General features: G+C 46.7%; 1 protein-coding gene across 2 annotated transcripts; it reads left to right on the plus strand.

Moving 5' to 3' along the window:
• The first annotated feature begins 3,127 nt into the window (after nucleotides 1–3,127).
• On the plus strand, nucleotides 3,128–56,629 carry LOC142587007 (uncharacterized). Of its 2 annotated transcripts, none has more exons than XM_075697876.1 (12): nucleotides 3,128–3,412; nucleotides 4,719–4,936; nucleotides 8,113–8,204; nucleotides 8,722–8,810; nucleotides 18,511–18,712; nucleotides 30,561–30,686; nucleotides 35,817–35,905; nucleotides 38,455–38,779; nucleotides 45,212–45,277; nucleotides 46,937–47,019; nucleotides 51,015–51,207; nucleotides 56,467–56,629. In XM_075697876.1, exons 2-12 carry the CDS (start codon nucleotides 4,780–4,782, stop codon nucleotides 56,617–56,619), a joined length of 1,575 nt encoding a protein of 524 aa, XP_075553991.1. In that variant the 5' UTR covers nucleotides 3,128–3,412; nucleotides 4,719–4,779; the 3' UTR covers nucleotides 56,620–56,629. The 2 variants fall into 2 exon arrangements, with proteins under 2 accessions (XP_075553991.1, XP_075553990.1); XM_075697875.1 differs by having other exon boundaries at nucleotides 4,738–4,936.
• The last annotated feature ends 15,460 nt before the right edge of the window (nucleotides 56,630–72,089 follow it).

Raw genomic sequence — 72,089 nt, forward strand, 5'->3', positions numbered from 1 at the left:
CACATTTGAAACACGTGATGTTTCTTGCATGGCGACACAACATTTTCCCTTGAGTCTTGTTCTCTGGGATTCACCCACAAGCATGCCTGCATAGCATTTTTTTAACCTTAACCAGGGCATAAAACAGCTACCACGTTAATTTTCTAAAGGTGTGCCTCAATGTTTTCATTGGCTTGTTATTGATTTTTTATATTATCTCTAAATTATTCATGTTAAGGTTCTTCCAATTGGAAAATTTTTAATGTCGCCCTTGTAACTATGCTGATCCGCGCTTTAATATTCTTAGTCTTACTTCGATTACGAGCTTGCGCTCTAATTAAAGCACAGTTAGAGCAACCCGCTTCTTGACCGACCCTCGTAATGTGTAAGCGCCATTATTTGGAAGCGAGAAATAAAGTAATATCAGCAAGCTACGGCTAAGGAAGGGTGTTACGACATTCCGAACCCTGTCAAATTCCTCCATGTTGGAGTATTGAGTCAATCGGATAGGCCGTGGCAGTGGTTTGAATCAATCAGAACTGACAAGACGTCGAATGCGACGATATGGTAGAAGTTAAAAATGTTGGGTATAGCCTGGCGCGCACGCGCTACAGATGAGAAGTGCGTCAGGGAGCTTGCAAGAAAAAAAAAATATGCGGTAAAGAGACAGGCGTTGAAAAGAATATAGAAAATGCATGGAGATCAACCAGAACACAAAATCTTGTTTGCTGCCTAGCACATTCGTTCGGAGAAAGGGGAAGGTAAAAAAAGAAAAAAATAGGTGTAAGAGAGAAGAAAGGCACGACATATGAACCACGGAGCTTTCAACATAAATTGCATAACAGTAAACGCGACAGCTAGGTGTATTCAGAAATCTGTTGCCCTTAAGACGCCAAATTCCTCTTTCGTCACACCCTGCTGTAATGACTCGCGAGGTCGGCATTCCTAAATGGCCCGTTGTGGATATGGTCGGTACTTAAAGGGACACTAAAGGTTACTATGAAGTCAAGTTAAAGTGATAAAACAATGCTCTAGAACGTCTAAGGCGTCAATATAATCGTGAACAGACCTTTAGTAACCGAGAAATCGAGGTAAATGCATAACACGATTTGAGACACCCCAGCGACATTCCGGTACTATAGCTCGATGACGAAGGCACTCCTCATCATAATTTAGGTCACTAGAACTCAACTACTCGTATTAAAAAGATCATTTCATTAGGTTATAAGACGGAAGAAAATGCTACTTGTCTACTTCTGTTCGATTCTAAGAAAAAATAACATTTTGACGTTACCCTAGTAGTATGGGTGGTTGAAAGGTTTCGTTTTCGCTCGACTCTGCGCCGCGCGCGCTTTGGAGTTTCAGTTGTTTCGTTATCGCGTCGTGCTGCGCTAGTTCTGCTGGCTCGCGAACCTTGCATTTGGAACAAGCTGCGTGAATTCCACGTTCATGTGATGTCGTGGGATGCGCGAACGGTCCGCGGAACTTGGCCAAGGGCAGTTGCAGCGGCGAATCCAACGTTAGTTATCACTGTGTGCCAACGAGTGAATCTCTCCGTTCGAAGTGGTTAAGTGCCGTACCTCTGCCACAGCGCGTTGGCAAAGAGCCGAAAAATCGCATAGTGTGCTCGCTGCACTTTCGTCCAGAGGATTACGAGTTCAACGCCGACGTACTGAAGTCGTGCGGAGTGCCTTTCAAAGCAATGGTTTTCCGTAGCGCTGTTCCATCGGTCTTGCCTGCATTCTCCGAAGCGCAAGAACAACTGCAGGTCGAAGACAGGGCGGTGAGTGCGGCATTTGGTTTTCACGAAGGAAAAGCTACAAATGGTGCGAATATGTACAACCATGACATAGAGTTGTCGTCGTAGAAGTACGCAACGACGCCGGCACCGCGAGCCCTCAGCAGCAGGTCACGTGCATCAGTGCTTAAATCGGTGAAGTCGAGCCCAGCATCGCGAGCCAATGTGCCGTTGTCAGGGTCGTCCATTGCAACGGGCGTCAAAGTTGGCGTCATAAAAGAAAGAACCAGCTTATCGTCGCGCGCTTTCCCTTCCGCTAGCCACCATAGTTCCACTTTCGCGCTGCGGTCGGCTCTGTCTTGGCTCTGTTTCTGGCCGCGCGTTTGCGTTTTGCGCAGAAAAGCCGTAGCGCCGTCTGCGGGCGCCGTTTTACTCACCGACGGCGCAACGTCACTATGAGACCATGACGTCACCACTTCTCGATCGGAGGGCGGGCGATTTGAACTGCGCTAGAGGTACGCGGACGCTTCAGAACCAACTTTCTCTTAAAATAAGTCTCTTCCTCACATGAAACAAGCGTTTCGAGGTTTCTGGGAGGGTATTTCAACAGTCCACGTTGACTTAATATTAACCTTTAGTGCCCCTTTAAGGCAGGCTGCAGCACAGATGCGTCCTATTTTTCCACACTTCCATGAGGAACGTAAAAAAAGAAAAATAAATTGCTCTAGTGTCTCTTTCCGACCATCATCGTCACACGCAGGAAAGCGCACGGCAAATTTGATTCGCAATTATTGCGAGGCGCAAGCGTACAAACAAAGGAAACTGTGGTGTAAAGTTTGTAACCAGGGTGCTTTAGAAAGGCTGGCCAACGCTGGTCAGCGCGTCAGCGCGTTAGTGCGGTCAGTGCACTGACCGCCGGACCGGCTCTTCTAATGCCACAAAAACATGCCCCCAATGACACCCCTGAATGCTCCCTAACTTCTCGCTTCCCTATGCCCTCCCATGCCTTCCTTCTTTTTTTTTTTGTTCTTTCTCCTTTTATTATTTTCTTTCCTTTTGGTGTCCCCCCGGCTTTCGTTTTTTTTCTCCCCACCTTCCCACTCTCCCGCCCTTGTCCCTCTTCTTGGGAACGACGCTCACAGACGTCAGGCGACAGCGCTCATTACGTCTGAAGTCTCTCCCTTTATAAGCAACCACCACCGACAACACCCGCATGTGACGTCACTGCACTAACCCTTTAAAACTAACATGCCGAGGATGGTGAGGCCGCCTTTGACGAAGATAGGTCCTGCTATCGAAACGTTGGCCAGCCTTTCTGAGGCACCCTGGTTACAAACTTTATACCACATGTGTGCTATTCCACCTGTCAGCCCCTTTCTTGATTTTAAACGAAGGAAAAGAAAGACAAAGCCGCGGCTGTCCCGGCGCGCGCGCTCCCGCTGGATCGCGCTCCCTCGAACGGGGCGCGGATGTCCGGCTTCGCCCAGCCTGTGAGCCGACGGCCTCGACGACGAACTCGGGCTTAGCCTCCAGCAGCGGACCCTCCGCCAGCTGCGCGGCCCCGCCCGCCAGGACCAGGGAGCGCGTGGGTTCGCGTATCCCCGGCGGAGCTTGGCCTCGCCGAGCCCGGACACCCGTCGGCAGCCGTCTGCTCCTCCTCCACTCGAAGGAACAGTTGCTCTTCACACTCGGAAGGTAGGCGGGCCGAATGTGCGATTCGTGCGTCCGTAAATCTTGTTGACAAACGATTTACGGGGTACCAACGCTACATCCGGGCTACAAGCGCGTTTACACGAACGGGACGGCTACGTATCGCATTTCCCGTAGTGCATCACGATAATAGCTATGCGACGGCGTTTACACGTGACGTATCGCTTATCGTTTGAAACACGCCGGCACGTGATTACGGCATGCGCGTTTCGCGGTTGTGTGAAGGAGAGCCCACGCCAGCAGTCGTCTCATTTTTTTGTCTCCCTCTCCCTCGATGCGATACGCCAGCGTTTGCACGCACCGCGTGAATCGACTTGGCCGTCTCGATCTACCCTCTTGGCGCACTAAGGGGATTGCCTCTTCGCTAGCGCATTAGCGCCGCATACACGGACGCGATTCTCTAGAAATGCGATACGATGTGCCACTTGTCGCATTCACGTAAACGCGGCTTTACATGTAAACATGCCGCGTTTACACGAATGCGACATGCATATGGGCTTAGGCGTAAATTCAGCTACCTGTATGATATTTCAATGCTGAATGGACCCGTGTACGTGAGAGTCCTTTTAATTCTTAACGCGCCGCTGTACGACCTCCGAGGCCTGGTATCCCGATCGCGACTTCGTCCTCATCAAAAGCCATAACTGCTGCACCTGACTGAAGGTTTCTTGTCAACTTGTAGCCTGTGTACGGCCCCAGGGGCATTTAAGGCTGCCTCATTTTCAGTTTTACGCAGTGTAAAATTATCTCGATGCGCTGCTGTAGCTATGATCAGTTTCTGACAGCCCGTTTCCTGGCCGCGCTGGGGCGCTCAAGATCAGTACAGTGCGCAAGCTTTTTTCAAGCTTTCTGTGTAAGGTTTTCATTAGCGGCGTCAGTTGAGATTTTATGCTTAGCTTGCTTAGCGTTTATGTCGCTCTCTAATACCTGGCGCAAAAAAAAGAGAACGATTGTACACGATCATCATGGCTAAGTGGCTGTACTTGTTTGTTTTTTGTTTTCAATACGGTAATGTCCACAGTCATATGAATGAAATCACAGAAAATGATGCTTAACTGAACAGTGCCTAACCCTCCAAGTACCTTCCCCACCTACATTGAAAGCAAACTTCCATCGAGTTAACGAACCTGGTTAAGATAGGATGGCGTTCCAGTAACGTGCACCCATCGTTGGTGAAAATTAGGAGATGTCGAGCAATAGGTCAAACGCAGCGCCATCAAAAAACGACAGCCCACCTACTGATGAACCTACTGCTTCCGGGCTTAATCACACTCCCATTGCTCGGGCGAAGTCCTCGTTTCGTTTCGCAGGGCCCGCCGTCGTCCTCGGTGGTTCGGTGAGCCGGCTCCAACATGGCCGACGAAGGACCGATAGCAGCGGAGACGCCCCCGGCTCCGCCCCCGGCTCCGCCGCACGAAGAGGCTGAGAAGGCTGCCACTGGCGGCGATCGCACTCCTACGGCCGATCAACCACCCCCGCCTGCGACGGAGAAAAAACCGAGCGGGGAGAGTGAGTGTCAGCGTACCGTTTGTTCTCGGCGTAGCGGGGAATTTTTTTAATGAACGAGTTGGAGGGGGGGGGGGGGGGGGTTACCCACTTGACCCATGATCGTTGGAATAGGGGCTGGGCAGGCGTCTGCCAGGTACACAAAATCACTAATACATTTGTGTAGGAGCACGTGCCCGGTGTTCCCTGACCCCCCTTCCAAGCCTCTTCCCCATGGCTACGCCTATGCCGTGGAGGAAAGAAAAGAAAAAGAGCCGGAATGACAAGCTGTGTTGATGCCTCAAGCATGACATTGGGCTCGGCAAGACAACTGCCTCTGACTGAGCCTTTCCCTCCCTTCGGGCCCTGTGTGCGCATTGACTGATGGGTAGTATGCCGTGCAAGTGGCCGGACCTTTCAAGTCGTTTTTTGGTTCGTGGTATAGCTCTTAGTGTCACCTTAGTGACAACGAGCCCTCGCCACCCACCGAGCGCTTCGTTCTGCCCCCCCCCCCCCCCCATCTACGTGTGCTAGGCGGCTAGAAATTACCGCTCGCCTAACATGATGACGAGCCCATTAACCATGAGCCTGTCATTTATATTTTTTTATGAATAGGATTCAAAATTTTCGCGTGGCCCTCCCTCCGAGTATTTTTTTTTTCTGTTTCATCCATGGTTATAGCATGTTATGAAGAAGATTAGTAAGCGTGCCCGGAAACGTCAGGTGACTGTGGAGGGCGATAATTCTGTCGCTACCTTCTACCCGAACTCGCGCGGGTTGCCTAGGCAACGGAACAACGTCGCTTCAGGACACTTTTCACTCCGGCAGCGAGCAATCGCTCTGGACGGCGCTACGCAGGCTGAGACACCGCGTTCCCCTCTTAAATCCGCCGACCCTCCTAACTGGCCGTCTGTCACCTCGCCCTTGCTTTCTCAGCGCCGCCTGTAGCGCGAAAGCGGTGAGCTAACTTCGTCTACTCAACGTGTGCACTTTTGGGAGATAATAGCCGAGGAGAATGCACGCTGCGGTCGTAAAAACGTGAGCTGTTGATCCGCGTATCCAGCCTTGAGGTCGCCGCACCTCACTGTGGACTGCTGCGAACTGGTGCTAGTGCCTAGACGTGTGCAAGATGTGCTAGTACCTAAGTGGCCTAGAAACACAACGGAAGCACTTGGACCGGTTACGTGGAGACATTGGAAACGTCTGTAAATTTTCAGCGTGACCACACCGATGTAAGCTTCTCCTTTACGACGAAGCCCTCGCGAAGTGAACAAAGTATGTTGTCAATGCAGCAGGGGCCTTGTGTATAAGGTGCCCCCCCCCCCCATGTTCCTCCCCTTGTCATTTTAAATAGAGTGGGCAATTTTTCAAAGACCGGCAATGGTGGCGACGCATCGGTTATGCAGCTTGGTGGTCTGTGTGGCGGCCCCTCGCATCATCATTGCCATAATAATGAACTTAATGTCATGACTGCGATATGTGATCATGACTGCGAAATGATGGAAAAGATTGTCATGTTTTTCTCCAGGCTTGAAACCACGATACAAAAATGGGTATCAAAGAAGCATCGATAATTAAAAGCCTATACGGGAAAATTATTATGCAGAAACTAGACGTTAGAATGAAGAGGCGTTCGGGGGGGGGGGGTCACGGAGAACTGTGACAGGTTTCTTAGGACTGTTAGGAATGGCCTGCCGAGGTGGCAACGTGCAAGTTATTTCAGCCCGCTGCATGTATTTCGATCCACCCGCGGAGGGGGCGCCCTTCAGAGAACCAGCGAGGACAGCGGTAACCAACCGTGAACTTCCTTTGGAGAACTTGACTACGGCGGCGTTAATCCACCATGGGCCTCGTTCGGAGAACAGGAGAAAGGCAGCTCTGGAATTTAGAGGCGCCGGCTGGGGTCGGGCGTGACCATCTGGCTACGGGGACGCAGGACAATGGACACCATGACGACTGCGCTGCGAAGGTCGTCTGCCCTCGGAGGGTGCACTGAAACCTGTATGTGCGTGTGTGTGTAAACCGTCCCGCAGAGGGGCGGCTCGTTTACGATGACGTCGAACGCTTCGCCTCACCTAGGGATCTAGGGAACACGAAGTGGATATAACCAGCTGTTGTCGGCGGCTAGAGGGTGCTCGTCGTCGTGCTCTGTGCTCGTCAATGTACTCGTGAGCTGTGTGCTCGTTTGCTGTATGCTTCGTCTTGCGGGCTCCATTTGGGAGTCACGCTAGACTGTAAATGTATCTCTTGTTTAAAATGTAGATACTGTAAATAAATCCTGCTCGCCTAGTCCTGTCGCCCCAAGTTCCTCCGATCGTCCTACAAGCCCAACTCCAAATCTTACGGACATAAGGGCACAAATTTCCTTTCGGGACACCTCCCTGATGCAGCGGGACTATCTATCTATCTATCTATCTATCTATCTATCTATCTATCTATCTATCTATCTATCTATCTATCTATCTATCTATCTATCTATCTATCTATCTATCTATCTATCTATCTATCTATCTATCTATCTATCTATCTATCTATCTATCTATCTATCTATCTATCTATCTATTTGTCTGTCTGTCTGTCTGTCTGTCTGTCTGTCCGTCTGTCTGTCTGTCCGTCTGTCTGTCTGTCTGTCTGTCTGTCTGTCTGTCTGTCTGTCTGTCTGTCTGTCTGTCTGTCTGTCTGTCTGTCTGTCTGTCTGTCTGTCTGTCTGTCTCTCTCTCTCTCTCCGGATGGCTTTACATGTAGAGATACCGGGGAAAAAAGGCTACAGATTTGGCCTTTTGTTTTTCTTGACTTCTATGGCCTTGGCTTTTGTATTATAGTTTACGTGTTGCCTATAACTTTCTTTTTATTCTTAGGCACTTGTTCACACATAGGCTTTTGTTTCGAAAGGAATCAACCGGTTGCAAGTTTGCGGTGCCTTCGTCTATATAGCATAGTTCAAGTCTTGTCTGCCTCCCGTTTTTTGTTATAATGTTCCACAAGCTATCCCAAACCCTGCACGCTACATAATCTTACAACTTACCGTATGTTAAGGTGCTAGTAGTTAGTACCCATTTAAAATGTATTTAGTGTTCCATTTACGGACCTGCCTATAGTAATTCGAGACGGGCACTGCTACAAAGCGGCTACTTCAAGCGTACGGAGGGCATGGATCAGATCCGTTGACAATACGGATTTTTCGAAACCTCGTTTAACAGGCCTGCCGACTGGCGCCCAGAGCCCGCAATTGGATGCGACGCAGATGCTCAGCAAAGTCCGGCAAGCCGACGGCATCCAGTACAGCGTTCCAGTGAGTATACGTGCTCCTCGAGTTTGTTGCCTTGTGTTGCCTGAGGCCGGACATCGGACGTAAATCGATTGAACAGTAGACTGCGAGAGCAATTGCTTGACTCCTGTTTGACTCCATATGTGACAGTCGCTGTATTCCCAGTTACACTGTATGCCTTTGCCTAAAGGGACTGAAGGTACGCATGCTCCTGCACACGTACGATTTGACGTCTAAGATTTGCTGCGCATTGTGATAGAAATGGAATTGAAAAAAACGATCGTGTACCTAGTGTTAGGCGGACTTGAAAGAGCCCGCTGTAGTCGACATTAATTCGCAACCCCACACCACAGCACGTCGATCATGACCAACGTGGTGCTTACGCACGCCAAGCCTCACAAATTGATCAGATTTTTTTTTATAGAGATAAGCGCTGAACAGAGCATAGATAACAGCCGACTCATCTTTCCTTCCGCTGTCGAAGCATCTGCACCTCCAAGCTGGGGTGTCATTGCACCGAAATTCCGCTCCAATATTGCAGGTGACGTCCGACCACTTCCTCATACCGGCAAACATGACTGCCGGCACAGAGGTCTACATCTTCGGACTGTTGGCACCACAGGCCGAGAGGTGAGGGTGGAGAAAGATAACCAAGTTTTTTTTCTTACAGGGAATACCTGTTAACACCACATTGTCTTAATTTTTCTATCTCGAAAAGTGTGTGTGTGTGCGTGGGGGGGGGGCTTCCACCGGCTTGCGGGCTGGGAACTTCACAACGAAACAAGTCGGCTTCACTCGTGAAACACCGCACAAACGTGGTATATATCTAACTGCAATATTACCTCCTAGATCTGTCGCGCGGCGCGTTGCTCTGCACCAGAGATCTCGGAGGATAATCTCGGGAGATCTCTGAGATTTGCAGGCTTTGCAAATTGGTAATTTCCAACGAAACACTGCGTCATAAATGCAACAATCCGCAATGACAATGCATGTGAGCTGAAGCATGCTATCATGCGCATATAAAAATACAATTTCTTGGAAATATATAAACACAATGCTTATTAATGATACCGAGAACGTATGAAGGCAAGGAAGATTAGACAAATTAACGCTTCATTCTCATGGTAGCTGAACGTCTTTAATATAAATTTCACCGGACGAGCGTTTTTTTTTTCGAGCCTCTCCCGCAGATTCGCGTTTCACGGAAACTGCGTCTTCGCAAGACATGACTCAACACAGGAAAGCACACACACACATACGTATGTAGTCGCTTGTGCAACACTCTAAACAAGGTGACTTATAATATATCAAATCAAATTAGAGGTTTATATTAGACGTGCACATTTCCACACTTCCACAATTCTGCATAGATATGAATAGAAGTCATTTTCAAAAATGTGCTGTTTATAGAAGTATACATTTTCCTCAGATAAGCGCTAGCAATTTAAGAGTATAAACGGTAATCTATAATAGAAGTGCGCATATTCACAATTTTGTTTACATACAAACTGAAGTTGCATTTCAAGGAATGTGCCGTTTGCTGTAACTATCCATTTGTCTGAGATAATCGCTAGAAATCTAAACGTACCACTTTAATTCTGGCCATATTACCATTTAGTATACGCATGCACTACGCCTGCAAATTCAACGTAACGAATAAAGTGGAGTGTTACCTCTACACGTGAAATGGATCCAGAGTTTTTATTTTATATAGAATTCGAGTTGTTGAGCATTCGAAGTGCATTCATTAGCCTGAGGGTCTGATCTGTGGAATCGCAGGCAAAAAAAAATATTTCAAATACATTGAATTCGCACATTATAGTGTGTCACAGTTATTGATGCTGTGTAAGTGCTTGATACGATAAACAGAGAGTGTAAAAAAAAAAGTCATTGCTACAACGTGAACACTCCTGCCAAGGCCATAAGCTGTCACGAGCTTGGATTTCGAAATTAATCATGTGCGCTAAATCATGTGCGGAAAATTTCATTACACCTCAAAAAACAGCTTTCAGACTATACTTAATTTAGGATGACAATGCATAGATGTTTGTTGAATGATGTACGCATCAGCATTTTACAGATATCAAAATTGCATAGCCTTCACTGAACACCCGGGTATGCTTGCCGAAGTTACTGTACCTAAAATGAAAAATCGTACGTAAATGCAAATAATTCAAGATGCATTTACTGTAACCCAAAATGTACACATTTCATTTTGTAGTGAACCTAGCGACATTACAAACGAAGTTGAACATTGTGCGACGCATATTATTTGTGGACGAATTTATAATATTTATGGGGGGGGAGTGTACGTGCACAACTAATTTTAGTGGCCACCATCTCGGCTATGACGTCACACCAAGAGCCATCATCGTGGATTTGGGAAACCGAAACTGTGGCGCCATTTCGTCCCATGATGTCATAATCACGTGGTTACACCTCTATCCGCCATATTGGACCGTTAGGTAATCATTGGCACCCGAATTTGGCCGCAATCTTCGATTTCAGAATCCGAAACTATGCCGCCATCTTTTATTGTGGCGTCCTAATCACGTGATTTACATTCTAGCCGCCATATTGGATTATGACGTCATCATTAGCACCAGAATTTGGCCGCTATCTTGGATTGCAGTTTCCTAAACTATGCCGCTATCTTTGATTATGACGTCAAAATCACGCGGATTCGTTTGTATCCGCCATATTGGATTACGACGTCATTATTGGCACCCGAATTTGGCCGCCGTCTTGGATAAATGACGTCACAGTAACGAGACGCCACTAATCAACAATTGGGTTGCTAATAATTTACTATGGCGGTCGCCATCTTGGATTTATTGGTGACGTCAGCAATTGGCGTCCATCTTGGATATATCAGTGACGTCAGCAATTGGGTTGCTATATTGATTTACTATGGGGACTGCCATCTTGAATTCCTTGAAAATTTCACGCCGAAGGGAGGTGGTAACAGACCCCAAGAAATTGAGAAATGTGATGAGTAAGAGTTAAGGCTCTTAAAATTCGAATCAGTTATAGTGCTTTTTATTTAGCTACACCAAATTTGTAAAACTTGTCTGTGGCAGATAGCACTATTCTAGTCCGTGCACCTCATTGCTCGATCAGGTGGTCGTTACCTCTGCGAGAAATCAATATACCTAAATAAGTAATTAACATTTACATTAATTAGCTTTTTCATTATTAACCTTACGGCCACTGTTCCATCTACGATTTATAGCCAGTAAGTTCGGAAGGCGTATTCACTTAGAACGAATTCTCAGGACTGCACCAGTTTCTAGATATATATTAATTTTCAATGTGTCCGACGAAATGCATTGGTCTTCCAGTTGCTTTTGTGCTTCAATCAATAAAACAGCCTTTTCTTAAAAAAAGTAACTCGAACGCGGATCCATTTCGTCGGACACTTCGAAAATTAATATCTCGAAAGTGGTACAGTCCTGAGAATTCGTTCCAAGTGAATACGCCTTGGGAACTCATCGGCTATAATTCGTAGATTGAAATAGCGCCCCTAATGTCAATAATTAACAAGTTAAATAACATAATTATGTTAAATATTTTATTAAGTATTTTGATTTCTGATAGAAGTAATGGCCGTCTGATCGAGTAATTGTGATCAATGATTAGAATTGTGCTGTCTGCCACATGCAATTTTCAAAAATTTGGTGCAGCTAAAAGAAACACTCTTTATAAACGCTGACTAGAATGAAAGAACTCGGGATAATCCACAATTGTAATAAAATGAATGCGGTTTCAAAAAAAAGTTCTTTTTAGAACCTCCTTGAGTAAAATACACATCATCCTGCCATGACATTGATTGTAGGATCAAACAATGTTGGATCACCGAATCTCAGTCTGACAACTACAAAGTTACACTCAAGTATGATTGAGATCGCGATTGAGACCCCCAAGGTCATTCAGTACATATGTATTTTCATAAAAATTTGGAGGACGCTTAAGCTTTGCTTTTAAGAGCGGAACACTATAGCACTCAAAGATCCCCGACTGCTTCTGACACTCCCCAGCAACTTCAGCTTATGTAACCGTAATGTTTACCGGGAAATGCTGACGGTGAAGGCTACGCACGAAGGTGAGCTTTCTGGTAGAGACGCGGCCTCTTGCGTGGGCCGATCTTCTGTTATTGTTTCGCCTATAGTTGTTTCAGTCTGAGAAGATTTAACATAAAATGCATGCGTGGTAGGTGTTTTGTTTCATGACATTTGCTCGTGAGCTGTCATTCTCAAAATTTCGAGGAATAAATTTGAAAAGAATGGAAGACAAGGTATGGGGGCAACTTAGTGACAGAAAAAGTGAATATTTTTCGCTCACGGGACACCAACGCCGGCTGCGGCTCGGCCACCGGATTTCCTACGGCAGGGGGCCCTGAACGCTATCGCGTTAATACAGGATTTAAAAGGACCTTAAAAAGTATTTATGTAACTTTAGCCTCCCTAAAAAGCTGCATTCACACTTGGCTAAATTTTTAAAAGACGTACCTCGCTGCAAGAGCTGCACACTGTCTAGGGCCGATCCTGTTGTACAGGATCACCTGTGCCAAATCTATCGTGAGCAGCACAACAATGGTACCACTATTACTGCCGGCACCATCAATACCAATATTACCGAGAGCGCACATGATCGGCGCATCGCTACTGATACCCCCTGTGTCAGTATTATCGCATGGGTTACCACCGGAAGCACCGTACCGCCGGTACCGAATCTATATTCAGTATCGGAGTGCACACAAAGGATACCCCCGGTAACACTAGCACAAGAGTATAGTATCTATATTCGGGATGATTGAGACACATCCTTCCAGTCGTTGTCGTGTAAACCTCTCTTCTTGTCTTTTGTCTTTTGTGACTGGTTTTTTTCCGTTCAGCTATGTACCAACTGGCCCGTTTTTCAACCCTTCTTTAAAACACATCTTTAGACTGTGCCACTTTCGGAAGCGGCCCATAAGTTAGGCTGGAATCCACATACCGATACTGAAAGGGGCTGCAACTCACCAAGCAAGACATTGCATTTAAAAATTAGTTTAATTTGCAGCATTGCATGCTACTAAATTTCAAGTGTGTGTAAAGTTACAGGCAATCGCACATCTGCAGAATAATATCACATGCATAACACTATATGTCAAGCCATGCTGCAAAAGAATCTGTATAGTGCAGCGCGAAGCGGGACACAGACCAACAAGGACCAGAAAGCCTCACGAAAAACCAACTAGCCCAAACCATCACCATTCTAAGATGCAAATGAATGTCACGAGAGCTCACCAGCGTCACATTTTTAAGAAACAACTGCGAACAAATCATCGCTCCTGACAGACGCCAGTACCGTGATGGTGACGAAGCTTGGTAAATGCAGTCTAAGTGAATCAGACCCCAATGCGGCGCCACTAAAGTCACCACAATACGTTGCCACAAGCTACATCTCCTCTACTCCAATGACAAAGGCTAATTGGCGGTAAGAACAAACAGCGTACACTGCAGTTGTACGCACATTTAGCGTTCCCGATTCGGCTACACAGAACTCAAGCTGGAATTTGCTTAGAGAACAGTTGTTCGAGAAAGTGTAACTCTAAAAACTGTTACTGTACAAATAAAAACTTGCAGTTTCGCTCAAAGGCGAAACATCGATTGCGATAGCAAATTAGTGGACATATATACGGAGTGAGGATATTAGTCTTATAGGCCGTAAGACTCGTAAACATAGGCATACTAATCATAAATTAACAAGCATGGTGTCACGCGCGCACAAGCAAACATGAACACATCTCACTCGTTGACCGCGGAAACTCGGCGCCAAAACGCTGGAGTGAAGGAACGTGGTAGCAGCAGCCACGTAACTGACCTTCGTGTTGCGTCCAAGGAGGTTTGAAAAAAAAATTCTTATTATAGCTTCCTTGGCTGCGTCTCGCATCGACGCTAACTAAGCTGCGGAAACACAGCGCTCGGCAGGCTCAGTCCCCGTCGCAGATGGCCTTTAAAAAGTTACAGCGGCCCCTGGTCAGCGCGCGTGAACGCCTGGGCCGCCCGGAGCAGAAGGCGCCTCGCCTCCTCCCGAAGCGTTGCGCGCGACGGAAGGCAGCGCGCTTCCTCCCCGCTCTCCTCGCTTGCGTGCGCGAGATTGAGCCGCGATCGCCGGCTCAATCTCGCACGCTACCACTCGCAAAGGCGCGCGTCGACGATTTCATCGCCCTTGGACTTCGTACGGAACCTCACGGCGACGGCGCTGGGAGAAATGCGCCTGGAGTGTCCATACAATTGCTATCGCAATAATATTGAAGTTTCATCCGAGAGAGTGACTTGCTGATGACGAATGTCCAGCGTTGAGAGCACTTGGGCGATGACTGCGGCAATCGCGAAGGAACTAGAGTTTTTGCGTGTCACCATGCTTCACTGGCACACAGATGTGCAATGGCTGCAGGCGAAATATATATATATATATATATATATATATATATATATATATATATATATATATATATATATATGGCTCCATTCAGTGGCCGCGAAGAGCACCGTACATCTGGCGCTTGCATGAGTGCGCAACAAACAAATTGTGTGAAAACACGATGAAATAGGTGACGTAAAGCGTGAACATCGCACAATGATGCCGCTTCACGCAATGCGAGGACGACCTGCAAGTCTTCCTGGCATGCACCTCGACCACACCTTGACCTCGATCAAGGTCTTAAGTTACGCGGTTGTTTCCACTTCTCCACGTAAACGTATAACGCGATACTGTTCTGCCGAATTAGATGTAGCTGCCTAAAAAAAAAAAAAAAAAAAAACTTTGATTCGGGCCCTGAAGTTACTTATACGGGGTGATCGATTTGAAGTTTAAGATATTTTGTAAAGATCGCCTGCAGGAGAATTCAAGTCCTTGACCTGAATTATTCGGAGAAGCGGACGTTAATTGCAGGAAACTCGCCGTCGTGGTGAAGTGGATATCGTATTGCGCTACAAAGCCCGAGGGCACGGAATTAAATCTCGGCCGTGGCGGTCACATTTCGATGGGGACGAAATGCAAGAACGCAGGTATAAACGTGTATGGTACGAGTATGGAACTGGTATAAGTATAAGGTATAACGGGTATAAGTATAAGTAAGGGGGGGGGGTTAACCTTCAAGAAACCCAGATGGCGAAAATTAGTCGAGTCGCTCACTACGCCGGGCCTGAGAATCAGATCGTGGTTTCCGTACGTAAAATGCCAGAATAAAGAAAAGAATACTTGCACGACAAATCGACACACTATTCAAATATTTAATAAAACATCACTAATTTCTTAATTCCTTCATGGCAGGTATTGTAATTCACGAATTTCAGCCGGTGAGTTGGCAAGGCGCATCAGCTTAGCATGAATTACCAGGATTACTGCAGTTTCGTTATGTTAATCACCGAAGTGTGCCACTAAATAGATGGTTTTTCTAGTTACTTCGCGCTTCAATGCATACGAAAGCGTTCGTTAAAAAAAAGTGAGTGGAACAACAGTGAATTTTTGCTCCGAGTTTGACGACACATATCTCGAGGCCTGTGCCATCCTCAAAATTTGTTCCCGGCAGACGTGCCTTGCAAGCGCTACGGCTACAATTCGTAAATTGCAATTTGTGCCATCAATCAGTTAATGAAAAAATTATTTGGTGAATTTCCGTCGATTAGTTGATGATGTGTTCTGATTTATCGTACAACTAGTGTCGGTATTATTGAATAATTCAGCTCAACGACTAGAATTATGCTGTCTGCCACAGCAAATTCTTAAATGTTCCGTAAAACTGAAAAAAAATGACCACCCGGTATATTGCGCCCGTGACGTTGATTCCACTCGCGGTACCTCTAGACATAAAGAAAAATCAAGGCTTCTTAACTATAAAAGTTTTAACTATATTAAAGCGTACTTATATACAAACGCTTAGAATGTAGCTGTGCAAGTTGTCGTCTGCGTTCTTCACGGAATTACGCAGTGAAACCGACGCTACCTCAGCATCTTCGCTGCAACAAATACAACTCGCACACGCCTTCGAGCGCATCATTCTTTTAAATAGCAGAGTCAATTTCTTTGGCTCCTTCCGCCATTTCGAAGCGAGTAGCTTATTTTGGTTCTTTTTGCCCGTTAGCCGCTCTGTGGTCCCATAGTGTCTATGACGTTGCGCTGCTAAGCCCGAAGGTGCGGGATCGTATCGCTGCCGCGGCAGCCGCAATTTCGGTGAAGGCGAAATGCAAAAAAAAAAAAAGAACGCCCACGTACTACTTTCGTGTGCAAGCCACGTCGCTATTTCAGATGTAGGGCGCTTGCGTCACTTGTCGCTTTCTCACATTCTTCTCTCGTGGCAGCTCGTGCTTTGACACGCCTTGTTACGGAGTGCACAACCTGAGGGATCTGTACGCACTGGGGCCGGTACTTTCCTCGCAGCAGCTAATGCTACGCATAAGCTGTGCGTCTTCATGATCGGCCCAGATGGAGCGGGTTTTAAAGCTTCATCGCAGGGATGCAAACGCCATCATCGTTTTGACATACACTTCGTGTAACAGACATAGGCGCTTGCTTACCCTCGTACAACACGTAGCCACTCGTGACGTCACAATTCATGTTTCTCTCATGCCTGTCCAGCACCTCCGTAGAAGTCGACAATAGGCACGACGTAAACTCGCCTCGTCCGTCAGAAGCAGAAGTCGTGCCATCGCCGTCGTCTGGCTGCTGTCGTCCCGCACACGCGCTCGCGTCAGACACAGCTGCTCGCCTTACACAAACACGTTGTTCCACCCTGGTGACGCTCTGCGTAACCCCAAACGATGCTGTGTAGCTACCTACCTGCAAAATACTTGGCGTAACTGCGATTCCCATTGTGCGTGGTTGCCTGCATAACGGTTCTTTGTGTTCGTTGCGGCACCTTCCGGGGAATTTTTTGAACCATTGATAGCTTTACTTTGCCGCGTTTGCTTACGAGAGCAACATTTTCTTTTTTTCGCGACACATGTTAAGGAATTCGTACATGCTTTTCGCGGCGCGCATAGGATGGCAACATTTTCACCGCGTGCGCTTTACCGAGAGAAAAAAATTTCATGAGTTTAGTGAATCTGAAGACCATTTTAATTTCAAGGAGGAATATATTCGGCCTTCAGATGACCAATAAACGCACTCGTATGAGAGCACTGAAAAATGCTGTTCTAAGGAGCATGGAGAAAATGTTTTTTTTTTTTTCACCCACAATGTGATGGTGGCTGGAGACTGCACGCTGTACAAAAGCCCAAGAAATAAATCATTTCTTTTTCTGTTGAAAATCACTACTAAGGATTTCTTCACATGGGTGCTCTTCCTGAGTGGCGTGCGAAACGCTTGAAGTGCTCCCTGACCCGCAATATTGCAAGTGGGCGAATGCTCGTGGCCGCAAAGGGTTAACTAGTCTTTCACATTAGCTAGACGAAAGCTTATAATCGTCCAGCCCTCAGCAGGCAATCTAAGCCGGTGAATAAATTTAAGCTTTTAGCGCTTGAAGATGCTGTGCACTGCCCTGGAGAGACACTAGGCAGTTCGAACGCTGTCAGAACAGAAGATATTGACCGCGGTCACAACCGAAATGTTTCTTAAAGGCAAGTGGAGTCCGCATACGTGGCCTGCGGACTGTATGCATAGCCAGCTAGATGGACGGCGACAGGAACATGTGCCGCCTCAGAAAGGTAATCTAGAAGTAAGCGAACGCTTACAACCGTTCTACTCCGGCGGCTGTTCTACTCCGGCGGCTGCTGCGTGTGGCGCTACCGCGCGAGCCCTGTCTTGAATACGATCTGCGATGCCGACAGTGTAGGCGTCTAGGCGATCCGAGTACCGATAGCGTGATGTGCGCTATAACATCCATACTCTTGCGCGACACCGGCGTTCACAAAATCAAACGTCAGTGTAACTTTCATCTTGATCTCTTGAGCGTGCGACGGTGAACCAACAATGACGGCTCAATCTCGCGTGCGCCAGGGGAGGAAGCGCGCCGTATTCCGTCACTCGCATGGCACCTGGGAACGAAAGGGAGGCGTGGCGTGGCACTTGTTCATGCATTTCCATAACCTCGATTTTAAGAACAATTGTTTTAAAAAAATATAGTTCTTTCACATACTTGCCACTGAATTTTTTTTTTCAGGTTGTTAAGCTCTTTCGGGACCCTTGAACAAGCGTGTTGGGTTCTGGAAAGTGTCTAACGAACATTCTACAGTTAAAAAAATCGCAATAAATAAATATGAAAGGTAATGAAACAACTCATAAAATATGTGCCAGCACTTACACTTTACCTTCGCCCCACTGTTTCTCTCGCGGTGACTCGCAGACTGGAGGTCAAGTTCCGCGAGGCGAAGACCGAGGAGCACGTGTCCCTGCTCATTGTCATCGAGCTCCAGCCGACACCGTACATTGCGCTGCGAACGTACGACAAGAAGGCCGCCGAGGACGTGGCCAAAGAGGACACCCAAATTGCCGCCGGAAGCCCCCTCTGCATCCGCGTAAAGGCCTACGGCGACGGGAGCGCCAAGGTGACGTCACGCGACGGAGCATTACAGTAGTTCTTTTGAAGAATTTTGACTCGTGCCTAGTAGGTCCTTCGTCGTTGTAGGGGAACAGCACCTGTAACGGGGGTCAATTACGGCGTTTGTAGAAGCCAGCGTCATACACATGCGATCCCGGCGTCCTGAGAGATGAAAAATTGATAAGCAAGTTTTTAATTTGCTGGATATGGAGTGTATACCTCGTATGTCACACACATACCAACAACCATATAAAGTGGGTAGTTTAGTTACAAGCAATTCCAAATCAATAACTCGTACCAAATAGAACTCGCCGCCGAATGCCTTGCCTCAGTGAAATCTGAGCGCCAGAGGCTATGTTGCCATTGCCAGAGGCTATGTCTTAGTTGGAAAAGTGTGGCGCCTTGAGTGAAGCGGCGTGCTCTGCGTAACCTCCTTTTTCTTTACGCTGACTGGATGACATTCGCCTAAATTTTTTGCTTCAATTTGATGTTCGATAGTACACAGCTGGCAATGTGAAGTATACATAAGGTATTTGAAAAAATGAATACTTTCCATTGTGCAACTAGTGCTTATACTATTTGAGTACTGAATTGAGTCGGCCAAATAGACGATTCGTTATCCAAAAGTTTCGAATATTCACGCAGCCCAGTAAAATATCTAACGCATTATATTGAACGAATTCTTTGATTTACTTCATTTTTTATTTTATTCAGCCATTCGCTATGTGACAGCGGGCACGTGGCCGATTCTCGGCCATTCCTCTAGAATGGGCGTGGGCCACTGTGACACAAGATAAACAGAACTCTTAAACATGCCTAGATGTAGCGCATCAGCCCAATGATTGCATGGGATTAAAGTTGTGACCTTTGAGGCGAATAGGAATAAACAGCGCAATGATGTTCCGTGTTCTATAGGGATAAAGCAGACACAACTGCGGCGATCGCTATTAGTGGTATATAATTTATTCAACACAACTTGACTGACGTCCCACTTCACATATAATCCCACATGTGCATTAGGTCTGCCAACTTTTTTTAGGGGGGGGGGGAGAGTGGGGGGGATCTTGCGGAAGTTTTTGTAATAGTCATACAACTCAAGAAAGACGGTTTCAATCTTAGCAGAGCACCGCATCACACGTAATAGCGAGGAAGGTTTTCGATTTATTATAAGCTTACAGCGAAGCGCAGACCACAACAATATGGCGTGGCGCCCACAAATCGCTTTTGTTATATCGGTTCATACAACGACACAGCGACGTCTGGTTACGACTAGCAGACGGCGTTGGGGAGTCGAACAATGCTGATGGCGCCTGTCCCGGCAATGAAACTGCGGAAAAAGCCACAATACTCGCAACAAGAAATGGTTGCTGCATAAGATCGCAGGAGAACGAAAAAGCAGCCGAAGCCGAGCTATAGAAGCGGTGAAATTGCGAGAAACGGAACGCGACGTAAACAGGAAGTCATCGGGCGATAGATTGAGCGCGTGGAGTTCAGCCTATGCGAATCCACCGACCACAAAATAAATGCGCAGACGAAAAAAAGAAAAAAGAAATAAATACAGGAGGAGTAGGACAAAAGAATATGTGGCTCCCATGAAGTTAGCGGTACTAGATAGGAAGGGGATGAATGGCGGCTCGTATCGTGGTTATAATTTTTTTCCTTTTTGCTGCCCTTTTGCGGCAGCGTTCATTGTTGCCTTCCTGTTTCTGCTGACTACAGCGCCGAAGTTACTTACTTCATTGTGCGTTTGTGCACGGCGACTCTGCTGCTACGCGCCGTACGGCGCCGCCATTGTGCTAGGATTGAATCCAGCGTCATTCATTTTCTTTCCACTCTTATTCACGGAAGCAAAGGCAACGTGCCCATGATGCACATCTTGGTTTTTAAGGCGAGAGCCTTAAGTGGCCCTTCGCGCGATGGCCTTGAAATATACGCGGCGTCTAGTCGTGTGGTCCAAAAAGCACGTGACCTTCTCCGAGAGAGCGGCGTGTGCAGAGGGGAACGAGCGGCGTGCGCAGTAAGAAAAACAGGTGTTACGTCGCTGACGTCACGTGGCGGCGGCGGCGGCGGTTGTGGCGACAGTCGATTGCGAAGCGAGAGAGACTGCGATGGAGGATGCTCATCCGGGGCCTAGTGGATTGCGTAGTAGGCCTCGGAAGTACGCTACAGTGGAGGATGCTCGCCAAGCGAGAAACGAGGCGCGACGTGCGAAACGGCGTGAGCAAGGCGTACGACCGCGAACGCTGCTTTCCAGTGCTGAGGGGGTGTAAAGCAGTTCTGTTCGGCTTGTGTTACACATCTGTAACACTTACTGGCAACAAGCATGCTGCCCCTTTAGATATTGCAATAAGTTCTCGCATGCGTCGTTGAGGAGGTCGACCTAAAGTAGCGCACGTGTACTTACACTCTGCGGCTCGTTGTGTCTTGCAAGGAAGCTGAACCCTTCTATCCTACAGTTTAATGCATTACCGAGTCTACAGCAGGCTTTCGCCATCACGTGTTACAGGAGTGTAACGTGCTGCCGAACTTTTAAAAGCAGGAAGTCTCGAATAAGAGTTCACCAACAGATGAATGAAGTATTGCAATCTGCTGCATGTTCCGGCAGAAGTGAAAAAGGAAACAACAAAAACAAGCAGAATCAACGCAGTGTTGAAATCGCGCGGTGGCCTTGCCGGCTATGGCATAGCGCTGCTAAGGACGAGGTCGCGGGCGCGAGTGCCGGCCGTGGTAGCTACATTTCGTTGCTATCAAAATGCAAAAAAAAATCGCATGAATGTGTGCGCGTTAAAAAACCCCCAGCTGGCCAAAATTAGTGCACAGCCCTCCGCTAAGGCGTGTGTCGTAATCATATCGTGGCTTAGGCATGTAGAACAGCCGAATTCAGACAAGCTTCGCGCGGCATTTAGTTTGAAATATTAGAATTAAAATAAATTCTAATATTTGAATCTAAATGACGCCGAAGCTTGTCTGAGTTCGCCAGGTAGCAGCAGTATAGCGGATGACACGCACACGCCCTCGTCGCCTGTATATTTTTTAACTGTGTGCGTCCCGATGAAGTTATATGACGCGGCGGTCGAGGGGAGGAGGTTGATGAGAGGTGTACGGGGGTACTTAGAAGTACGAATCTTATCTAAATACAGTTAAGGCTTAATAACCCTTTTACTGTGAGTGACACATCCCTTTCGGCGGAATTGGCCAAGAATTATGGGCACATCTTCCATGACACATGTCCAGGGATACATGCCCAGTGGAAAGTACCCAGTGGCACATTTTCGGTGGCCCAAGTTGTATACTAAACTAGACAACATCCAGCAGCCAAATTGTCTGGGTACGGGCCCAGTGACCCAAGCTGTCTACACGGCAAGAGAGCAGGCAGCACATACAGTAAGAGTTGGGGTCGGGCATGTAAAATCGGGTAGCTCGTCCATGCCGTCGTCCGACTCATCACCGCTAAGGACGTTGTTAAAAGGAGGAACATGTTCTCATCGAGAACGAGGAGCACGGGGTTTATCTACAATATCTACTCATGGAGAACGTTACGTCTCATCAGTCTAGTATGACTGAATTGAAGCACCCTGAGGAACGGAAAAAGTCTGCTTGAAACGACTGAATTGAAGCACCCTGAGGAACGGAAAAAGTCTGCTTGAAACCCCCCTCCCCCCCCGTCCTCCCTAGATCCGTAAGCCAGGAAAATCTCTCCTCTCGTCCAATCAGAGCGTCCAAAGTCGTCGAAAAACCCGCGTTTAGGGCAAGGGTTCACACACTCACTCCAGCACCTTTGTTCGCTGAACACACAGAAAGGAAGGGAGCTTCGAAGACGGCGACTACCACGTTTGACTCAAGCTGGCGCGTCTTGGTTTCTGGGATGACCCAGCAGTTAGCTGGAGTGTCTGTCAAACGACCGTGGCGGTTACCAGAGTCCGTGAGGAAACGCCGTAGAACATTCTTTTCCAGGAGTTTCTTGCTCCCATTGGTCTGTGATGGCGACAGTGAACCAACAAACAACACTCGACCCGCCAAACGTGCTTCGCCTTGCTGTAGCCACAGGTCTGTCCGAGGAAGAAGCACTGTTAGCTTCACGAAGCGATTCGTCGCAGCGCGCAGGAGAGGCTAACAGGTCACTGCCGCCGCTGGCCGATCATAACTATACCCAGAGACCCAGGTCATGATGTCAAACCCTTGGAAAGAAAGCTTCCCTTTAAAAGTGCAACAGAAGTGGCACCTCTAGATTTCTTGCGGCAACAAATTTTGTCATGGGGGCGGTCACAGGAATTGATTAAAAATAGTTATTAGTCGTTCAACTTATAGCTTCAACTTGTTGTATAATCACTGGAGGTTGCACATTCATACTGCGCAATTGAAGAAGCGCAATGTTGAGACTATGTCCATTTGCCAACAATATTCAGGAAAGACTGGTATCGGTCTGTATTTCTTTAGGCTGTACGGTGATATTTTTCACTGAGTTGTACAGTGACGAGAGGAGACATAGTAAAGCTACGTTTATGTGCATTGATGAGCCACTGTGGGCATCGTAGACCAGCAGTAACACTTTTCCAGTGATACTGTATGTAGGCGCCGAACAACAACGTTTATTCGTTTATTCAGCCATGTATGTAGGCGCCATAACAACAACGAAAGACTCTCAAAATATTAGTCACAACAGCGCGCGTTTTTACGGAGCTCACAAAACGCGCTCTTCGAAAATACGATGTATAAGAAAACACCTCCCTTTATCACCGGCAGTGAATGTAAGTGACCAACGCTGCACATTCTCAGTGTATGGGGCCATGCTTTTCAATCATTTACCAGTCGTGAATCCCTCAACATCCTCAACATTCACGGAAATGCACTTTTACTTCAATATTTACGTGCCAACGCTTGCACTGAAAGCCCCTTCTCAACGTAATGCCGCAAACAGTACAAGATGTATTCCTCGCAGCCGGTGGAGTTACGTTTTACGTACCTCGATCATATGTCGCTAAGAGACTTCGTGCGGCATGCATGCGACATCAAGTCACATCAGTTAAATCAGTGTAAAGAACGCAGCTTCACGCAGTTTATTCGTCACGAATGCTTCGACGAACTTTCAACTGAATCTTTTCTCGGATAACTACTCCAAAAAAGCATGACCTTGGAGCTGTCTTCGCGGATCCTTTGGACTGTCTTGAGCACCTTTGGGATCCTGGGTCTCCAGTTTTACAAAGGCCGGTCTAATGAACGCGAAAGGATGCCATGCGCCACCTCTTCACTGCAGGTTCCGCCGCATTTATTAAGGAAACGTGGGTTATCAGCCGTAGGTTAATAGCAGCACAGTGCCCCATTAGGCCAAGCAGAGCAATTGACATTCCCTGATGTCCCAGGTGTTGTGGTCTTCTTGGTGTTCCCCTTCACGATCAGCGCGGAACGGGCACTACTTGTCTTTGTCCTGCTCTGCGTGAATTCGGCTTATCGCTTGCCGACTCACCCAGTTTTTCATTACTAGTTTTATTACTATTGGAATTGTAACGGACACCCAGACAGAAAGATACTCTCGCGATGGCTCCTCAGTCACATAAGCACGGAGGCGAATGAAAGAGCGCATGCTCGTTCCCGCGTTACAATTCGTGACCCTCAACTTAAATGGGACGACTCATTAACGTCAAAAGAACTAAAAAAAAGAAAATAAACGAAATAGGGAGCCAGAAATTCACCGATGAAAACGACACTGCCTAATGCGAAATTTGAGCGTAGCTCTGTACGCGTTTTCATCCCGCGATGTATTGGCTAGCGCGGAAAATCTGTTTCGTGCGGCGCGTTGCAAACGAAGCGAAGTGTGACGCGAGTGCCTCGCTAACCTGGAGATCGCGAGACGCAGCGCCTGGGTGGCGAGTTGGTGCGATTCACAGCAGCCGCCGCCGACAGACCTCCCAGCCTACGCGCGCTACTCTGGCGCCACCGCGTAGCCATCGTCGCCGCACTACGCTTTTCTCTCTCACGCTTACGCCATAACCTCCTCATTCCCTTTCCACCTCAAGGTTCTGCTGCATCATCCTCTACCGTTTTCCTCCTCGCGTCTTTCATCCCCCGCTGTGCTCCGCGTTCGCTGTTTCCTCCTTCGCTGCGCTAGTTCACTCGGTTGCGCCGACGCCGACGTCCGCCGCAGGATGAAGGGAATGGCACTGAGAACACAGCACATATCAGGCACCGCCAAGGATGCTAAGTAGAAAGAAGGGCATCGTATGAAGACAGGCCCAAACATACTCCTTACCGACACATTACGTGTACCCCATACATAGTAAAGGACTACCCGCATGCGACATAGGTGGGGTGTACCCGAACGCCCATACACAACAGGTAAATTAACAGAAATATTTAAGAAACACAAAATTCAACCAAGAATCCGGGGCTGGCCGAATCGTCGACAACGTCTCGGTGATGATCGAACTCTTCAAAATACCTTTGCAGAGGCAGTAGAGGATCCAGAAGGACCGTATAATCTAAAAGGCCACTACAAGAGGACGTATAACGATATGCTTTGAAATCGCGAACAGGGGGTCGAAATTAATAAAGTTCTTCCTCTTCTTTCGTCAGAAGCTTACAAACGCCTGCGCTTTTCCGTAGTCATGAACTTGTGCTCCACCCAGGTGCGACACCTGCAGTGCCGCTGCCAGCGTTTTTCATCGCGCCGGCATTGTGAGACTCAAGATATCTGCAGGGTGCTGTTTCTGCTGCGCTGCAGCAATTGCCTCGCGTTCTGCGTCGTGCCATCATGCATCACCCCCTCTCTCGCGTGGTGTTAGAACGCCGTCCAAGAAGCTGGAACGCAGTGCTACATTTTTTCAGGTCTATTTTGTCCCGTATTTATTTTATTGGCGTCCCGAAGTGATCAAATTGTACACGGCACGTAGTTCTTTCATATTAATCAATCAGTTGTCTGGTATCATCCCGCCGTGGCTTTAATAGACGAAAGCATAACATTACAGATTTAGAATTCGGCGTTGTAAGTTTAAACAGTTCTGCGTGTATTCATGCTTCTCACTGAACACCGACACTCCGACCTTGGATCCATAAGTCTGTCGATACGTTCAAGTAATCAACAAGTCTACAAAAAACCCGCCGTGGTGGCATAGTCGCTTTGTTGCGCTGTTAAGCCCGAGGTTGCGGGATCGAATCCCCGGCCGTGGTGGCCGCATTTCGATGAGGCAGAAATGCAAAAATCCCCATGGACCGTGCATTGGGTGCACGTTAAAGAACCTCAGGTGGTCAAAATTAACCCGTAGTCGCCCACTACGGCGTCCCTCATAATCATATCGTAGCTTTGGCGCTTACAATCTCAGAATTTCATTTAAGGCTTCAAAGCTCGAAGACGTAGAATTTGTTTCTTTTTGCCTATCAGTGCTGCTATCGATGCACCAGCGGCCAACCTTTCAACAGTGAAGCTTTGTCAGAGGACCCTTCAGCGGACTTTTGTGAACCGCTTTGAGAAGACAGCGCTTGCACCGTGTTGCGTTGCACTGCCACACATTTCTCGCTGTTCCCGAGCAGCTCCACTGATCTAGATTTCAGGTTACCCCCCCCCCCCCCCCCATCCCCGGCGACGCCACCTAACGTGACGTTGACGCTGACGTCAGCGAGTAGAAGGCGCCACAGCGCCAGGCTGCAGGCACTAGGCAGACGACAAACCAGAGAGAAATGCCGAAGTGCATGGGCTGGCGTATAGGGAGACATTCTTCAGGCTTTAGGTATGCGCGCCGTTCGCAATGGCCAGACGACGGATCGTTCTAGACACGAGAAATTACGTTCGCCTGCCCTCCGCGCCCTCTGCTCCGTATCTCCACGCCAGCGGCCCGCTGCTCGCAATCATATATCTCGCAATCAATGCACTCGAGAGGCACTCGGTTAATGACTCGGAAGGAATTGCACTCAGTCAGGCACCATTTGTTAGGCAATATGGCGTCGTAGTAGTCTTCGTCGTCGTCTGCGCAGTGCCTGCTTTGTAAGCCAGCACTCGTACTCTTCGCAACCGATGTTCGTGATTTCTGTTTTCGTCTGCTTTCGCTGAGACAGACGAAAGAAACCTAATGGCTGAAAAGGCAGGGCGGTCCTGCTACATGTATATATCGACGTGGTCTTTCACGTCGGTCTGTCTTCTTTTTTTACGCAATACCATACGGTATGCTGGTCGATGAACGGTGAAACGAAACTAAAAGTAGCGTTAAAAATGCGAACGCCGGCAAGAGATTGGGGTTCGGGGTCGCGATCAATTCGCGGAAATGTACGACGCGGCGGTCCGAGGCTATTGATAACTCGGCAGAAAGAAAACCATTAGTTCACTCGCGTCGCCTTGTTTCCCGGGAGATAGGTGGTTTTGGGAAAGGGTGGCGCGGGAAGAGAGAGGCGAGGATTGGTTGGAAGCTGCAGCGGTCCGCCATGTACGTCGCCGAACGAGCTCGTGTGAGCGTCTTATCTGTTTCGTTAACGCACCGTTAAACGTTGAGAGCAAATTTATAATCAAAGAAAAAAAAGAAGAGCAATGAAGACATGTATAATGAAATATTTTTACGAGTCAAGCGAAGAACTTGTGCTTTTTGCGAGCAGATCACATATGACGCACAATTTGTTGCGCCGAGGTTTTAATCCTCTCCAACTTGTCGTTTCGTGCGACGTGTCATTCAGCGAGCTATAGAAAATGTTTTTTTTAAAAAAAGGACATTTAGCAAAACTAAATGCTGTTATCGATCTGAAGCCGTGACTCGCTGCCATTACACTTTACTGCTAACGCTACAGCATCCATGAAAAAAATAAAAGAGAATATTAGATGGTGTGGCTAAAAGAGGGGTACCGAAACGCTAGAAAAGCAAAGAAAAAAAAAAGGAAAACAGACCGTTAAGCCCGGCCGCGAGCAAATTTCCCGGTGAAATTGAAGTGCATTATTTTTTTATTAACATTACCTTTTTTAAAGATACATTTTACGTGGGCTGCTACGTAATTGGTTCCGTTTTCAGCGCGACCATTCACCTTGCACGGTCAGATTCTCATTCGATATGCTATGGTCCACTGGTTCAGAACGGAAACTCGAGCTGTACAAACTTGAGGCCCTGTGCAATTTCGTTCACATAAATAAAATATCGCGTGAAACGTACACAGATGGGTTTTCTACGTACGCGAAGTTGTCGAAATGGTTAGTCAATCTGAATAGCTTTCACACGAGTAACGCTTTGTCTAGTTGTATTTCGCCGCTGCGGCTCCAAACATGACGCGAGGACAGAACGTAAGCACAAGTTGCTTTTGCTGCAACTCCATCTCTAGGCATTCTGAACTTCCGTTATCATCCGAGACAGAAAATGAACGGTAGTCTCCTTTTTCCTGCGCACGTTAAAAAAGACCACGTGGACGACTTGTGCTCCACGAAGTTCGCAAGAGCTCATTTAACGCATATGGTTGCTTGAGTTACACAGAATACATTAGCGGGATAGTCAGCGCATATTCGTAATGAAAGCTTATCGCCAAAGAAAACCACAAGGAGACAGGGCAAGGCGCCACTCCCCACTGATGTATTTACCCTACCTTTCAAGAACCCAGACATAAGGAGCATGCGCCCAGGTAGCCGTCACGATGTCTGAAAGGCCAAGAGAACAAAATCTCACGAATGATCCCTGAAAACGAAATTGAAGGATGTACAGACAAACAGAAGCAACATTGGCGGCACATTCAAATCCGAGTGATCTTACAGGATGCTGTCGCTCGATAATTATTTCTTTTTCTTGGACATTCTGTACGATTTTGCTCTCTTTGCCTTTCTGACGCCGTGATGACTCCTCTCTGCGCATACTCCGTATGTCTCGATTCTTGAACGTCAATTGACAATAGCACCTTGTCCCGTCTGCTTTCTTGTGCCGTCCTATTTGCTCTAAGCTCTACTCTGAGGCAAACAAGGACGCTCTAAGCTTTACTCTGCAGCCGAGGATCCGACGGAAACCCGTCTGGTCGGGATGAAACATGAAGCAATAAAACGATAGACACCGACCAAATGAAATGCTAAAAATAAATAACTCTTTAAGACGACTCCGCTTAGCTACGAAGGCCTTGTTCATGATAGGGTGACGGAAAGTTCATGGAAGCTTACGTATTCTTCCGCACGTGACGTAAGCAGTGCGTGTACGACGGGGGGAGGGTTCCCTCACTTCGATTGAGCGTGTGACGTGTTTTTTTTTTTTGTATCTCCAACGACTACAGATACAGCCGCGATTTCAAGTTTCCTTCTTAGCCGGTAATTCTCGAGTTTCCCAGTCAATCTTGTGGCCGGTTGCATCCGTGTGCTCGGCAAGGGCATTCGAAACTTCGTTTCTTTTCGACATTGTTCTGATGCTGTCTCAGTGCCCGATCCACCGATGTATGCGTAGTCGCAATTTGCGTGGCGTACCTTGTGTACTACGCCAGGACACGACTCTCTCTGAAACCTGTCCTTACTGCCCACGAGTGCGTGCCTCATCTTACTTCACACAGGCAAGTGTGCCACTTCATAACGTCATGACGTCACGTCATAACTGCGCAGAACGTGAGACAAAGTTTCGATTATCCCAGGAACGTAGGGTATGGCAGCCCGTTTTCTTGGTCGGGGATTAGCCAGTCGGACGTAACTGCACAGGCGGCGTTCCGCAGCGCTCAAAAACGAAGTCGGACGTGTCATAACGGTGCTGCACGTGCACTTTACGGCTTACCGAAAGTTCACAAGTCTAGATGTCCCCCTGCGTCCAATAGTTGACTACACCCGCTCCCCTCTCTACGAATTGTCCGGTTACCTGCACCAGGTTCTGTCTCCACTCATCGGGAAGAGCTCCATGCGTGTGAGCAACTCCTGCAACTTTATTGAAAAAGTTCATGACGTGACTCTAGACGATGACGAGGTGATGGTTTCTTTCGACGTGGTGTCGCTGTTTACCTCAATTTTGACTTGGAGTAAAGTTAGCGCCGATAACTTTACTCTTAGCCACACAGGGACGCACCAAGCCTTGCTCTTAGTCTCACATGGACGCGCTAAGCTTTACTCTGAATTACAGATGGACGCGCTAGGCTTTGCTCTGAGTCGCACAGGGACGCGCTAAGCTTTACTCTGAGTCACACAGGGACGCGCTAAGCTTTGCTCTGAATCACACAGGGACGCGCTAAGCTTTGCTCTGAGTCACACAGGGACGCGCTAAGCTTTACTCTGAGTCACACAGGGACGCGCTATGCCTTGCTCTGAATCACACAGGGACGCGCTAAGCGTTGCTCTGAGTCACTCAGGGAAGCGCTAAGCTTTACTCTGAGTCACTCAGGGATGCGCTAAGCTTTACTCTGAGTCAAACAGGGACGCGCTAAGCTTTGCTCTGAATCACACAGGGACGCGCTAACCTTTGCTCTGAGTCACACAGGGACGCGCTAAGCTTTGCTCTGAATCACACAGGGACGCGCTAACCTTTGCTCTGAGTGACACAGGGACGCGCTAAGTTTTACTCTGAGTCACACAGGGACGCGCTAAGCTTTACTCTGAGTCACACAAGGACGCGCTAAGCTTTACTCTGAGTAACACAGGGACGCGCTAAGCTTTACTCTGAGTCACACAGGGACGCGCTAAGCTTTGCTCTGAATCACACAGGGACGCGCTAAGCTTTGCTCTGAATCACACAGGGACGCGCTAAGCTTTACTCTGAGTCACACAGGGACGCGCTAAGCTTTGCTCTGAATCACACAGGGACGCGCTAAGCTTTGCTCTGAATCACACAGGGACGCGCTAAGCTTTACTCTGAGTCACACAGGGACGCGCTAAGCTTTGCTCTGAGTCACACAGGGACGCGCGTGTTCCCCGCATCAACCATGTGTCCATGCCACCGCAGGTCACCGTGAACGGGCAAAACTTGACGTTTCCGCCACGTGACGGCTTTCCCCTGGACAAGGTTTTGTACTTCTCGCTACACGGCGACTTCTTCACCGGCTCCGTGAGCATCTTGAAATCACAGTGGGTAAGCAGCTGCCATTCGCCTTATTTTTACAACGTGAGCTGTTCTCGAAGCACTTGCAGCGATCGTCTGTGATTCTCCAAAAAGCTACACACTTATCGCTGGAGGCACGTGTGCTAAGCGAGAAACATCGACTACGGCCGGAGTGGTGGCTCCCGATAGTCGGCCGTGTCGTCAGCTGATACTTGGGCAGTCTGCTGGAAGACAAAATGTTGCTAATGAATGCTATGAAACAAATTGCCAGCTAGACAAAAGAAAAAGAAGCACACACACTCGCACAAGATGCCTTACTTCCAGACAGTTTTATTCTTGCGACTCTGTGAGAACTTAACACTCCACAGACATCACCGTAAACAGAGAATAATATTGCGCAGTGCAAGAAGACCATAATAAAGGTGAGAGACTACAAACCTTTCTTCTACTGTGCACTCTACGCAAGTATTCCGTTTTTCATCTTAATTATCTTATTGGCTCTGTGAAAGTGGTAATGAAAGAAAGATAAATTCGAAACGAGAGAACTGACAACAGGTGCCAGTATGTAATGATTTATTACGAAGGCGGTAGTGCAAGACAAGACCAGGCCAAAGAAGTGGACTAGAAATCAAGGACAAGCAGCGTCCGCCCTCTGTACTTGTCCTGTCTTGTCCTCGTGTTGTCTTACGCAACCGTGCTCACAAAAAAAAAACTCGCAGTTTCGCCCGAAAGGCGAAGCATCGATTGCGATAGCGAACTAGTAGACAGCTACAAGAAGTAAGGATAGTAGTTTTATCGGCCGTGTAAAGTCGCAAGCATTCGCTTACTAACTAAATTAACAAGCACGACGTCACGCGCACACAAGTAAACGTGAACACATCGCGCTCGATGACCGCGGAAACCCCCTGACAAAACGCTGGATTGAGGAACCGCGGAAGCAGCAGCTAGCGAACTGACCTTCGTGTTTTCTATCGCTTCAGCTTAAACTAAACGTCGAAAGCACAGTGCATTACAAAGCTACCGGCAATCGACGCATGCATCTTGTCCACATCGCCGATCGCTTTGAAGATGAGGCCCGAGTGTGCACGTACTTTCTCTATACAGCGCAGCTCGCTTTCAAGATACGGTTGCTGCACGGCCGCGCCATAAGCAGCAGCCGCCGGAGTAGAACCCCCTTTCCCTCGCTTCATTCCCCCCCTCCTCGAGCATCTCGTGCGACAGAAGACTGCGCGCTTCCTCTTTGCCTTCCTCCCTCGCGCGCGCGAGATTGAGACGCGACCGCCGGCTGGCACTCGCAAGCTTTCGCTCGCACACACAGCGTACGGCTCGCAGCGACGAGGTTATCGTGATTCGGATTTATGCGGAACATCACGACAACGGCGACGGCAGAAATTCGCTTGCAGTGTCTATATATAAAAAATAGAGAAAGCTCTTTGTGCGAATGAGCATTGTTTTGTTCCAATAATGATTCCCAGGTGCAACTTAGCTATGTCACCAAAGAGCGCAAGCATAGTCACTGAACCGAGGTTCAGTGACTATGCTTCGTGGTATTCGTGGTATAAATGGCAATTTGCAATAACCAAGGGACGTAGCTGAACGAGGGCGCGATATCATTCATCGAGAGACAGATGTTAAAGTACTGAAGATGGCGCATTGGCGTTCAAGCGAGCGGGGCAAAGCTCGCTCGAGAATATGCATAATTAAATGCAGCAGTATTGTTGCTTATGTGGGGAAAACGCGGGAGAATGCATCCTGGGACATTTCGCTGTTGCTGTAACTGCTGTGGAGATAAGCGGCTTCTCCCAGCGGATTTACTTTGAGTACAGATTGCCGGAAAAAGACAAATATCCAAGTGTTGACCTACCTACGTAGCTGCCCACCTGTCACCGCTTTCAGAGATAAGCGCCTTGCACAATGAATTCAGTCCAGGTAGATGTTTCAGAAAAAAAAAACATTTCAAAGTGCTACTATATCCACCCATTATTATTCCCTCGACATTCGACACGTGACTTTGACATCAAAAATTGAAGGGCAGCGAGGTGAGCCTTTCGATGGACGTGGCTGCTGCGATTCCAGTAAAGCTGCTCGGTGGTTTCGAATTATAGGGTTTCGATATTAGTCACTCTCAGCCTCTACTGAAAGGCGCTAGGGTTCAAATGTCCCTGAATCTACTTCTAATGACAAATAGTCGAATAACTGTATCCTCAATGCATGAGCTGTCCTGCTTTTGAGTAATAATTACCGAACGGAACCACTACTAGTTCATGATTATGGGTCGAAAAGTTTATTTCCCTGGATGACCTTTGAATACCAAACAAGAAATTGAAGGTAAAATTCAGTCATTGATGACAGATAACTGCTTCAGTTGTCGGACGGATCTCACAGGCATTCGATAAAGTTGAGATAATATTGAGCTGAGGCACATTAGTAATAACCGGAACTATTGTTTCAACTCCTATCACGACCGCCGGCGATGCTCAGGGACTATGCTGTTATACTGAAGAGTAGTAGAACGCTCTCAAGTTCTATCCCGGTCTGTGTGTGGGGTTAATGTTACGTCTGAGCTACAGTGCAACAACACTCATGCATTAAATTTACAATATAAGGACATAGAAAAAGACCACTGGTGTTCACATAGCTCTTTAGCTGTTCGCTGATTGCTCAAAAAGGCTAAAAACAGTTAAAAATTTGTTCAGGGATTTAAGAACAGCACTACATGACGCCATCCCTCAAAGCCCTTGTGCAGCTTTCGAAGGTTACCGCCAGAAAGCCAATCAATTCGGCCCATAACGCAGCGACTAGGTGCGATAAGATTATCGTCCAAGAAGGCATGACCGGTGGTCAAAACACACTGCACGCGTGACGAGAACATGCGACTAGAGCTCCCAGCCATCCCAATGTGTCACTCATGCCTATCGCAGAAGCGATACAACTGGAAACCTCCTTGCCAGTGACCACATAGAAATAGGGTGCGTTAGGCGAAATATTCCTTGCATGGACCTCCTTCCGTCACAGTGGCGTGCAAAAACCAAGAAATGCATCGGGTGACCTCATTCAGGGTTTCCGCCACGATTAAAGCTACACGATACAGAGACGTGCGCATTGCGCATCAACAAAAAGGGAGTATGTAGAAGATATTAGGCAACAAGATAAGACCACGTTTAGTATTTAACTCAACCGGAATCGCAGCAACTCACCGTATGGCATACACGAGACGTTTTCCCTTCTAAGTGCATGCGCTGACTGTATAGTGGGCACAAATATTCCCATGCAACACGGTAAAACGTCGCTTGATTGAACCTCAAAGAAACACAACATATATCATTGGCTCAGGTCAAAGTTCGTTCCAGTGAGACGCGCGTACGTGAGGCTGCTGTAATCAATGAGTGCCGGAAGCATTAAATTCTACCAAGAGCCCTATTTGACACTAACACAGGATACCCGGGCTTTTATTTATCTTATCGAAAGTGCATCTTGTTACAATATTTCATTATCTGACAGACTAACGAAGCGTAATATGCCAGAATGTTTAGTGACGCAACTTCTTGTGCAGCAATGTTCACAGAGCAACGTTAAGAGGAAGCTTTAACTCGGGGCCTCTTATCTAAACAGTTGCAAACGAAGGAATTGTTTTGCTCGGCAATCAGAACACCGAATATGATGGGGTTTGTTGCGCTTAAGGAGGAGGAAAGAATTTCATTGTGTGCCCTGCGAGTTGGTGGGGAGGGCCAAAGGCCCCGCCTAGGTGACGGCCAGGAGTTCGTGGGTCCTGGCGGCATCCTCGGCCCGCTGGACGGCCCACAGTTGATCCTCGAGGGCGGGGCTGACCAGCGCGGCTTCCCAGCGCGTGCGAAGGCTGCTGCTAGAGGCCGCGTTTTCTTTATTGTTATTTATCCCTCGGCATTCCCATAATATATGCGCTTAAAAGAAAAAAAAACAAATATAGTACCTGTTGGAAACAAGAATTTGATTTAGGCCCGGCAATCTATTAATAAAAATCATTGAAAATCGCAAAATTTCAAGAAGTAACACTCACGTTTACAACTGTGCACATAACTCACAAATAAGAAATGATGTCACAAATTTGTGAACTGTACCTAATAATGCATCAAAAGTGGACAAAATTGACGTGTTATACACTTCTCTGAAAGAGTAATGCCAACAAAATGTGCCTAGGACTTTTGCAAAACGATCGTAAACATTGTAACAAATTCACGTAAGCTGTAAGCTCACGTAAAAAATTTGTCCGCTTTTGATGTTCTAACAGTTGCAGTTTGCAGTTGACAGAGCTGCGATATCGGTTTTCGGTGGAGAGTTACCGATTTGTAAACATCGTGCTTGTGTTTTTCTCTCTTTATGCTTACCAATGTTTTGCAATTATTCTCACAGAATCAAGGTCCTAGATGTAAATTTCGCTTGTTGCAGTCACTACAACTCCACCTTTTCTTTCAACTGCACCAAATTTTATTCAAATTGGTCCAGGGGCTGTTTCATAAAATCGCTTCTCAATTTCACACGTATTTTAGTAGGTGGCATCGGAGTTGTCCTCGAGCTCAGTTGAATGTGTTTTGCATCTTGAGGGGCATTATGCACCAACGTCATACTCTTTGTGAATGTCGTACTGTGTGAAGATGCCGATTCCTATAATCAGTTGCTCTGAAACGCAACTGGAAGTTGCGTTTCAGAGCAACTAGTTACTAGCAACTAGCAACTAGAGCAACTCACAATTGGTTCCAATGGGCTGTAGTCTACACGCATTATAGCTGCTCTCGTCGCGGCAACGGCCGAGGACACGTTTCAACTAAACCTCATTCTAGAGTGGTTGTCGAGCAAAGTTTGAATTAAATATGGCAGCCACCACGAAAGCCATAGCCATTCGTATCGTTGGCCATAGTTTTCATACGCGCAGCCGAAAGTAAAAAAAAAAAACATAACACAGGAGCTGGCCAGTTTCGTCTATAAGTTTCGTATGGCTGAAATTTGTTGCCTCAAAGTGTGTTAGATATAAATTTACTAAAAAAAAGTGGCGGCGGGCGACTTGCGGCAACAGTTATTACAAAATGTATTTCCTCTAAAAACGTTCGTTAAAGTTGTGATGCTCGAGTGATATTTACCTACGCTTCGTTTTGTTCACTCTCTCCTGTGCCCCTCCCTCGTTAGCCGGATCACTTGCACGTCACCATTGGTCACCAGATCTCCGCCGGCTACCATTTCTCTATCGAAGGCAGCGTGACACCAGATGCGGACAAGTACGTCATTCTTTCAGGAGTACGCCACATCACATCCTCCTTTTTGTTTTTACTAGTTCAGTACAATCGCAAAAATTCTTACAGTGGTGCCGAACACTTCTAAAGGATCAATATTTGCAACGAAAATAAATTACACCCCGCTGCTGTGAAATAAGTCAACAAGTCGATGCAATGTGCTAACAGATTAAGGGGCGCTCGTAAGAAAATCGCGAAACTATCACACGATTGGCACCGCTACTATTGGCTGATCAAGCAGCTGAACTAGCTTTTATTTTACGCATACTTCTCAGCTGGGACTTGTGTGTAGCACTAAACAGCGCATAATAAAGCAATGAACGGAGCTAATTGGTGGACGTTCATGATTATATTGCGCTTAGTGTTACGCTGACGAACATAAGGGACAAGACGCAGACGTACGTCTACGTCTTGTCCCTTATGTTCATCAGTGTAACACTAAGCGCAATATAATCATGAACTAAACAGCGGGATATATTACACTTGAGAATATTAGGACATACAGCCTACCCGCACTTACTCGATATTCTTCTGGCAGGAATCATCAGTGCTTTGTCTTGACGCCTTCCGGTCCACGCTGTTACCCGCCACTGGCGCGGTTCCTGTACCGATTTCGTTCCACCCGCCACTGGCGCGGTTCCTGTACCGATTTCGTTCCCTGTTAGCGGCTTGACATAGCTCCGGAGATCACCGGATAGCGGTTGTCCAAAGAGCATATTCAAAAGAGTTCGAGTATTGCAGAGGTTGAGGGGACTTAAGGATGGCACTTATTTAATGGCGGGTGGTAAGTCGCAGAGACCGCTAACATCAAGAGCCAGTCGCCTGCATAGTTTATAGAGGGCAAAGTATACTTCATCTAGCATTTCCAGTTCCTTCTTTGTGTTTAGACGTTGACGAAAAATGACGCTGCTGCCCATGAACACCTACTGGGGCTTTATGTTAAATGACGTGGGAATTAATTAGCACGTCCACGTGAACGGTGAAAGCGGGCGAAAAATAATGAAAAAAAATCGCTGAAGTTTTTCGCAACGAACCGAAAGTTGCTTCTCGTGGACTGCCGATAACGCCACGTGTTGCGAGCAGCATGTGATTCTTCAGAGTTCTTAATTCACAATCGTAATGGTGTGAAATACAGCCCCAAATTATTTGAGGACGACATTTCTGCTACCCAAGGCAGGTCATATTCTTTAGGAAGTAGGCTGGAAAATAGAGCGTGGATGACTAACCTCAGCGCTTTGCGCCGCATGGACATTTTTGTAAGTTTTGGGAAGAGCTATATTTATCTCCGGCACAACGTCGACAAGTTAATTCGCATTGCTGACACTCGCATTTCTGAAAAAAAAAACCTACTTTGTATTTCTTGGTTTCGCCTATTTCTTGCAACACATTAGGATTCTGGACACAACATTGGAGCAGAAATTGTTAAAAATAAGTTCAGTCCCAGCTCGCGACCTCAAGCAGTTGCAGGGCCTGATCCCAAATTGTGAAGCAAAGCTTTATTTTTGCCCTTCCACCCACTTTTCTGAACGCGGCTGTTTGTCAGATGTAAGTGGGTCGGCCTCTGAAGCAGTGTGGCCAAAGCTAAGCCGATCATGGAGACAGTGTAACGAAAGGTGGCAACTTCGTGGGCGATCGTGTCACCATTTCACAATATGCATTTTAACGCGACAGCGTTATGGAGCTCGTGTCGCAGAAAAGCCGATGTCGTCTGTGTCGGCGTCGGCGGCGTTGGCCGTGAGCGAAAAATCCGGGAAAGCAATTCATAAAAACAACTTGCAAGATGGGCTGGGTGGAAATTGAACCGGGGTCTCCGGAGTGTGAGACGGAGACGCTACCACTCAGCCACGAGTTCTATAGTTCAAAGCGGGACAAAAGTGCCTCTAGTGAATGCGGTGTTGCCTTAGAAACGTGCCGTAAAAAGTTATACTGCGTGTATATCGGTAATTATGAGCATGTAAATTACAGAAGTCGCAGTTACACGAGTAGCGAAGTACGTTTCCACTACATTTCTTCTGCGCTCTGCGCACACGCAGAGCCATCTTGCGGCAAAAACAGAAGACCGCCTCCTCGAAATATACGGCGCTGCCCCGACACGTGGCGCGCCGCTCGCCCCATGATCGCGTCCGCCTTCATGGCGCGTCGCGGCCCGGCTGTCCGTGCCGATCACGACGTTTGGCTCGCGTAGATCGTTTTGAGTGGGCGGTGGGAACGGGGTGTGATAACGCTATCGCGTTCCACTCTTGAAGGCAAAGCTTAAGCGTCCTCCAATGTTTACTTTACTTTTCTCAAAGGCATTAATGTTGTTTGTAACGCGAGTACATCTTGGAGGTAGCGCAACGCTACAGCACACCCACGTATCATGGTATTAACCAATATAGCATTTAACAAGTGTCCCCAGCAGCAAATATAAGCAGGTCTACCGGGAAGCTATCGCTTGACTTTCATCCTTCGACGGCTTCTGCCCACTTTTTCGCCCTTGCCCTCACTTACTCACCCACTCATCCACAAAATCATTTATGCTTTGCATGCCGCAGGATGATGATGAACATTCTTCGGTCGCACGACGTGCACGACGACGTCCTGCTGGGCATCGTGGCACAGTTCGCAGACCCTAAGCAGCTGGTGCGGCGAACCAAGCAGGAGGGCGTCTGGCTCGAAGACCAGGTGGATCCGGATGTGCCCTTCGAGCCGGGCCAGCCGTTCACCGTCGACATCGCGGTGGGCGAACAAAACTTCCAGACGACCGTTAACGGCCAGCTGCTGCCTCCGTACAAGCACAAGGTCTTTTACGGCATCGGGCACAACCTGTGTCTCGAGAAGAACGCAAAGTTTAAGAACCTGCGCGTCTGCTCCATCAGCGTGAGTAGTCGAAAGGCAGCGATCTCACTCTTGTCTCAGTTAGGTAAATTGAGTTCATTGGTGCAAAAGCGACTAAGGCTGTGTGCGCCCGACACAGGGTGATAAAATTTCGTTAGTTAATGAAGAATACCCTGGAGTAATTAAAGCTTACTGAAGAAAATTCGTTTCGTCTAAAAAGCCTAGCACATCAGTCAGAGGTATCAGTGCAACATCTCCTAACATCAAAATCTGCTGAAATGGGGTGTGTGACTTGTACAATACGCCGAAGTACTTTTGTCTATGCGTTTCCATATGTGGACGCACGATTAGTATGCATGTTACTGTTAACGGTTCATGGCATTTGTCACATGTTGGTTGTTCCTCCTCTCTCAATACGTGATTTTGTGTGATTCGCGTGTGGCCTATCCGAAATGGACAAAGAATTACTTCGATGACGCGTTCAGATGGTAGCATGCCTTCCACTCCCCAAGGACAGGTTTAATGAGTTAAAGTTTACTTTTGTCTTTCAATTTCCATTCGCGTTCGCACTTGAAGAATAGGGGGCTGGCGAACAGCTTGAATGCTATCCCTAACAGGTATGTTAGGTTTTGAAATATTCATATTTCTTGCCCTTGCTGCACATTCACCTACTTTCTCATTGCCGGGGATCGCAACGTGGCTTGGGACCCAAAAAAGACGAACGGTCTGGTCTTAGGTGTGTTAGTATATGTAGGATGTCACCTATGATGGGTTCGTACTGTGATTATACATTCAGGGCCTTAAGTGCCCTTGGAGAATCTGTAAAAAATATAGATTTTTTTTGTGTTTAGTGTTTATGATCTTTTGAACTACCATCCACAAAGTATAAAACTCAGCAGTGAAAACTGATACAAACTGTGGTAGTCTGACTGCGAGTTTCATGCACCTTCAATTGCGCTGCTTCCGCCATAAATGGGCATCTTCAAGCCATCGGTGTAAAATTCTGCGTAAGTGTCGTACGTGACTTGTTTTCTTCTTTAACTGGTAGTACCATTTTATTTAGTTTCAGGAAGCGACCGGTTGTAAGCTCCCTCTTCTGAGAATACATCACGGCAACAGGTTTTTCCGACGAAAAACTGATGCTGTTTGTATGAGCCCATTGTATCAGTTTGTTTACAGTGATTTGGATCTGCCGTTCACATGTTGTTATATTAGATGCGCGGAAAGCAATTCCGTGATAATTGACGTAAAGAGAACGCATAATGGTAGATGGTATGTCCTTCATTTAAGCATTCATTTTAACCACAAACAGCGTTGCACATACAACGCAGCCCTGAGGCAGACCGTTTTCTTGGGTGTATACACGTGACAGCACCCTGCCAAGACGCACCTGACATGTTCGATTGGACACAAGATCAGAAAGGCACTTCAGCATTTGGTCCTAATTCCTAAGTCTGCCAAGTCCCTCAAAACGCCGAATCTCCATGTGGTGTCATATGCCTTCTCCAAGTGGAAAAAGATAGCTAGGCAGTGTTGTTTCTGTAAAAAGGCATTGGGTATTTTATGTTCCAGTCGGACAAGGTAATCACTTGTAGAACAACGATTTTATAGCCAATGGGTGTATGTTTAGGGACTTTCTAGTCCGAGTGTAAAAGTTAGTCTGGTGTACGCAACACATTCCTATGACTTTGCCAAGCAACTAGTGAGAGCAATAGGGCCGTAGCCCCTGCGTAATTTGGGGGTTTTCCAGATTTTAGAAAATGTATAGTTACGGAGTGTTTCCATGATTTTGGCATTTGACCAGTTTCCCCGATTTTGTTAAAGAATTTTAATACCGTTTTTATTGAGGTTTCTGACAGGTGGGCAAGCATGGTGTAGTGCATGCGGTCCATGCCAATTCCAGCTTTCTTTCTAGCAGAAAGCACTACATTTATTTCTGGGAATGTGTGAGGAGCATTGCGCGGTGGATCGGACGCACCTGTTGTTGGTAATCTTTGTTTTTCAGCGGAGTTTTTGTATGTTAAAAATGTGTCCGTGTAGTTGACTGAACTTGATACTCTGTAGAAGTGTTCCAACAGAATGTTTGCTCGTTCTTCGAGTGTTGTTTGTGTACCAGGACTTGTGAGTAAGGGAATTGTATAGGAGTAATCCGCTTTGAATTTCCTTACCTGATCCCACATGCGTTTCGAGGTGACTGAACTATTAATTGAGAACACATACTTCTGCGAAAGGTTTTTTTCGGCTTGTCTACGAATCTATCGTACATGGACATTTTTCTGTTTGAATTTAAGTTGGTTGTTCTAAGTTGGGTATGTAGGTATGTAGAAAGATTGCCCCAGGCCTTATTCTGATCTTTTTCTGCAACGGTGCATTCCTCTATCCACCACGGGTTTAGTTGCTTTCGACGTTCTCCGTTAGATTGGGGTATAGCTCTTTCAGCTGCCGTGATTACGTAATGAGTAAATGTTTAATTAATCTCATGAGATTATTTCATGATTTTAATCTCATGAGCCCATTTAGGTGTCGATGCATCGACACCTAAACGGGTTGAAAAGTTTCAAATTTGTCAGTTTCTGTCAAAAGCGGCCAGTCTGCCAGTTGGCTTTTCCAACGTGGCCTGCAGATGATGATGGGTAAAGTTGATGCCCGTTTGATTATGGCAGGTAAGTGGTCACTGCTGTGTGGATTGTGCAACACTTCCCAGTTAATATCAATGAAAGGAGGTGAACAGAGAGCTAAATCAAGACAGCTAAAGTTACGTGATGTCGGTGAAAAATACGTAGGTGCTCTTGAATTTAAATTACAGATATCGTTAGAGAGAATAAAATATTCTATGAGTTGTCATCTTTGGTCTGTTTTCTCAGTTCCCGAAACAGTACAATGGACGTTAAAATCACCTACGAGCGTAAAATGGTCTGGTAGCAGTTTAATCAGCTTTTCAAGTTCTTTTTATATTTATGCTTTCTTGGAGTGGTATGTACAAAGAACAGATGGCTATCGCTTTAAAAGAAAGAATAGTGATAACAACCGATGCGAAAGCAATATTCAGATTATCTTCTCGGGTGGGAGTACCGCCTTTCAAGGCAACGGCAACTCCTCCAGAAAGTCGGCTGGTGATTTACTGGTCTTGTCGAAAGACGGAAAAACCTTTTAAAAAATTCTGTTTTTTGGGGGGGCCCAGATTTGTCTCCTGTAAACAAAGGGCAACTGGGAAAAATAATATTTACGGTGTATTCTGTCGCCTAAGTTATGTAGTAGACCTTCCACTGTATAATAAATGCCATTTAGGAACGCAACCAAGAATACTTAAACAGAAATCGGTCCTTAAATACAAATTAGAGGTGACATGTTCAAAGATCTACGGTAAATAATAAGAGTAATAATTAGGTTATCTGTCCTTTTTGGGAGCGGTTACTGGGAGCTTATCCCTCTTTTCGCACTCCAGAGAGCTCTGGTCCTTCGGTGTCAATGGCACCGGTGTTTCCGTGTCGAACTCCATCGCTTTCACAGAAGCACTGGAGGACCGAGCGACTGGCTCTGAGGCGCGTGCCTCAGGCCTTGATGTTCGCGTTGTCCTAAGGCCCTGCGAGACCGTGGTCTAGGATAGGACAGCCCTGGCTATACGATAGGATAGGATAGGATAGCGATAGGACAGCCCTGGCTATACCACCACCAGGGAGGCGGGAGGAGCCACCGCAGGGCTACTACTAGTAGACCCTGTAGGCGCGCAGGGCTTACGTGGCGCTGCCCCTTGAGGCACCACATTGGCATAGCTGAGTTTAGGTAGGTGTGATAGAGGTTTCCTAGCTTCATAGAATATCTTTTCTTCTACTATGATTGCCATGATTCTCAGTTCCTTTTTTCCAAACGGGACCCAACCCTGAGTAGGCAGAGTGGTGACCTTTCCAGTTTAGGCAATGTGGAGGGGAATTGAAGTTTTCGGAGTCATGATCGTTGCAGCTGCTTTTTGCACATGTTGATTTGCCTCTGAACCAAGGAGAAGCATGGCCAAACCTTTGACACTTAAAGCATCGTCTCGGATCGGGAACATACGGCCTGACATTGACCTTGACATAGCCAGCCTCAAGGAAACTGGGCAGAGCGCTACTGGCAAATGTAAGGATTATATGCTTGGTGAGAATTTCTTCATCATTTCGTCGAGAGATGATTCTTTCGACTTTTGTGGCGCATCGCTCCTGGAAACACTCAAGGAGTTCCTTCTCACTCAAATTTATGAAGTTTTCCTCGGAGATCACGCCCCTGCTCGTGTTTAAGGAGTGGTGAGGTGAAATTTTGACTACTATATTACCAATACTGGTGGCGTCTGAAAGCATTTCAAGTTGCTTTTTCTCTTTCAATTCTAGGAGTAGATCTCCACTAGACATCTTTGAAGTCTTCCAGGCTGCTCCGAGGTTTTGGCATAAGGCTTTTTGCCACCAAAAATGGGGAAAGCTTCCTCGCAGCAGTGTTGCCTGCGCTATGTTTGACATGGTATTTCACATATGTTGGGGCACTGCTTCGGAAGTAAATTGAAATGTTGCATCGGTATGCCCTCTTTTTCTGAGGGCGATCTGGTAAGGGGGCAAATATTCTGCCATAGAGTTTCTTGGATATTCGGTGGCTATGTGAGCCACCCACTATTGCACCCAACAAGAGGACGCCACGAGACCCGAAGGAAACGCAGACGCCTGCAGTACATAGCTACTATAACCTAGTATATTAGACCCAAGGTTGGATAAACTACACCAGGTTAACCCTTGCCGCCTGGAAAATTGAAAGTAAAACGAAGTGAAGAGAAGACATGAGAGATGGTAAGCGAGAGAGAGAGAAATACGAAGGATGGAGGGAGAGAGACAGGAAATGGCTATTACCGATCTGCCCCGGGTGGATAAGCCCGGGGGTGCCGTCTACGTGAAGCCGAGGCCAAAGGTGCACGTTGCCTTCGCCGAGAGGCCGTTAAGGTCCAAACTCCTGGCTAAGGCTTAACCCCCAGGATCCCTTTTTCTCCGGACAAGGCTAAGCCACGCACGGTTAAGCGCTGGAGGGTCCGACCCCCATGTGCTCGGGTACGTGGTGGCTCAACTCACCAAACGCCTGCTTACGCAGACGCCCCTGCGGGGACTCACATCTCGACTCTTAGAAAATTACGCTTTACGTATAAAACTATAAGAAAAAAAGGAAAGTGTCAACCAAATGTCGATGCTAGAGAAGGACAGTTGAAGTACATGGCCTGTTCAAATGATGACGCGGGGTCCATGTTGCCGTTACGAATCATTCAGGGTGTTGCGACGCGCTGTTTCTCGAACCTCGACCGGCGTTACTATTGGGTAGCGTGGCGTTGTCGGCAGGCTTCAGGCGTCCGATAGGCCATGGAGACCAGGCAGGGACGAGACGATTTCTAGTGCGAAACTTGCACTGTTTATTCAATGTTGGTGAAGGATATGGAAGAAGCGAATAAATGAATAATACATTGCGAGGCCGCTTAAATATGCCCGCTAAAATCATAGGCGGCATATTGCTCACGTCAACGTCACGTGACATGCACTGAGTCTGGTCGGGGATGGGCGGCTGATCCTTTCTCCTAGGCGAAGTTGCACGTGCTTGCCTCCTCTGGCGGCAACCCGCGGGTCCTGTTTGGTTCACGGAAACGATCTCCCCTACAGTCGGACAGTTTGTGAAAAGGCTTCTCCCCTAGAGCGGCACACACACAAAGGGGCCTGTAATCACTGCGGGGCGCCTGCCAGACCAGCAACCACTCGAGACAACCATAGCAAATTAGGGATCCATCCTCCGTTTCGATTAGGCATGGTCTTTGAGCATCCTTATTGCTCGGGGTGTTGCACGCCAATCGTAACAAGGGGCAGTTTGTATTCTCGCGTTTTCTACGTGTGAGGCACCGGCCGGTGAAGTAGAATACGTCACGCGTCGACGATTTGCCCTGCGTATAGTTCAGCGTGTTGAATGTGCCCCGCAGCAGCGCGGTGAGCAGCTGCTATCGCAGCACAAGCGCTCGATATGCGCGGCGAGCAGGCGTTTTTCGCTTGGCGAAGCCGCAAACTCAGCACGCTCTCTTCAGTGCAACCGTACTGTAGACCATTATAGTACCGGCCAGCAAAACTAGCGCGCTAGTAGGTGCGTGGCGCTCTTCTATAAAGTCCTTGATGCCGAGTTGACTTACTAGGTATGTGCCACTGGGAATTTGCCACTCTACAATGAAGAAAATGTTCCTTCAATTTTTCCGATGCTGAGGGGAGAGAGAGAGAAACGATCTTTAATGGTATGCCGGAGAAGTTAGCCTGACATGCTACTCCAGGTGCTGGGTGGTGACTATGATACATACAGTGATAAACACTTTACAGCACGTATAGTCCACGTCAAAAGGGTAGTTTTCGGTGGTGTTAGTCGCTGATCGCTATTGTGAACTGCACGGTGCGGTCCAGCCAACATTGCTCGCCCTCTTTTCTTCTGTTTCAGCACCCCAAGCATTGGAGCAACAAGCCGCCGAACTTTCAGAAAGCAACCTTGCTGTTTTTCAATGCGGTGAGCTCCTCTTTCTGTGAATTCGATCCCATTTGTTTCAATCACTTTCTCACGCTTTAGGAGCACGGCGACTAAGGCAGATTGGTAAGACTAGCGCAGCGGTGATAAGGCAGGTCACAGTAAGCGGACACTTCTAGAAACACAGTAAAGGGACACATTGGACGCAGTACGGAGACACTAGCTTCCCCTTACTGTGTCTCCCTGTGTTTTTGCGCTATGCTTTCTCTGCTTCCGAAACTGCACACACATATTTCTTCGGCTTCAAGTCGTAGAGATATAAACATTGGATGAATGCAAGCCCAAAGTTCTGGCTTCGCGTTCATTTTCGATGCAAAGCGGTCTAAAATAACCTAAACTAGCATTTTACGCAAAGAGAAGAAATTACCATTGCTTGCCCTGGTCGTTCGCTGCTTCCTTCTTTCTCTTTCTTTTTCCTCACTCCTTGCACGATTAAGCGGAGAAGCGAAACCGAGCTCGTCAGCTTCGGTGGATACCATCAGAAGAGCCAGAACGCTGCCCGCAAAATAGAAAACACTGGTCATCATTAGGTATTCATACAAAATACAATACATACAAGCAATACATAAAATTTACATTTCACACGACCGCACCACGCACTTCGAAATTTCAGGTCGTCAGGCCTGTCCCTGGGCCTCGATAGTTCGATAGTACTTGCAGACAAGCAGTCGTGTTGTCCGCTTCAGTTTGCCATCGGAAACCACGGGTGAAACATCGATTTTGATTCGTATTGACCGTTGAGCTGCATTACTAAGTCAATTGAGGATGTCTTCATTCGAATTCAAGATAAAATCTAGTGTAATTTCGACCGGCGTTCCTTTACAAGAAGTCGTAAAACATAATTTGTTAAAAGTAAGTGTCCACAGAAATTTGTCGCCTGCAAATAAAGTAAGGTTACGGCAAAACAATCACTAGATGCACGAATGAGAATTGCACGGTTGTGGTACGCCATATGCCTGGGTGTTGTGTTAAAGGTGACGCTCACCACAGATAAACGGTTTGATAATATTAACAATAATGTTCTCAGTAAGATTTGGAAATAGGCCTACAGTAGGACACACTAGGCTAAGACTCAACTAATACAAGACGTAAACTGAATATATGGAGATCAGAACTACAATATTTCTGATAAATACGTATAAAGAAGTAAGGTTCTGTCAACTAGACTGCGTGGCCAGCGAATGATAGCGCATGTTTGGAAGTTTTAACCCCCGTTTAAAGCAGTAAACGAAGCAATGCAGGCTGAATTAATAAACAACTCGAAACATTCCGTCTCCCTGTGCGCAGAGCTGGCCGAATAATTGTCTAGTTGAAATAACTTGGGACGCGCTTTGTTTTCGTGCCATGTCCCGCCCTTTCTTTCTAACTATTTCTCGTAACATTCTGCGTAGCACAACACTCACTGAGTGATCTCAACGCACCGCTTTACGCTAACGTTAGGAGCAAAAATGCAGATTCCATGTCCAGTTTGAGGGCTCAAGTACAAATTTGTTTTTCTGCGCAGTAGCGCGAATATTACATTCGGATATTGGGCTTCGGGAAGCAAATGGCATTTTCTTGGCCGGCACGTGGCACCTTTGCCAAGAAAACAAAGAAAAAAAAGAAAACGTCGCACATGATCTCCCGCTTCCTGGGCCGCAGGATTCTCCGGTCATCTCGCCCATTCAGCTCGAGGCTGGGAACAGCTTTTATGTGCAAGGAACGCCGCCACCGCCTTGCACTGAGTGAGTATGAGCGCCTCGCTTTTAAATCGTTTTGAATATTTTTTTTACTTTGTATTTTTCCTAGCTTGCTGATCTTCTCACACTTATCTACATTTTAAATATTTCCCGAGGGTTCCGTGCAGTCTTTGACATTGGGACCTTCGTCTGTATATTATCTGCGACCCATTTACTGTATGCTAACGAATGATGACCTGAAACTGGCGCTGAAGCTTTCGTTTCGAACCCTCACGGCATTTGATGACCGTGTCTGCTCCTGCTGAACAGCCGGCATACAAAAAGGTGGGCGGATCACATGACCGATGGTGGGGTCGAACTTCGATCCTCCAGCCCAGGAACCCCACGTTCCAACCAATAGGCACCATCCGTACACACACTAATTCTGGCGCGTGCACAAGCGACAGTTTCAATCGGGCCAAAGAATCAGGACCACACGAGTAACAGTCGACGCCACCGCTGCCTTTTGTGCCGTACTTCGTACACCTGCCTTTACTTCTTCCTTCGACAAAAAATCAAACATCTCAATCGTCATCGTGATATCGCTGCGTCCCGCCGTGGTGGCTTAGCGGCTATGGCGTTGCGCTACTAAGCACGAGATCGCGGGACTTAACTCAGCCCGCATATCGATGGGGCCGAAATGCAAGAACACCGGCGTACCGTGGGTGCACGTTAAAGAAACCCAGGTGGTCTAAATTTACGGAGTCCCTCACTACGTTGCGCATCATAATCCAAAAGCGGTTTCGGCGCGTAAAACCCCATGATTTAATTTTAATTTTTCAACCCCAGGTGGTCCAAATTAATCCGGAGCGCCTCCCCCCCCTGTACCTCCCCCCAACCGCGTGCCTCATAATCAGATCGTGGTTTTGCCGCGCAAAACGCTACAACCTAATTTTTAATATCGCTGCGTCGACGTATCACAGTGTGCCTTCGCTATAACTCTTGCTTGCGTTTCGCCGTAGCTTGAGAACGGTGTTTTGCATAAACGTAACACGAGAAAAAAGGCGCCATCTGCGCGGTGCATGAACATTGCAGGAGAATACGTGTTCCATAGGATGGCAGTAGAGAGCGTTGTATGCGCCGTATTTAGTTTTACAGCATTTACTAGCTTCGCGAGCATAGATTGAAGCGTGTGGAGGGCCTGCACATTTCTTACTCTTCCTGTTAAAAAAATTATGGGGTTTTACGTGCCAAAACCACTTTCTGATTATGAGGCACGCCGTAGTGGGGGACTCCGGAAATTTCGACCACCTGGGGTTCTTTAACGTGCACCTAAATCTAAGTACACGGGTGTTTTCACCCCCATCGAAATGCGGCCGCCGTGGCCGGGATTCGATCCCGCGACCTCGTGCTCAGCAGCCCAACACCGTAGCCACCGAGCAACCACGGCGGGTCCCCTTTCTGTTGGACAGTGTTATCGCGGTTTCCACTTGACAGACACAAACAGTTGCAACTGTACAAAATATTTGCTCGTGCCGGTCGCATTGTTGCAGCCTAGCTTGCCGTGAGCCTTCTTTCTTTTTTTTTTTTTCGTGCGCTTTCGAATCCTTCCGCTCGGCCATATAGCGTGCCACTGGTAGGCGGACACAGGGAGTGCAGATCTTTTCGAGAAGTGCTTTTATTGGCTTCGTGTCACCGCTGGAACTGGAGCCAGGTGTAGCGGCGGGGCAGTTCTGAAACAGTTTCACATTATTCTACTCACCCGCTTGATTCGTCAATAGGGTTATTTCAAGTAGGCGAAGAGGAGCACTAACGACTATTCGGACAGTCATCGAGCAAGGTGCAGTGGCACCGTGTAAAGAACTGATGCAAACCCTCGCCAAGGTACTTCTTTTTAGAATGTTGTAATTGTGCTGTTGAACCTTGTTTTGAACGTTGTGATTTAGTGACACGTTCGAATGCGCTCCCTTGCCCATTTGAAAGCATCACTATGATTTCAGCTAAGCGCAGGCCTGAGTGGCACAGCTGGAGCTAGAGCGAGCAATCGCCAGAGTTCTCTTTCAGCGATTTCAAGTGGTCGAGTTCGCTCGCTTCCATGTGTTACCATTGCAACTTCCCGAAGGAAAGGGCGGCTAACAATTTCTGATCAAATGTTCTAGCAAGAGATCACGCCGCATAACCGCTGATATTAGCGCCAACTCTCGCGATAGCACATTATGAGCTCTATGCGTGCTCGTGTTGGGCCACAGAGGCTTGCCCGCGTCTGGCTTGCATATTAAGAGATCGTCTCTTGAACGCGCGTTTCAAAAGTGCCATTAAAGTTGCGATGAGTGCGATGACAGGCAGGGGCTCGAAACTCGACATGCGTCGAGAGCATTCAGGATACGCAGTGGGCATGTTTCTTTTTTTTTGTGTGTGTGTATATGGAAGTTCCCCATATCTCTGCTGCGTAAGTACTCATGTAGAGGGCTCAGGAAGCAAACGTTTGGCTTTGACCGCTGCTCGCATTGACCGATGTCAGCCACACTTTAGCACAGAGAAGCGTTGCCCCGATACGGCATCTCCCAATGGACTCAAAGGAGGGCGATGTTATCTGTTTGACCCCGATGACAAAACACGACGGGATATGACAGCGACGAAAAACTGCTACCGTCATCCTAAAACAACTATGCAACCAAATGACGCTTTGCTACGCTGACTATGAATGGCTACACTATCGCTCTGCTTAATCGGCGGAGTAAGGTGAGCCGGTCATATACACATAGTGAAATCCTAAAATGGACTGACCGCTGATATGGCGTGAAAAGAATCCAACCCTTCGCGAAAATATCGCTTCACACAGATTCCAAGATCTGCGTTGGATCTGCATCAATTATCGGAGAGCAAACGCTTGAGCTGGCGGATGCGTGAACAGCGTTGACTATATATAGCTTCAAATTTATGGCACAGAAGATAAGCCCTAATGAGTGAGATCGCATTTTAGTAGGCGCAAAATGTCCTTATGCGAAAAAAAGTTCACGGATCGTACGCACATGGGCGAATCGGTGATAAGCGAAGCGTTCTTTGATATTTGGGAATGTTAACGAAAACGTAACGCGAACATAACCTTCACGACGCAAATGTTTGCGCAGTATGACGCTAGTGGAATACACGAAAGTAATGGTTGTGACGCAAACGTAGTGCGGTATTTATTCAAATGCAACGGGACCACGTAAATATCGTATACAATGCTGCAAACGTTTCAGTGTAGGGCTGGCGTCAGCACGACACCAATGCAAATTAAGTTTATTGGATGCGCCCCGCGTGTCTGCTCGTGTTTTGTACTGCACATAACTTCCACGACTCATAGGGCAGTGTATGTCACCCGTAGTCAACAATGGCAGCGTTAGTAATGAGCGATGCAATTTCAACTAGACTCTTTCACATGACTGCAAGGACGTCGTGTCATTACTGTAGGAGATGTCGGAGATAGAAAGGGCACAGATAGCTTCGCTTTTGAAACACGCCAGAGACACAGCATAATTGTCGCTGCTCTGTCGGTTGAAACGCTTCGGCTCCTGCTCATCATCATCATCATCATCATCATCATCCTGGTTACGCCCACTGCAGGGGAAAGGCCTTTCCCATACTTCTCCAACTACCCCAGTCATGTACTAATTGTGGCCATGTCGTCCCTGCAAACTTCTTAATATCATCCGTCCACCTAACTTTCTGCCGCCCCCTGCTACGCTTCCCGTCCCTTGAAATCCAGTCCGTAACCCTTAATGACCATCGGTTATCTTCCCTCCTCATTACATGTCCTGCCCATGCCCATTTCTTTTTCTTGGTTTCAACTAAGGTGTCATTAACTCGCGCTTGTTCCCTTACCCAATCTGCTGTTTTCTTATCCCTTAAAGTTGCACTCATCATTCTTCAGCGGCTCCGGCTCGCCGTCCACTAAATCGCATTTGCTATAAACTCTTCTCATCAAGTTCAAAGCACTGAGCTTGTTCCAAGACCTTTCTAGAAAAGCTGACGCCGCATGCGAAAAAAAAAAAGAAACCCCGCCACTGCGCGTGCAGGTTCAAGATTGCACTGTCGAAGGGCCCCGAGGAGACCGCCGAAGCTCTGCTCGTCGTCCACGTCGTGCTTAAGAATGGCCTCGTGTTCGTCTACGACGGCGTCGACGGAAACAAGGGCGACGGCTACCAGCTCAAGGTCAGGGCCAACCGGCTCTTTTCGTGTAGAGTGGACGCGCTCGCCGACAGCTTCAAGGTAAGTTGCCAAACATTTTAAAGGACAACCGCAGCGAGATTTTGGACCGTGGAATAAGAAGCCTATAGTTTCAGATAGCGCAGGTCTACTGCGGCTTCCGTGCAAATCATTATTCTTGAAGTGCAAGCGGATGCCTCATGAAAGACACCTCAAAGTAGACGTTCTCGATACCGAAGCTGTAAGAAAAAAACGAGAAAACTGGGCCAGAACCGCTCGCCGGAAGTGACGCATGTCCAAGAAGGCGTGGTACTGTGGCCTGACCTCCGAGATTATGCGCAGTACGCGGGCTGTCCGCGGCGCACTGAAAAAAAGTCTGAGGTGACGTGTTGAGAGTTCAGTCATATCCGCTGACGAGTCATCTGTTTACGTGTTAATTGAAGGGCAACTCCGGCATTCTTTTCTTTTAACTGTGATAGGGTACTTTCATTTTAAAATGGCAATCACAATCCTGTCACCGGTTGGGGGGTTCAATATGCTTAGAAACTCACCAATAATTTTAATACCCCATAAACGAGGTACCACCGAAACGGATAGCTGCCTCGTAAGACGTCGCGATGAGTCAATGACGTCGGATCCTATACACTGCCGTAATATAAAGACGCAGTAAACTCGGTGCTAACGCCCAAAAGACAGAAATCGAAGCTGATTATGCCCCCTGAGAGGAGATTTTTTCAGCTCTTTCGAAATAGACAGCGGCCATTTCAGCGACGACATGAGCGCTAAGGAACGCCGTCTGCTTTTGACCCACCTCCGCAACCGCGCGAAGCAGCTGATGTGCCCAAGTTCGATGCATTGTGCTGGGGCAAGACGAAGAGAAGCACCGGTTATCACGTCTATCACAACGATGATTGTCAGCCGTTGTGTCGCAGACAATAAAGCTTCGAATGGGGCTAGTTGGTGTGACACCGTTCTGCTTGATGCACTATGCTGTTTATACGAAGGACAACAAAAGAGACAGACACGCATGTGCGCAAACTTTCAACTGTTAAACATTCACTAGCGCACGTCAAATATATACACGAAGGGTGACTGCAAACGAAAAGAAAACGAGATGAAAGACGAAAAAGGAGCCAATCTATGCACATCTGGTGACAAACACAAGTATGGCTTGATCTAACGTCCGACTGTGAATTTAAAAGCAGCTTTTAAATTTATAGGCGGATGTTAGATCAAGCCGCATTTGTCACTGTCAAATCAGGTGTGCGTAGATTCGCTTCTCTTTCGTCTTTCACCTCATTTTCTTTTGATTTACAGTCACCCTTCGTGTATATATTTGGCGTGCGCTAGCGAATGTTAAACAGTTGAAAGTTTGCGCACATGCGTGTCTGTCTCTTTTGTTGTCCTTCGTATGAACAGCATAGCGCAGCAAGTAGAATGATGTCGTAGACAAAGAAGGCAGCTTCGTCGTTTCTGGGCGATGTGGCGGGGTAGTCTCTGTCACAAACATAGGGTGGCCAGAAAAAGTCACACATTAGTGGGCATGAGTGAAGAACACGCAACCAATAGGTAATATTCGTTTTCAGGAAGTCTAAATGACTTGCAATCATATCGTTTGACAGAGATAATCAGAGCGCAATAGAGAACGTATATACAAAATTTTATTAAGATCAGTAGACATCGAAATATCGCCGGAGTGGGCCATTTTAAAAACTGCTAATAAGAATGGTAGACACTTGCCAGTCCTATAACACCGCAGAAATTAAATCAATTGTATATGCTATAATAATTTATAACAAACTTTGCCAAAGTGAAATTTCGTCGCATTTATTCTTTAACACCGAGACTTCTACAAAGATTAATAGAGGAAAATCTGGCGCTCATGTTTACGTATGCTGCAGGCAGGGTGGTTCAGCCAGAGCGGAAATTATGGTTAGTACATGAATTTTGTTAAACCTCCTCCTCCTGGCTTCAAACGGCTTTAAGTTTATGCGGGTGGATCATTTTCAACAAATTATTCCATAATAAATGCAACGATTCGCAATGATTAAGCATTTGCGCAGAGACAAATCTGCGTCGATGTGTTAAGGAAGCAATGAGGTCTTCAAAATTCAGAAAGATAAAGCGTGACAGACAACGACTCAGTAAATTATGAAACTGAAAGCATTGAGATCAGACAAATCTATTTAGGGACTCCCCTGGTAGCAGACGACTAAATTTAGCGGCAGATGAATAGGAAGTTTCAATAGCCTGGAATTATGTAAGACTCTCCCGCTGGTACCAGTTGTGCTACGCGATTACAGCGTTAACAGACCAGCTAGGTACGCGTGCTCGACATGCGAAGAGTATTTCTCATAATTAAACAAATAAATATCAAGTACCTGAAGCCGACCATAACAGTGTGTCTCTTCTGTTTTTCTTGGCAAACTTGGGTGTCGAAAACCTGACACCGGAAGCTTTCTGTACGTTCCCTCGGCAGAGACGTATCGTTTAAGAATATACAGTTTTAGTGCTGCGCCATGACGATACGTCCGCGCCTTGCGGAACGTAGCAGCGCGTGTCACGTCAGGACTTTTGGTACTACGAAATTCCTGCGACGCGTCCGGCGTCGAGCCACGCTCCCCCGCGCGCGCCGATAACGTCGGACTATAAACGCGCTTTAAGAGCAGACACGAAAGCGCACAAGCAGCAGGGGCGAACGTGAAATGTGTCGGTTAAAAGAGGCTACATTTTATACAGATGCAGTGCACTAATCGTATCGAGAAAACTAAGGACTAAGAAATAAATAAGGAATAAGAAAATAAGGAATAAGAAAAATAATGAGCCTTCTGAGGCTGGCGCGGTCATTTGCGATGCACTGCGCCCGGAGGTTGAGCTTTACGCGCAAACAGCGCACGCTGAATACTTTCTCGAAAACAAAGTTCGTGTTTCTTGCTAAAAACAAAGCTCAAGTTTTTTTTTTTTTTTTGCTATGGATTCCCACAGTGCAGGATGCTGGGATGGGTTCTACGCGTTAACTTCACGCAGCAAAGCCAAATCGTAGGCCATCTAAGAGTACAGAATTCCACTTGTCCCCTTTAACGCCGCCATTTTGCGAAACTCTTTTGTCTCGCGCTCTCCCGAACAAACGAGGACCACGAGAGCGGCACGCGAGGCTGCCCACGCATGCGCGCAAGAATCGGATGCGTGCGGAGGTGGCGGCCGCGTAGGCATCACGTGCCGTCCTTGTTGAGTTCTGCGCATGCGCACTTTGCAGAACGTAATAATATTACGTACGTAACGCCGTTGCGTACGCACTGTATGCAGTACTAAAGCTGTCTAATGTTGCAACGGTCGCTACACGACACAGTTGACGCAGATGACAATGGTGATTCTTAAACGCTTAGCCCTTGTGGACCCCTTAGACCTGCAAGTTGTTTTAGGGTCACGCTAACTTCAGTGCGACATGCAAGTGGGCATGCGCATTCTGTTTCTGTCGTCTATGTTGCGCTGAAGCTAACAGTTGTACAAATCGCACCAACTCTCGTGACAAAGTGTAGTACTGGTTAAGGGATCCCATTTATTACAGTGTTTGTTTCGCAAAACAATGCAGACAGAGACATAAGAGAGTTTTAAAATAGGGGCCCCAAAGAAATAGCGTCGAAGCCACTGCGCATGCGCAAGACGGAAACTGCCTTTGGGTTTTGCGTTGGGAACGCTATTTCACCGATTTAGCGGGAGCCCAAATAGCGGCCCCAAAAGTTTTGCGTCGGCAAATATGGCGGCACCCATCGAAGCGACGGCTCTAACCTAGCACCAAACTGGGTTCGATTCGCGGTAACGCGTGAAGTTCGCAAGCTAGGAGAAGTGACTGCGGTTATCGCTTTCTCTCAACTAGCGTGTGTTATGAAGATTGACTCATTAGACGCCGCTGATTTTGAATTCGATTGTGGGTTTTATGGCTCGTAGGCCTAACACGGCTAAGCTTGGCTGGTGAAGGCTAGTAAAGTTGGTTTGCTCAAAACTAAGCGCAACTAATTGTTTGCTGCTTACAGAATAACCTCTAAGTTGTAATTAAAGGCGAATACACGAAACCCAAAATTATTATTCCTATTATAAAATGGTATATCTTATTTAATTATTTCTAATAGCTTTTCTTTGACGCCGTAGTGGCGCTGTCAGCGCAAGACGCTATCCGCAAAACGTAAAACCCTATTCTAAAACTCTTAACTCCCACGTTCCCCAACGCTAACACCCGCAAAGCTCTTTGGGGCCCCAAACTATTGGGGCCCCTATTTTAAAACTCCCTATAATCTAAATTTACGTGTAGTGACATGCTGATGTGTTTCACGCGTAAGGGTTAATTTTTTAGCTTATGTTACGCTCACATTTATGCAATCAGTGTACGAAAACTGGTGTTGCGCGCAGGAAAGCGGGTGCCGTATTCTCGCACGACTACTTTCGCGGTTACTTTCACTTTAGCGGAATTTCGCTTTACTGGCACGCGGTGCAGGGGCGCCCACGAGCGAAAGAATGTTGGCACAGTGCCAAGCCCACTGCCTTAAGATGGTGCTAAGAACACTGTGACTCTGCGATTATTTGTCTCTGGCGGACCCGGATTGCTCGGGCGGTGACTTCAGCCAATGAGCGTTGCGTGTGCGTCGTCTCAGGATCGTATCGGGCAGTCCTGGAAAGTTCGGGACGGCAAATCGAAGAGGCTCACTGTCACTCATGGATGGCGACGCATCCTGTGCTAGTCACGCGAAATCTCCCGAACGCATCCCAGAAAGCGATCGTCCGAGGGTATGCCGCCCCAGAGTTGACACAACAGGCTTCACTTAAAACTGTGCAAGTCGCAATTGCGGTCGAAAATTAGCCCTGCTTCCTGCCTGCGGTTTTCAACGTAAAGAACCTACTAACGTTGTGCGGTACTGCAGCGTGAATTCTGGAGCAATCTCAAAAGTGGTACCTAGGACTTTTCAGTCCTATGACTTCACTGACTTCTTCATATGACTTCACTACCGCTCGACTTCGTCTGCAGTTATTGCGCGTAGGCTAAAGCGACTAACGACAACGCCAAATACTGGAGGCAGGCTAAATTCGTGAGCGATCGATTCGCGTCTCTCTGTGAAGTCAAATTAAAATCACGCACGAATACTTCTGTGCTGCAGGCGATATATCAAACAACTGCTTAGAGAAAACACGAGTCCAAACGAATATTTCTGTAGACTTTCGGCGGAGCTTCAAATCTATCGGCTACTTAATAAGTCTCTGCGAGGATGCATCGAGTGAATTCTTAGGAACGTGTTCTCAGCATTTATTCTTTTGTTTGTTTTTGGCCAGGTCTGGGTGAACACCTTAACTGCTACAGACACGAATGCCGACCCCTTCGACGTGAAGCAGAGGTTCCCCCTCAACGAAGCAACCTTTCTCAACACCTTCGGCGTGATCAAGAACGTCACGGGCGTGAAGTCGACAGAGGACATCTTAGAGTGATTGGCCGGCCTCGCGAACATAACCGGCGATCGCTGTTAGATTGCCCCATTGGCCGTTTTCCCGTCACCTGTTGTGATGACCTGTCCCATTTAATAAGGCTAATAAGGATCGGGCCTTGGTGGCTAGCTATCACCTGTCGCCAGATCGGAGCATCCAGCTAAGCGCCGCTTGACAGTGACCGAGACAGCGAAGACCCTGCGCGAAGAAAAAGCAACGCAAATCGAAAAGTGATTGGCTATGAAGTCCTTGCGCAGAAAAGGAATTAGTGAAACGAAAAACAAGGAATGCATTTCCATTGGTCGTCGGACTTGTTAGTGAATAAATTTTTGCTTGTCACTGCTCGCAAACGAGCGATGGCTGTCCACTCGAAGAAACCGTTAAACGCAGAACGCGTCGACGTGAGTTAGACGGGCCCCTCTGCGACTATGTTACGGTAGTGTAAACGTGACAGTCATGTGGCACGAGTCACCGTAAAATAACAGAGGATAAAACGCTGCTAAGACGCTTTTAAGGTGCTTACACAATCTCACACAGTCCACACTCCGCAGCAACACTGGCTCAATGAGAAGCGCCGTATAGTGTAGAGCTCCGGCAGAAATTTAACCATATGACAGAGAGATAAGCATTGCGTCGGAACTCATTCTCGAGTGTACAGCTCAGTGATTAGACTTGCGTGTTTGGAATGTGTTCTCCTTGAAATGCTTCCGTCCCGGCCAGACCTTTGTACTGGCGGCACTACCTTAGCACAAAAAAAAAAAGAAAAACTCCATGCACTGACGCAGGGCGTACGGTTGTGCATGTAATGTGACGCGCGCGAAATTGACCTGTGGGCTGGCTATACAGGCTCTCTCTTCCGAGTACCCAGTCGTAAAAATAAAAGGAATAAACATTTGAAAAAGAAAGCCCCGTTTCAACAGTATAAAGTTCAGTTGCACCATTGTGAAATTATAAACTTTTCTTGTGTGGTTTCGGTGATCACAAAGAAAAATGAGGTGGCTAAAATATATGGGTGTTCAAGAGAAGGGTACAAATGACCAGTTAACGCCCAACTTATCACTATTGTTACGGGCTCGATACTTCGAAATTCCTATTTAACCTTACGAAACCAAAGCCCCTAGTATCGTTCTTAATACGCTGGAGCAAGTTTTCAATGGTGTATAATTCAGGAAACTAATAAATAAACATTTAATTATTCCACTAATTTCTTACTGAACTACTTAACGAGAAGAAAAAGAGGTTAACCGAGGGGCCCGATATTTATTAGTCCTATCATAAGAAGCCAACAAACACTGACACCAAGGACAACATTGGGGAAATTACTTGTGCTTAATAAATGAAATAAGGAAACGATAAATTAGTGGAAATTAAAGTGGATGATAAAACAACTTGCCGCAAGTGGGAACCGAACCCACAACCTTCGCATTTTGCGTGCGATGCTCTACCAATTCGTGGTTAAATTCACGACATCGGTGGTGGCCCCATGCAAATTAAATCAACCAATTACATTAGCTGTGATGATCACCGATTCTGTACTCACCCTTAACTGCTTCTGGTGACTCTTACGTTATGAGGACGCTTCATTCATTTGTACCTAGATATAGGAGAAGCGCGCGTCTAGTTTGGGTACCTAGTCACAAAGGACATTTTTAAACAATATTGCAGATTGTTTAGCCAAGGCTTCTATAGGCGGCCCAATTTTTTTCATGTTTTCTATTTGCTTATGTCAAGGCTGCTCTGTTTCGTATACGTCTCATCACGCAAACATTGCGAGACCCCGCACTAACTCCACCGATTACCGATATTTTGTATGTCGCTGCTGCGACCCGCCGTGGTTGCGCAGTGGCTATGGTGCTGGGCTGCTGAGCACGAGGTCGCGGGATCGAATCCCGGCCGCGGCGGCTGCATTTCGATGGGGGCGAGAACACCCGTGTACTTAGATTTAGGTGCACTTCAAAGAACCCCAGGTGGCCGAAGTTTCCGGAGTCCTCCACTACGGCGTGCCTCAGGAAGTGGTTTTGGCACGTGAAACCCCGTAATTTAATTTTAATTTATCTCTGGTGCAGGCAATTACGCAAAACTGGTGCAGGCCTACACGCAAAACGGAAGTGTCCATCGCGAGGCTACACTCTCGCGTACCGACGCTAAATTTCAATCAGCACAGGTGTCTGGGTTGGTTACCTCACCACTGTGCCCATTCTGCCTGTGGCAACCCGGAGACAATAAACAATTTCTTTTGGTAACGAGAGAAAGACCTTTACTAACTCCGCTAGGCAGTGTTGGTATCGATTCATCCGTAGCTGTGTTACTCTATCTTGGAGCCTCAATTTTAGGTGCCAGCTACAGAGAGTAGCAAGCCAGATACTCCACTTTCTGGCCGGCCTCTCTGCCTTTCCCAGTCAATAGACTTCTTCTTCAGCTACAGAAATATTTGCTCGGCTGCTCGAAATTTTCTTACTAGCTCTCACGAACTTCCATGCTAAATTGATTCTTAACTTTTTAAATTCTGCTTGTAAAGTTGATTTCTTTTCTAATTTATACCGCAGACTAGACCTTTTATCTGTCACTTAGCAATTTCCGTTTTTTTTCTTCCTCCTTTTCTTGTCCGTCTCTATATTTTGGACAATCCACAGCAGTGTATATGCGCCAAAATTATTAAGCACCACAACAGCTACATGCGGTGGCACGCATCGCAAACGGTTTCAAACTTGCTATTCGTGAAACGTGCTAAATTCACGCCCAGCGGCAAGGTATTTTTTTTTTTCGTGGTGGCTTACTGTACCGACAGCGCGAGCCCAGCGCAAACAGTTTTTTTCTTCTCCTTCTTTTCTTCTTTGTATTAATCTCTCACCTCACGCCTACTGTGCCGATGCCCTTTTCTTCCTCTTGCGCATCGTTCTGCGCAAACCCGGAAATCTTGTCGGCCGAGCAGGGACACGTGCAGCCCAATTACTAGCTTATAACGGCTGCTCACAGAGGAAGACGGACGTGTAAACAGAGGTCAGAGCCTTCAGACTCAAGCTCTACAAGCGCTGGTTGAATCCAACGCAGCACCGTGCTAGTTCTTCGTGTTTCATTAGAATCGTTCGAACCTCTCGCTTAAAGGACGGACGCGTTCAGCCCATTCCCTATAGCTCGCATAACTGTCATACGATCGCCGTAAAGATAGCGGTGGTTGTTGACAACACACGGCTACAGCGAAACGTTATGCCGGTAAGAAACCTCTGCTAGTAAACATCCCGGCTGGTTTACGCGCCTCAAAAAAAAAAAAAAAAATCCCGCGAGTCAGCTCGCTCGTCAATAACGCTCGCCTCCCTTCCTGTTTACCGTTCTGCTAGCATCTTAGTATGACGAGAACACACACACACACGTAAAAAATATATATAGCTCAATGGACTGGACGTTGCAGCGACGCAACCATAAGATTTCTTTTGAGTCATCGCCGAGACGTTGAAATCGACAACCATAAAATGAGCGCTCTTTGCTGACCGCGACTGCAGCCGCCCATTGATTAGGCGAGGCAAGGCGCCGCGGATGCGCGTCCGAGGCTCTCGAAAAGCGGGAACCATTCCGAGTCGCAATACCGTCTCCCATATGCGGAGGATGGCACGCCGGAAAAGCGGGCTATTTTTAGCAGGTGATCCGGTCGAGCCTTATCCGGAAGGCATGCAAGGGAAGCGTCTTCACTGGCGCACTGTACTGGCGCATACGCTTGGCGGGCTCTTGTCACACCCGCTAGGAGGCCTTGTCCAGTAACGCGCTGCCTCTCCGCTTCTTGTTGTGTACCGTTCGAAGGCGAATGGAAAGCTTCGCGTGCAAAGAGGATCGAAGACTGCGCAGTTTGTCGACGCACACAGAGACACGTCAGGCGTTACTTCACCAAGCTGAACCGAAGGTGGTAGAGGGTTTTTTCTTTCTCATTTTTTATTGGACGGTGCACCTACGAAAACCACTGAGAAATCTCTGGCACGGCGTTGTAAGAAGTGAATCTACAGACAGCCACAAAAGCGTATCCTTTTGTTCCGCTTTCATTACATACGACCGAGCACCACCTAAAGGGCAACTCCGGCGGTATATCGATGTCCACTGACCTTAATAAAAATTCGGCTATATGTTCTCTTTTGCTCTCTAGTTATGTGTGCCTAACATATAACCACAAGTCACTCAGTTTGCCTGAAAATGAATTGTAAAGGTTCCTTGCGTGTTCCCGACTCATGCTCAATAAAGTGGGACTCTTTTACTGGCCGCCCTGTGTTTGTGACGTACGAGGCTGCACCACCACCTCGCCCGGAAACGACGAAGCGTGCACACTAAACATTTTACACCCTTATGGGTGTTAGGAGGGGTGCTTTCGGCATTTACACCCATGCTCACACCCTTCTAGCACCCTTTTCGGCCAAAGCACCCTATCACAAGGGTGGATACGACACATAAGGTGTGACTTTGCTCAAAGAAGGGTGTTAAATGGAAGCCTGAAGGGTGTTGAACGTATTGATGCATAAATCTGAGTAACGTGTACACGTCCACGCATTCAGCAATGTGTGTATGTATTGCATTTTTAATGCGAAAGCGTTTCATGGCCTTTCAGATAGGAAAGGTGGCGTTCTCCGCAACAACAATCCATACGGGACCCTGCTCATGCCAATCTTGTCATTTCCCTTGAAAGCATTCAGAAAGCATTTAGAACCGCGCCACCCGTTTTATTCTCTCAAATTATTCACTTCATTCTAGCGTCACGTCCATGAAAAAAACACTAGGTGAACCTGACCTTTGGTTACGTCGCAAATACTTTCGTCTCTGTCTTTTTCATAGAATATGCTAATTTAACCCTTCTCGTAAAGAAAATCTTTTCACCACACCAAGTTCTCGTCTCGCATCGACCATCAACACAAAATTGATGTGCCATTCTTCCTTTTTGCCAAGAACAGCCACTGAATGCAACCGCCTTCCCGCCTCCACAGTCTCAATTTGTGACACCACTAATTCAAGGTCGCCGTTCAAATTATCTTATCGTTTGATTTTCTATTTTTGCGCTGCATTGCAATTATTGCATATTTTCACCACTTCTTTCTGTTGTGCCTACTAGGCCTCGAATGTATATAATAAATAAATAAAATGTGAAGTCATCACCGTCTTGGATGACGTCAGTAGTGATACAGAAGGTAGTAAATACAACAACGTTAAGTATGAGCAATTATGGGTAAATAATGTGAAATAATGTGAATAAGGGTGGAATAAATTGCATTAAGGTTCGTACAAACTATAGCACGGTGCATTACGGGAGATTATGGTAGAATTGTCAAGAACACGCGACAATGTATGAACTAACGTATCATGGTCACGTGACAATTCCAAGTGTAGATGCGTGAAGCGATTAGGTTTTCCCATTCCTAAGTGACTGTCGATATTTCTTCAAGGATTCTGATGTTACTGGCATGACGGCCACTCCAAAAATGTATCATCCAGAAAAAGAACGCCCTTTCGCTTACAATTCCATTATCATTATTTTTCGTGCTCTCAGGAATATTAACATGCAATTAAACACTTCTAGAAAAACTGCAGTAGCAGAGCGAAAACACGAGAGCAACTTGCGCAATTCTGCACTAATATTTCGGTGCCCTTAATAGCCCAACAAAAAGTGGTGAAATGGAAGAAGCTGTTTGGATACATTGCTGAACAAACAGGGACGTGCTGTTGGACGAGCCTCTGCTGTACAGTGGCATCAACGTACAATTTGCATGGTGAATCCATAAAGAAGACTTATAGAGGCGAGATCACGTTGGAAGTTCTCAAACCCGAATTTCCACGTACCTTGCCTAATTCATTCAGAGGTTTACTAAGCTACTGATCTCCTTTCTAAGTGCATCCTCAAATACAGCTCGTAAGGCTGAGCCTATATATTAAGGGCTGGTGTCGTCAAAGCTGTAATTTCTTATCCAGAGCATACGCACTTGCAAACGCAGTCTTCAGTCTCCTCATGAATGTTTACGCGTCGCTGTCACACGACCAAGATGTGAGCGTCTTTATCGAGCCATGATATCGCTGAAACTACGCTGTGACCTCGCAAAGTTGCTTCGTTCGGACGCAGCGAATAATCTAATCGCACCAGCAGAAGAGCGCCGATCGTCTCGCTCACGGTCCCGATTTGTGTACTGTACCCTCAGTGATGCAGCACAGACTGCGCCCCCCACCCCAAAATAAAATGCCCGGCACGAAACGTAGTAGCAACTACCCGCCTCACCGCTCTAGTTAGAGACCACAACGAAGCAGCAGCAAACAGGCGGCCATGCGAGCATGCAAACCTGTCAGAATAAACGTTCAATTTGCGCGGCCGCTCCATGCCCAATGAAAAGCGACCGGAAGTGACGGCCAACGCTGTACCATCACTTCGGCGCGCGGCAGGACGGGAAGGCGGAAGCTGCGCCATCATGCTCGTTTTCGCGTGCGTTCGCGTCGCGCGCTATGCGAAGTAATTTTAAACGTGTGATTAGTTTTGCGCGCGGGGTAGAAAAAGATGTGGCCCATGCTTTGTGTATTACTCGTGCCCCACATCAAAGCAAAGCGTTCGTACGCACTGGAAGATGGATCCACGAAGGCTGAAACGAGAAGTTGCAACGTGCCCGGTCGGTAGTACTGGCATGATTGAAACTTTCAGGCAAGTGCCCGTTTATTTGGTATTTGTTTTGTTCGCTTTAGAAATATCTCACTGTGATTTGGTAGCATAATTCATAATTCGCTAATGTAAGAGCAAGAGCAGCTGCACACCTACTAGGGCAAGTTTACTACCTCGATCGCGTCCCGTGTGACTAATGTTTGTCAAATCTACATCGGGCGTAGTGCGCCTGCATAGTTACGCTTTGTTTCTCAGCGCTTGAACGTTCATTGATGTGATTCTCTTGTGCGTTCAGCGCGGCTGCTTGTAATACGGTCGTTCGCACTTCAGTTAAATGTGGTCGACCACTTTTGCGTCGCGTAGAAAAAGGACTGGCTTAGCCACCTTTCGAAGGAACCGGCGCGGTATTGGTTCTCCCTGATGCGGTCGCGTGCTGCTCTTGCTGCTTGCCGGACGCCTTCAGCATTTTTTCGGCTCGCTTTGTCTGTGCGTGTGCGCGTGCTCGCGCTCGGCTTGATTTGTGTGTGCGTGCGTGTGTGCGCTCAGCTCAGCTCGCTTTGTGTGTGTGCGTGCGTGCGCTCGGCTCGCTGTGTGTGTGTGCGCGCGCGCGCGCTTGCGTTCAGTACATGCCGGTTTGTATGGGCCGGCGTGTTTGCGCGTGTCTAGTGCGTACGTGCGTACGTATTTTGTGAGTGTGTTGTCTGTGGGTCGCTGTGTGTGCGTGCACGTGTTAGCGTGTCTGCCTGCATGCATGTATGTGTGCTTGTTTGTGTTCATCAATGTGCGCGTGCGCGCTTTTGTGTCTGCGCTTTGAGAGTGCGTATACTTGTGTGTGCGTGTGGGTGCGTTTTGTGTGCGTGCGTATGTATTGCATGAGGCCGGTAGAGTTTTACTCGCAATAAAACTCTTCCGATTTGGTGCAGCGAGTGTTCCCGCCTGAAAGCCGAGTTTGGTTTCAAGCCACCCTGGACAACTGCTGTATGAGGCGTCGTTTCTCGGGAGGACCAGTGGGAAGGCGCCAAGTATACGCTTCGTCCAATTCCTCCCATGCCCTGATGAATCGATATCCTTGTTTTTTATTGTGAAAGGAACGTTACATCCAGAGCATAAATAAATGATTAAGAAATCTGGTAGTGTGTTCCGCCATTACAATAATTCCGATCTTAAAGACGTGGATTTCCCATTAGCCCACATTTCTTTTGATGCAGACAACCGCTGAAATTGTTAGCGGCAGGTTATTCGAGACGTTCTACGTATATAGCAGTTGTCTTCAGGAGCTTTAATGAATTTTGAAAATTTGAAGTATTGTGCTTTAGAGGTATCATATACAAGCTTTAGGTCTCCGGGTAATTTGCATGCCCTTCGAGAGCTGTCGCCTATAGCCCTATTGAAATTCGTAACTACAGTTTGGAGCACTGGGGAAGCTAGAAGGCTTGTCCTGGCTCTCGAGAAAGTGTTTAAGCTGGAGGTGTAGGTTGAGGAGTTTGGGGTTGGTAACACAAAGCATTTTTTATGCCTTAGCAGTAGGAGGGACACAGGATAAAAAAAATGTATGTGTGTCAAGCACAGGAAGCTGCTCATGTGGTAGAAGCATGTGTGTGCGTGTGTGTGTGCGCGCCCATGCATGCGTGCGTGTGTGTGAATTCTCTCCTCAAAAGGGAGTATGTGTGTAAGAGAGCTATTTCTATTTCATTGCTGGTCTGTTTGCCAAGAATTGGCAAGAAAACACAATAATCAATTTAACTTGAAATAATAAACTTCAAAGCATACTGGCGTACTGGCGACAGCAGCATACAAGCATGCAGCTGTGTGACAATCTTAATGCATGACTGCAACATCTGGAAGGAGGCTTGCTTCTTCTTCAGTAAGCAGCACAAAGTCCATATTCTTGGCTTTTCTCGTGCAAACCAAAACGAGGCTCATTGCCAATGATCTTGTCTTTTGTTCTAATAGCATTTGTTTATCTTGTACTTAGAGCGTCCTTTCTCGCAGGTCATGCAGATAGTAGCAGCAATTTCACAATTCCCAGCCTTGGCGCCCCCCATCAAGAGCAAGCCACTTGCGTTCGCCTTCAGACAGATGGTTAATGTCTTCTTGAAAGCGGTTGAGAAGACAACATTGTAAGTAGATATAGTTGTGTAGTGTAATATAATAAGTCAAGTTATAATTTAAAACTCAGGCTCCTTGGCCGCCTAAGCTTGATATGATGTGCAGTTGTCTGTGGTTGTAAATATTGCCGATGGTACAGTGCATACTGCAGGTATGACTGCAGGTATGCTGAAGTATAGATTGGCATTTTCTTGATGGTCTTTCATAATGAGGATTTTCTTTGTGCAAGAATATTCACAGAATGCCGGGGCGTTGTAGCATCATATTCTTGTGCATTCACTGCTAATTTCGTATGACCTTCCTGCTACCAATTTATTTGCAGGAAAGGAATATTTGTTTACTCTCTGCAATGATCTTGTTATTTGCTCATTGCATTACACTCTTCTACCTTTAATTTGTTCCCATATAATTATCAAAACCTTAAAATTTCAGCTGGTTTTATTTTGAATGTAATATCAAAATCAAAATGCACCGGATTGCAATCTAGACTGCAAGGGATTTGAAGAAATTACAAGAAATCAGGACCTCTCGGGAGCGTTAAAAAAACGTTTCCGCAGGTAATGTGCCTAATTGTACTGAGCTAGCTGCTCACGAAAATTGCAAGCATATTTCATTTCACATAGTTTTGCAGGATATAGCAGGCCTATCATAGTCTCTGAGCACAACCTTACCTCATTTGCATCATGAAAATGTCTCATGCTTAATTTGGGACAAGTTTTGAAAAATGAATGTATCATAATTTTGAAACTACACAAAGTATTGGTTGAGGCTGGACAGTTTTCAAACAACTTGACCATGTTGAACTTAGCCATTACAGGACGGAAAAAAAAACATGCACAGGAGCACTCATTCAATGAAATGTGATGCTTGTGGTTATTTTCCACATGCAAAATGTACTTTTAAGCGAGAGAGGGCAGGTAGCCAATTTACAACCATTGTGACTCATGCGCGTAGTAGCAACACAGGATGAGAAATGGTTGTGTCTCTGAGGTTCATCGATTATGTGAAAACTCATATACAGTACCCCCCCCCCATATGAGGGGTAACCGTGCAATATGTTTTGGGCAAGAAAGACGATTGTTCTAGGAGACAAGAAATTTCAGGCTCTAGTTGAGAGGCTACAGAAAGAAGGACCATGTAAATAGTCACAGAGTAACATAAACTGCATCGGAGTGGCATCACAGTTTAGAGCATGAGGAAGGATTATAAGTTTAAATAAGGGAATACTACTTGTCAGTGCATTGCCAAGCTAACCCATTGAAAGAAGGGGGCGTGCTCTAAGAAAAATAGTTGACAACACATGCTAAATTTTCGAGGAAAGTATGCCAAAATGCCCATTCTTACTAAATTAGTAAATAAGAAATACAGATAAATTTTAGGATGCAGAAAGTGTAATAAACTGCATTGGAGAGTTGGATATTGTTGGGCTGGATGCATGTATTGCAGGGCAAATGAGAATGCCAGTGGGGATTCCCTCATTTTCATTTTGTGTGCACTCTCTCTAAAACAGTTCTCTTTGTCTCCTAGTGTGATAATGTGTAAAAACAGTCATTTTTTAATGCCTTGTGCATTTCACTCTTAATGTGCCATATCCCGTAAGTTTCTCACCTGCAGTACTTATATATAAAGTGTAATGCAGATAGATATATTGCAGATTTCATAGTGTCAATTTTGTATTAAGGTCACATACACACTCTTGGACAAATGTCTGTTGTTGAGAGATGTCATTGGTAGTCTTTGAACTTTATTCACTCTTATTTTCTATGGTGAAAAGGCTACTGTAAATTTATGTTTTTGCTGCTGTATGTGCCTTGTGTTCACAATGACATAGTGGTTTAGCATTCACAGTAACATGCAATTCCTTAATTTGCAAAATAGAAACTTCTCCTATCTTTCACTTGTCTTGCCCAGTTGCCTGAGCGGTGCATTCTGCCCAGTCACATTAATTAAGTTTGTTACTTTGAGGAGCTTGTTGCATTATCAAATTTTCCGCAAAGTACATGTGTAATTGCACGGACTGAATTCTCATCATTCTCTTCTTATTTTGCTAATGCAGGATGCAAGATTCCAGCAATGCCATGCGCTGCATTTATTGGTCAAGATGCTCAGAGAATGAAGTCCCTGCACCTCGTGGTTAACCGTGAACATTTCTTTTTCTTTTGGAAAGCTAAAGGCCATTTGCTGCATCACTTGCATTTTTGCAGCTCAGATGTGTACTATATTTTTCTAATTTTGAATCAATATTGGCTGTTCAGTATAAAAAATGCCGTACAGCGTGAAGAACAAGGACTGTGAGAGACACACTCCACTGACTTTCAACAATATTTTATTGCGTTGCCACATCGTGTGTGTATACACAGAGGGGTCATGTGCAGAAAATGAAAGCCAGTCACAAGGGGTGTTCTAACAGCAAGTCGTAAAAAGAACATGGTCACTTGAAAAAAAAACATCACAATTTCTATCTGTTTAGATACAAAATTTCACTAGGGGTCAGCGTGATAGAGGGGGCACTAACGCACACACTACCCAGTTTTCTGGTGAAATCAGCTTCAATAATTTACCGGGTGAGCTGTGTGTCGCTAAAACTTCCGTATCTTAAAGAGGGGCATGCAGCCGCTGTCCCGGCAATGAATGCCCAAGTGGCCTTGAACAGTGTTATTGATGTTATAGTGCTCTCTTAAACGATCATTTAGGCGCCTGCCTATCTGTCCAATATATTTACTGCCTCAAAATGGGAATTTGGGAAACCACATTCGTTGCACACATCGCAAAACGTTTTCTGTGCCCGGCAGAGCAACAACTCTGACGTGATTTAGGCGCGTTTACACACGTACAGAGCCTTGCCAGCTTTTCTGGGGCTGAGAAAAGGACTGTGATTTCTGCAGGTTCCCTAATCTTTTTTAGCCTATGGGAGACATCATGAACATACGGTAGCACTGCAAACCTGTGTCTTTCAACCGGCTGGTTCCTTGACCGAGTGCACTCATCATGTTTTGTGCACTTCAGAAGCTGTTCCGCTATGGCTGAAATTAAGGCCAAAGGGTAGCCAACCCAAGAAAGGCAATCAGCCTGTGCAGCAACGCTATGTTGCATCTCGTGGGAGCAAGATTTATTGAGGCTGTTAAGGAGGCAAAGCTTTACAATATCTCATTTGACTTTGTTGGACAGACAGGCAGGCGCCTAAACAATCAATTAGGAGAGCACAATAACAACGTCCATAACACTGTTCAAGGCCACTTCGGCATCCATTGCTGGGACTGCGGCTGCGTGCCCCTCTTTGAAGGTACGGAAGCTTTAGCGAGACAGGTCATCCGGGAAACTATAGAAGCAGATTTCACTAGAAAACTGGTTAGTGTGTGCGTTAGTGACCCCTCTATCGTGCTGACCCCTAGTGAAGTCTTGTATCTCAACAGACAGAAATTCTAATGTTTATTTTTTTCAAAGGACGATGTTCTTAGTACAGTCACTTGCTGTTAGACACTCCTTGTGACTCATATTCTGCGCATGCCTGCTTTTGTACAAATACACATGATGTGGCAACATAATTAAATATTGTTGGAAGTCAGTGCAGTCTGTCATCTCGCTGTTCTTGTCATTCAAGCTGTACGTAATTTTATCTCATTAATTGAAACTATCCCAAGAAACTACCCTTGTTCAGTATAATTATAATGTTTGATACGACCATTTGCTGGCAAATGTTAACAGTGTGATATTTAACTTGAACTTTTTCATGACTGCCTATGCCTGTGTTCTTTTAGTAACCAGAGTATGGCTAATTTATTAAACCATATTTGCTAATTTGCATGCTCACATGCTATGCCTTAATCTTGAATTACTGCATCTAAGTGCAAATAATTTAGAAATTTACTATGTATTTTAAAACACTGTCCACATTTTGTGCTCAGCAAAATCGTTTAATCAACAGTGGTTTGTTTTTATCAGGCCTCCTACTGTACTTTGCACCCAGGCACTAGTAGATGTGGAATATGCCCTCTTTTGATTTATAGTAAGAAAAGAACCTATTTCCAAACTACATATTGTATATGTACCAGTGCCTTAGAGTTACAAAACAAAAATTTATAGAAACTGGTATTGTAGTTAGAAAAACCGCTACACAGCACCTTTAGCCCAGAGAACTCTCGTTTCACAAAAGAGGACAAACAATGTAGGCACTAAAAAATTCTACGTATTTTTTGTGCTCAAGTAATCTTGTTGGAAATAGAAAATTAGCAATAAGGCTCCTGGCATAAACCTCACTTAAAGCATGTCTGTGCTTGGAAAGTATTGTTTCAGTCTAAAAAATGTTGGCCAGTTATGCGTTACATCGACTTTCCAAACTTTTCATAATGCTTTGCGATTACATTAGTGTACAAAATAACAGGTGTCTTTCTTGTGCGTTTGCTCTGCATTTCAGTTGCTTCCCTAATTCACCTTTGCAATATGCCTGTCTTTAAGGCATCAAAACTTGAATTTTCGTTCACTGGAGCCTAATACTAAAAATTTATTCCTTTATGTGGCCCAAAACACTGCGAATCAACCCAGGCTCTTTCAGTGCCGCTATACATAGTTTCTTCTCTAATAACAGATTTGATCAATACATATATTTTAGGTACCTTTGTGGGGAATGTACATGTTCTTGTACTTACCGATGTGTTTGGTGATTGTGCATGTTTATATTTCATGTGATTTATGTATGTGTTGTACTCTGTATTGCAGCATGCAATAAATATATTTGCGTTTTCTTGAAAATGCAGCATATATCTTACCAGTCTGTGTTGCATGTTATTTGGATATGGAAATCGTGATAACCTTGGTGTTGATATACATGCTCAAAAGTGTCAAGTTTGCTAGGTTGTATTTGTGCAGTGAAGACAGGTTTTCCAATATACACCACGAATTACTAATATGTAATGTGATCCACACGTATAGGTGTTGTGTATGCCTATCGAAGCTTCAAGGCCGGCTGTTCGACAGTGCGTTTGGTAGCCGAACTTGAACCTTCTGGCACACGCAATAGTTGCACGTGGATCGCTGTACATAGTAGTAATTGAAGGCGTGTACTGCCGAATCTGCCTTCCATACACGCTAGAAATAAAAGGGTGTACACCCTTCCAACACCCACACAGATGGGTGTTAATTTGGACGAGCACCCTTACACCCTAAATTTATTTTGCTGGACACCCTTCCTTTAGGGTGCTATAGTGGCACCCCAACTGTAGGGTGTAGACAACAGCACCCTTAGGGTGTTCGTCTGGCGACAAACTGATTTACACCCTTAAGGGTGTTAAAATGTTTAGTGTGTGCTTCTTTTCGACGAGGCGACCGCCGAGAATAATCGTTTTGAGAGACGCGGTAACCGGTGCTTCTCGTCCTTTTGCCGCAGCACAATGTGTCGAGCTTCGAGCACGTCAGCTGCACTCTTAAGCAAAACTACACCCTTTTACCACACAACGATAATGGTCACCTGTCTTGTACGCATTTCGTTTCCTTAAACGCGGCGAGCCCAGTACTTTCCAGTAACGAACGGCATGCGCGTTAACAGCATGACATAGCACTCCCGACAAGAAAGTAGAGGGCGCGGCGTTTTCAAGAAAGGAAACGCAAGCAAGGCAAATGACGATTATCGTTGTGTGGCAGAGATACACCCCAAAGGGTGTAACTTTGCCTAAGAGTGTGCCTCGTACGGCGGCGGCGGCGGCCAGTCAAAAGCAAACGGCGATCTTTCAGCGTTCACATCTTCGGTGAAATCATAGCTCAAATTGCCGCTGTCTAGTTCAAAAGAGCTGGAGAAGCTCCCCGTGTCGTCAAAAGAAATTGTCATTCTCGCTTTTTCTTTTGCCATTATAGCGGGACGCGTACTGTGTATGTAGCACGCGTTCTGCGAGTTCACGTTGCGATAGTGCAGGGTCTGACATCATCGACTCATCGTAGACGTCAGACAAATCAGCTACCCGTTTCGGTATCAGTGCCTCGTTTGCTGTTTACCTAAGTTTACTGATGAGCTTATAAGCAAAATTGAACCCCCCCTACCGGTGACAGGGCTGCCAATGCCATTTTAAAATGATTCCCCTTTAACCTGTGCTCCGACCCCTCTAACGAGGTCGGAGCACATTATACTGGAGGCTCCTTTGCAGTAGGGAGAAACCTTCTCTGCAAAACAGGTGTTATCATAATCCAGCGCCCAGCGACCGCTTGCTTGGAGTAACAAACACTAATCTCGAAGGGTATGCTTTTACTGATCTACGTCACCAGAACCAATCGCAGGGCCGGAAACACGTCAAAGCCGGCATGCTTCGAACGCCACCGCTATATGTCGCCCGTCCACTCTGGCCCAGGTGGCCATTACTGCCTCAGATTTGCCACTTACAATTCAGGAGTTCCTGCAGCAGCCGGCGACACAAACAAGTGTTCATCACCTGCCCATGATGGTGTCTGTTACGAAGCTTTCGCAAAGCTGTGCCGCCCATCCCGCCGCCATCTTATGGCAGCACGAAACAACTGTCTTTGGGCATGCCTTGACCTTCCGAAGGGGTCGTTCCGATTAGGAAGAGTAGCAGAACCTGGATGACTGCCTCTCTACGTACTGTCTTCGCAGAAGGCACTTCGAATTCAATTGCGACATAAGTTTCGCTTGAAGGCCCACTTTTTAATGCAGGTTTCAAGAATCAGTGCTAGGTTCAGCTTAGAGCGGGTCCGTCGCAACCATATCTTCCTCAATTCCTGCCTCAGCTCTCACATTTTATTCCATGAA

Source organism: Dermacentor variabilis, chromosome 7 (genome assembly GCF_050947875.1).
Source record: "Dermacentor variabilis isolate Ectoservices chromosome 7, ASM5094787v1, whole genome shotgun sequence".
NCBI classification, from domain to species: Eukaryota; Metazoa; Arthropoda; class Arachnida; order Ixodida; family Ixodidae; genus Dermacentor; species Dermacentor variabilis.

Coding starts and splice junctions, on each gene's coding strand:
- LOC142587007 (XM_075697876.1), top strand. CDS start 4,780: ATGGCCGACGAAGGACCGATAGCAGCGGAGACGCCCCCGGCTCCGCCC. Junction 18,713..30,560: donor ACGGCGACGGGAGCGCCAAG/GTGACGTCACGC, acceptor ATGCCACCGCAG/GTCACCGTGAACGGGCAAAA. Junction 30,687..35,816: donor GCATCTTGAAATCACAGTGG/GTAAGCAGCTGC, acceptor CTCCCTCGTTAG/CCGGATCACTTGCACGTCAC.